The sequence below is a fragment of the Pholcus phalangioides genome, unplaced genomic scaffold (genome assembly GCF_987345545.1).
Source record: "Pholcus phalangioides strain wild (caught in Gottingen) unplaced genomic scaffold, Ppha-v1.0 ptg000041l_1, whole genome shotgun sequence".
Classification (NCBI taxonomy): Eukaryota; Metazoa; Arthropoda; class Arachnida; order Araneae; family Pholcidae; genus Pholcus; species Pholcus phalangioides.
In genome coordinates this window covers 6117443-6189531 of record NW_028301627.1, presented here as the reverse complement: position 1 = coordinate 6189531, position 72089 = coordinate 6117443, and the positions used below count along the sequence as shown (strand labels likewise).

The 72089-nt window shown below is 37.8% G+C and overlaps 2 protein-coding genes across 3 annotated transcripts; one reads left to right on the top strand and one right to left on the bottom strand.

The window, feature by feature from the left end:
* The first annotated feature begins 21659 nt into the window (after positions 1 to 21659).
* Positions 21660 to 47447, top strand: LOC149065173 (uncharacterized). 2 transcript variants are annotated; one of them, XM_089254349.1, is made up of 3 exons: positions 21660 to 21737; positions 22194 to 22356; positions 42755 to 47447. In XM_089254349.1, exon 3 carries the CDS (start codon positions 43324 to 43326, stop codon positions 46492 to 46494), a length of 3171 nt encoding a protein of 1056 aa, XP_089110475.1. In that variant the 5' UTR covers positions 21660 to 21737; positions 22194 to 22356; positions 42755 to 43323; the 3' UTR covers positions 46495 to 47447. The 2 variants fall into 2 exon arrangements, with proteins under 2 accessions (XP_089110475.1, XP_089110474.1); XM_089254348.1 differs by having other exon boundaries at positions 21683 to 21887.
* Positions 47448 to 68678: 21231 nt separating this feature from the next.
* On the bottom strand, positions 68679 to 69515 carry LOC149065172 (uncharacterized). The gene has a single exon (XM_089254310.1). It carries the CDS (start codon positions 69513 to 69515, stop codon positions 68679 to 68681), a length of 837 nt encoding a protein of 278 aa, XP_089110436.1.
* Between the last annotated feature and the right edge of the window lie 2574 nt (positions 69516 to 72089).

Genomic DNA, 72089 nt, shown 5'->3' with positions numbered 1-72089 from the left:
GTGTATTATTGCACAATAGAAGGAAGCTATTGAATCGCATGCGTCTGACCAAAAAAAAAGATAGCAGCTAAATCTCCTCCTATTCACATGTTTATTTGCTCTTATATTCACATGTTTATTTGCTCTTACATTCACATGTTTATTTGCTCTTACATTCACATGCTTATTTGCTCTTACATTCACATGTTTATTTGCTCTTACATTCACATGTTTATTTGCTCTTAACTACAATAAACTGTACCCAGACGGCCCCCCCCCCTGCTCACAAGTACAGTATGTACAATTGTTTGGAAGTGTATTATTGCACAATAGAAGGAAGCTATCGAATTGGGAGATAAGAGGATTCAAGTTCCAAAAAAATACCAACTGTTGAGCATCATTGATTATAGACAAATGTTTATTAAGACAAATTTTGGGTTGCCAAATTCAAATATGTTTGTAAAAAATCCCTATCACATTTGATTATTTTTGTCGCACATTTGTTGTCATTTTCTGCACACGAGGGCTAATTAGACCGGGACCTACAATTTATTGTCGATTCCGAATGGCCGGGATTGTTTTTATACTCATCACGTGAGCGGTTGGTGCACTAACCCCTCAATGGGGGAGCTCCCTGCGGTAGCAATTTTTTCTGCGGTCATGTCACCGTTTCTGTTGTACCCCTGTGTCAGGAAAGTTTTCTGACAAGGATCAACAGAGTATCGAATTCCTGACACCTCTAAATATCTTTTGGTACTTCAGGCAAGTATCTTGTCGAACTGGGCCACAGTGCCCCTCTAACACATACATTTTTTTCTGCATTAATGATTGCCATTTTTTTTAAATACAAATCTACTCTATAATATAAAATCACAAACTCGAAAAGGGTCTGTTTCTATTGTTGTGGTTAAAAATTGTTGAGTTGAGTACTATTTATGTTGACAGTACTCGAAGAAAGAAAACTTTTGGCCTGGTGATCATATTAGTGGGGTACCATTTTTGAGTTGTTACCGTGTCCGCAATAACCCTTTGTGTATCGGTGAGTAATTCTCCTGAATAAATATGTACTAGAGCATTTTAACCGAAACAATTAAGTCACAAAGAAAAAATAATATGTCAACACACAGAGGTCTAAATGCACATTAGGTTCTTTAATTCTTAATTCATATAACCAAAAACAAAATACCAAAAAGAAAAAACGATGCTGAAATACCTTACTTTACTTATCGAAAAATTAAAATTTAAATATCACTGCAGTTTGGTTTTTGCCCAACCACTCAACAAAATTTGTAAGAGAAAATTTACTCACTATCTCCCATATTAAGGTCACTTCATTCTTGACAACCGGATTTCGATGAACAGTTCCCTTTAACTTGAACACTCAGTACGGACAGTTCGTTTTCTCATAAGTCATCCTTTGACTGGCGAATCTGCTTGGCTACTTGAACGATTAATGTCATCTGTATCTGCTGAAGCGACGGTCCGTGCACATACTTTACGATGTCGGAGCATCAAAGTTCTCCATCTGTACTACCACTCGGGGTAGTGTGGACCTGGACGAAGTAGCATCCTTGGACTGGACTGCAAGAGACAGCTGCTGGGCTTCATCTTTCTGGCATGACAGTAAACCTTCCTTTCTGGATCAGTTTGGAGCAACTGATATGACGAGACGATGCTTCATACTGTTTTTCTTTTTATCTTACATCTTCAAGTAAAATATTACGACTTTTGGCAGTTCAGAACTAAATGGGGTTTGAGTGACTTGACTTGGGATTTGAGTTTCAGGGGCTCTTCAAGTTACGTGGGGGGGGGGGGGATTCTTCAACGGTGGGACCACACTTTCTCGTGCAACTGGTCCCGATGAACTGCACGCCTCCAAAGTTTTTCAGTGATAATATGTAAATTGAGTGATGGGCGGGGCTTGAGAAAGCGCACCCTCTAATTCGTCGCGCAAACTGCGTCTTCCAAAATTTTATCCAATTGTATCACGAGGCGCGAACACAAACATGAAACCAAAAGAAAAACATCTTCTCTCAATACGGGGTCGATTTAAGAAAATGAACGGCTTTCAGCAAAGTTTATAATGACAACAATAATTTTCAATATAAGATTTCCGGATTAAATGCACAAATATTCATCAAAATGAAAAAACATTAACATCATTGTGTGGGGAAAAAAATTAGCTTTCCAACGATATGCGACATCATATATAAATATTCTTGTTTCGCGACATGCCGAAAAATTTAAATCCAAACAAAGGAAATTCTTAAAAAAATTCAAATTCAACACTTTCTCGATAACAGAGAATAATTTCAAGCATATAACATTATTTCAAAAGTTTCTCTCCCTCAAAATATTTTACAACACAAGCCTTTTTTTTTGTTCCTTCAAAGCATTGGAAACAGTGGAGAGAAAAAGGGGAAAAAAATATAAATTTTTAAAATTGAAATACTCACACGGTCTCAAAATTATTTAACTCCCGGTTAACAAACACAAACATGAAACCAAAAGAAAAACATCTTCTCTCAATACGGGGTCGATTTAAGAAAATGAACGGCTTTCAGCAAAGTTTATAATGACAACAATAATTTTCAATATAAGATTTCCGGATTAAATGCACAAATATTCATCAAAATGAAAAAACATTAACATCATTGTGTGGGGAAAAAAATTAGCTTTCCAACGATATGCGACATCATATATAAATATTCTTGTTTCGCGACATGCCGAAAAATTTAAATCCAAACAAAGGAAATTCTTAAAAAAATTCAAATTCAACACTTTCTCGATAACAGAGAATAATTTCAAGCATATAACATTATTTCAAAAGTTTCTCTCCCTCAAAATATTTTACAACACAAGCCTTTTTTTTTGTTCCTTCAAAGCATTGGAAACAGTGGAGAGAAAAAGGGGAAAAAAATATAAATTTTTAAAATTGAAATACTCACACGGTCTCAAAATTATTTAACTCCCGGTTAACAAAAATGTTTGTTTCCCTTATTTAATAAAAAAAAAAAACCAGACTCAGAATATGCAAAAAGCGAAAAATCGGATTTTCACGTATAAAAAAAAATATACAACAGATTACGAACAGTGAGAGGGAACGAAAAAAAAAGAAAAGGAATCTTATCTTCCTTTTACACGTACCGAACGCGTTCATGTGGGAACAAGAAAACTGACTCATCAAGATGGCGATAATATCTTTGATTATCAGTGGATCATTAGGTGTGTCTCTCTCACAAAAGAAAGAATATATTATTCAAAAGAACACACATTTTCTCGTTCAATTTAACTCGGAATTTCTCAAAATTTCACAGGAAGAATCAGAAAAATTCAAGGAATTTGTTGTTGAGCTCAAATGATTGAGATGTCAAAGCAAAGCATTTAATATTTAGAATTTTCCGACAAACACATACAGTGTGATGCATAAAGAGTGTGTGTCCACTCTACACAAACGATCTGTGGTTCAGATCTCGGGCATTTTATGAATATCAGACGGAATGATAACACAAGGAAAAAAAAATAGACAACCACGAGATTCATCTCAGCCTTCCACAATAATATAAAGACAGAAGCTCAAATATTTTCCACGCGACAAACACAATTATATTTACATTTAGCAAATTTCACTTATTTGACATGAAAACTCTGGGTTAAAATTATGTCAGGCTTCTTTGTCAAAGGGGGGGAAAGTGTCCTCGTGACATCACCGACGGTTTCGGAAAAAAAATTTTACCGCAGGGAAAATTTTTAGAGAAAACACTGTACAAAAACAACAGATGTCAGGAATTTCTCAATGATATTGTTCAACATATGATGAAAAGAAAGAAAATGATTGAGTGATTTAGCTGCCTGGCTGTTCATAGTGTTTCAAAAGAAAGAACAATCGCAAACGTTACCATGACTCATTTGACATTTGGGGACAAGGAATGAAGACGATGTCTACACAGACGAACAAAATACAAAGTGTGTCACCTGAGTTATTCCAATGTGTTACCTCTATACTGCTTCTCATACCATCGAAATATGACTTCGATTCAACGAATTTGTCCATGCTTCGGACTCTACACATGCATCATGAAAAGGAAACCAACACACCATGAAAATGAAACTAACGTAAAAGAAAGGACAACATCAATGAAAACGAAACTACTACTTCTCAACGTACAAATACTGAAGTCATCAATACACAACAGTGATCTGGTGTTTCACAGATACAACAACAAAGATCTGGTGTTTCACAGATACAACTAACACGATCTGGTGTTTCACAGATACAACAAAAAAGATCTGGTGTTTCACAGATACAACAAAAGGGATCTGGTGTTTCACAGATACAACAAAAAGGATCTGGTGTTTCACAGATACAACAAATGAACAAACTTTAAATCTACAAACCAACTTCTTCTGAGATTCTTTTGATTGTCCTCAATCATACTCAGACATACTTGCTTATGTTTACGTGTCATCACAAAATTCTCTTTTTTGTTCCTGGAATACTCAAGCAACAACACATATGATTAATATTAGATTGCTGACATTATAAACAAATGATATTTGTTATACAAACAAAATAAACATGTTTTGCAATGTTACATTGTGACAAATTATACATTTGTGAGTCAATTTCCCCTTCGATTTTGTCTCAGTGGTCAGGCAAATGCAAATTGTTACATTGACAATTTTATGATATGATACACACAGAATGAAGAAAATTTTTTTTTTTCAATGTCAGTCTTTAGGGGATGCTGTGACTCGGTGAACTGGTTGGAATTGATTATGGTTACCATGGTCGCAGCATCAGCTTATGATACAACAGAGCAAATTAGAGTTGTGACAAACATTTCATTCTTATACAACACTTCAATGATTTGTATTCTCATTACGACATTTGTCATGTCTAGACATGCCGTTTCATGATATACAAACGATCAATGAATGTTCATGTTACATGAAAGTTTGTACTAGAGAGTGAGAGTTCAGATTGACCACATGTCCATTTGACAGAACAAGGGAAAAAAAATTTTACTTCGTCTATCCTTATGAAGGATTTGACTCGAATTTTTTTTTTTTTTCATTTTATACACAGACTTTATGGTCTTTTCCATTTTGAAAAGGTATAATCGGGCAACATTATCCTCCAAAGAGAGACAGCACTTACATTGCTTTTTGTGTACGAAAGAAAAAGAATACTGAGCGAATATTCATGAGATCAACCCTGAGCATACATTGGAAAATTCTGTTTTTCGATTATACACACACACAAAAGAGAAAAATTTGCATGGAATTCTTGCAATCACACATCATGCCTAGTGTGAACATGAAAACGACGGAGAACATAGAGGTGTTTACTCTTCTGGTAACAGATTTTTTTTTTTTTTTTTTTTTTGCGAAGCCACCTTCCCTGCACACTTCTGTAGTACAATGTTTTTTCTGTGGTGCATTCCACCCTGACAATTGCAGTTGCATTGACAATGCAACGAAATAACTCACGAGCTGAGGGTTCAGCTGTGCCTGAAAATATGGGCAAATTGTTATATGCACCCATTAAAATAGGCCACAGGGTTTGTGGATCCTGTGCTTGTGCCATAGTCACTGTGTGTGTACGTCTGTTTACCAAAGGAAAAATAACTAGCAGTAGAACCAAAACAATTATTTGTGCATCAAATGAGAGGTCACCCCTAAAGAATTCGATCAACATAACCTGTACATATGAATATATACATCACTATGTACTTAAATTGTATCCTCCTTATACCAACATGAAATTTCTCAATTATAGGCACACCAAATATTCACATATTTCATAGCTAACCTCCAAAATAAAATTTCTGTGTGTGTGACATTTAATTAGTATTTTACTTGACAAGAGAGCAGAATATTTTATATTTTCATGCAACACAAATGCATTTCTTAGAATAGCTTCAGGAGAAAATTACTCAGATTCGAGTTGCTCACGGCACCAATTATGTTGTGGTGCAAAATTGTTGAGTTGAGTACTATTTATGTTGACAGTACTCGAAGAAAGAAAACTTTTGGCCTGGTGATCATATTAGTGGGGTACCATTTTTGAGTTGTTACCGTGTCCGCAATAACCCTTTGTGTATCGGTGAGTAATTCTCCTGAATAAATATGTACTAGAGCATTTTAACCGAAACAATTAAGTCACAAAGAAAAAATAATATGTCAACACACAGAGGTCTAAATGCACATTAGGTTCTTTAATTCTTAATTCATATAACCAAAAACAAAATACCAAAAAGAAAAAACGATGCTGAAATACCTTACTTTACTTATCGAAAAATTAAAATTTAAATATCACTGCAGTTTGGTTTTTGCCCAACCACTCAACAAAATTTGTAAGAGAAAATTTACTCACTATCTCCCATATTAAGGTCACTTCATTCTTGACAACCGGATTTCGATGAACAGTTCCCTTTAACTTGAACACTCAGTACGGACAGTTCGTTTTCTCATAAGTCATCCTTTGACTGGCGAATCTGCTTGGCTACTTGAACGATTAATGTCATCTGTATCTGCTGAAGCGACGGTCCGTGCACATACTTTACGATGTCGGAGCATCAAAGTTCTCCATCTGTACTACCACTCGGGGTAGTGTGGACCTGGACGAAGTAGCATCCTTGGACTGGACTGCAAGAGACAGCTGCTGGGCTTCATCTTTCTGGCATGACAGTAAACCTTCCTTTCTGGATCAGTTTGGAGCAACTGATATGACGAGACGATGCTTCATACTGTTTTTCTTTTTATCTTACATCTTCAAGTAAAATATTACGACTTTTGGCAGTTCAGAACTAAATGGGGTTTGAGTGACTTGACTTGGGATTTGAGTTTCAGGGGCTCTTCAAGTTACGTGGGGGGGGGGGGGATTCTTCAACGGTGGGACCACACTTTCTCGTGCAACTGGTCCCGATGAACTGCACGCCTCCAAAGTTTTTCAGTGATAATATGTAAATTGAGTGATGGGCGGGGCTTGAGAAAGCGCACCCTCTAATTCGTCGCGCAAACTGCGTCTTCCAAAATTTTATCCAATTGTATCACGAGGCGCGAACACAAACATGAAACCAAAAGAAAAACATCTTCTCTCAATACGGGGTCGATTTAAGAAAATGAACGGCTTTCAGCAAAGTTTATAATGACAACAATAATTTTCAATATAAGATTTCCGGATTAAATGCACAAATATTCATCAAAATGAAAAAACATTAACATCATTGTGTGGGGAAAAAAATTAGCTTTCCAACGATATGCGACATCATATATAAATATTCTTGTTTCGCGACATGCCGAAAAATTTAAATCCAAACAAAGGAAATTCTTAAAAAAATTCAAATTCAACACTTTCTCGATAACAGAGAATAATTTCAAGCATATAACATTATTTCAAAAGTTTCTCTCCCTCAAAATATTTTACAACACAAGCCTTTTTTTTTGTTCCTTCAAAGCATTGGAAACAGTGGAGAGAAAAAGGGGAAAAAAATATAAATTTTTAAAATTGAAATACTCACACGGTCTCAAAATTATTTAACTCCCGGTTAACAAAAATGTTTGTTTCCCTTATTTAATAAAAAAAAAAAACCAGACTCAGAATATGCAAAAAGCGAAAAATCGGATTTTCACGTATAAAAAAAAATATACAACAGATTACGAACAGTGAGAGGGAACGAAAAAAAAAGAAAAGGAATCTTATCTTCCTTTTACACGTACCGAACGCGTTCATGTGGGAACAAGAAAACTGACTCATCAAGATGGCGATAATATCTTTGATTATCAGTGGATCATTAGGTGTGTCTCTCTCACAAAAGAAAGAATATATTATTCAAAAGAACACACATTTTCTCGTTCAATTTAACTCGGAATTTCTCAAAATTTCACAGGAAGAATCAGAAAAATTCAAGGAATTTGTTGTTGAGCTCAAATGATTGAGATGTCAAAGCAAAGCATTTAATATTTAGAATTTTCCGACAAACACATACAGTGTGATGCATAAAGAGTGTGTGTCCACTCTACACAAACGATCTGTGGTTCAGATCTCGGGCATTTTATGAATATCAGACGGAATGATAACACAAGGAAAAAAAAATAGACAACCACGAGATTCATCTCAGCCTTCCACAATAATATAAAGACAGAAGCTCAAATATTTTCCACGCGACAAACACAATTATATTTACATTTAGCAAATTTCACTTATTTGACATGAAAACTCTGGGTTAAAATTATGTCAGGCTTCTTTGTCAAAGGGGGGGAAAGTGTCCTCGTGACACTATGCAACCAAAATTAAGTGACGATTTTATGTAATGGAAGTGGGTGACGTTTTTTGAGTGATGGAAATCTGTTACGTTTTTGTGTTACAGAAGTCGGTTATGATTTTGGGTTGTTTTCATTTAACTCTAGCATATATCGGGACCCATTTGGCCCATCAGGACCAAGTTATGTGCATGTACCAAGAGGCTCCCACATCCTACAGCAGGGCCCTTCGGCTGGAAAAGATGGCGAGCCTCCAAACCAGCTTTTCAGGGGCCCCCTCTGTGGTTAATTTATAGTGTGAAAAATCGAAAAGTGATAAGAATCGTTTCGGCCCGTGTCAGCCCTGACTTTGTGGGGGGTCATGCCGAGAGGTATGTATATGTACAATATACATATGACACCAGTGCTCCCAACGCACAGTGTCGGAATAACCGGGAGGATTGCACGTATACTTTGATGGGGAAGTTAAAAGGTTTCATTTCCAGGGGACCTTGATGGATCACGTTGTTTTCTTGCTGCTTTAGCATTGAAAAATTTGCGATAGCGGAATCCCAAGATATATCTGGTCTGGGGAACGCCCATAAAATTGGCGAATTTGGTCACGGGTAATTGAGGGGGCCTGGATTTTATTTGTTGGTAAAATGAATATAAATGAACATTTGCCGTGGCACTCACAGGATGTCAGACAAGCTTCCGAATCAGGGGCCTGTTTCATTTTGGGGGCCCATGGATGAATCTCATTCTTTTCTGTTATTCAACAATGTAGGATTTGCAACAGCGAAAGCCAAAGATAAAACCATTCTGGGTCCCTGGATTTTATTCGTTGGTGAAATGAATACAAATGAAATTTTTTCATGGCACTCGCAGCGGGGGATGACAGTCAAGCTTCCAAGTCAGGGGCCCAATGTTTACAGGTTTCATTTCGGGGGCCCTGGATGAATCTAATTCTTTTATGTTGTATAACATTGTAGAATTTGCAACAGCGGAAGACCGAGATAAATCCAGTATGGGTCTCCCACTAAAGATCTATGTATTGGGTCCCCGCTACTGGATGTGGGCCCTGGATTTTATTTGTTGTAAAATTGATAAAAATTGAAAATGTTCGTGGCTCCTCACCGGAGGTACGTCCGAACAAGCCTCCAGGTCAGGGCCCCATGGAAATGTTGACAGGTTTCATTTCGGGTGTCCCTGGGTGAATCCCATTGATTTTTGTTATTTAACATTGTAAAATTTGCAACACATCGGTAGCCCGAGATAAATCCAGTCTGGGTCCCACTAAAATTCTGTGAATTGGAGTCTGGGGACCCCCTATGGGCAAGTTTTCTGGGGGTAGTTGATGAACCACATTTGTTTTTTGTTGTTTTATTATTATAAAATTCGTGTCTTTTTTCAGTAAGCTGGTGCTTTCACGTGTCCCTTTCCATAGCACGCGGATAAAGTGGGACAAAATTAACAAGATATGTTGTGAAGAGAAAAGGTAGTAGGCTACACAATAAAAAACTTGAATATTTAAAAAATTGAGATAAATGACAAATATACTATTAAAAAAATTATAAAACATTTATTACGACAGTTATTTTATCATATTCATACATCGTTGTACATGAAATAGCAATATAAGTATATAAGTCATTCCCCCCCCCCCCCAAAAAAAAAATTACCACATATGAAAAATTCAAAATTCAAAGTTTTGAAAATAAAAACGGATCTCAAATTATCACCAATGACTTGAAATTTGATATTTCATAAGCATTTTTCACTTTTATTTTGTAATATTTTATTTTTTTAGGTTTTATGACCGAAAGTCATGGATTTTGTCTACTCTGTTATGAAAACAAATATCGCTCAAAAAAATAAATAGTAATTTCTGCTGTTTTTATCTGTTAAAATAACGAAATCAGCTTACTTCTTACACATGCTAAAAAAAAAAACCTAGTTTAAAAAAAAAAATTGTTTGTTTTTCTGCCATTTCGATGTTTTTTTCGAAATAGCACATAAAAAGTTTATTTTTTACACATATTAAAATCACACGCAAATTACACGACTCAAAATGAAAACTTTATTTCTGACTGACAATGGGTTGGTAATTTATAATTTAACATCTTAGTTTGAAATGTTTTTAAATTTTTTTGCTTGTGAACTGCAAAAATGCTTCCCGTAACAGAGTGGACACCATTGTAAAAGAGTGCATAGAAATGCTTAAATGAGAGAAAGACATCTCATAAATACTCAAAATAGGCTATGCAAATACACTTTTATTTTCTCAAAATTGTATACAAAATGTGATAGGTGACCCACACACCCCTCTATAACATTTGAAAAACGTCCACACCATGAGAAAAATTCTAAAAGCTCATGCCCCCCCCCCCATAGTTTGAATTTTGGTCTGGTAAAAATGTTAAAATCTGGTCAAAATGGACACAGGGCTTGCTCAGCTGTATATTATATCATCAGGATGTGATAATAGGTGGCATTAGCTTCGCCAAACAGGATTTTTCTTTTGTTCACCACGTTTTTTCAAAAATTCCAAACGCCCGTTTTTCCATTTCGTGCGCGTCTCTTAGATTATTATTCCTTCTGTAGCTCGCGTCATTTGGATTATCATCTACTGGTCAGGTTGTATCATACTGTTTTATTATTTTGTTGTATTTATTACTTATTCATCCATTGTCATGCCTTCTGTCTTATCAGTTTATTATTTAAAATGAACCTAGAGAATTTTTCATGCCCGGAACTCCTTATGCCCCGATTCGTTTATTAAAAAAAGGGTCCGGGTTTTAGTTTTAATACACAGAATATTTATTTATTCAATATGCCCAGAATTCCTTATGCCCGACCTGTTTATTAAAAAAATGGTCCAGGTGTAATTTTTTTTAACTGATATTTTTCCTATTTTTATGCTTGGTGATTTCTATTATGTTTTGCCCTTTTTTTTTTTTCGGCGTCCGTAGTGTCTGATGGCCTTGGCGACTTTTCATCGGGCCATCAGATATGTTTGGCGCCAAGCATCGTCAAGTAGCAGACCACACAACAACTGTTCCTCAGTTGTTTTATTAAAAGTGTGGGCGTTAATGAGACAAGATCTCAATAATTATCAGCCCTATTGGTTAATCACCCGTCAAGGATCTTCGCTCTGTCCTAAACAAGGCAATGAGCATAAGCCATAAGTTGAGCACAATCATGTGATTTCGGCTCTGTCCTGATTTTGATCATTAGGAGGACAGAGTAAGTCTGTGACGAGAAGCTTATAGTTTAATTCCTATTCCTTTGCATCGAATATACCACTGTGTTGAGAAGTACATAGTAAAATTATTAGCAGTAATTTCAAGTACATAGCCACAGTGATGGTTGGCTGAAGTTGGTTTTCTGAGGTTCTCAACTTCATGGCACAAATGCGAGCAGATCTCTTCGTTAAAAAGTCTCGCCATAGAACACAACAGGCCAGTAATGGTATAATTATTCAATCATTACACTTCAATCATACTTAGAAAAATTGATGGTAGATGACAACACTATACATGACAAGAATTACACAGAAACAAACTTCGCCTTTGGTTTAGAACACATACTCACACTTTCCAGTACCAATTTGTTAGTAATTCCATAGAGGGATGTGTACTAGCTGCCTGTACTGTTTAGTAGTAGCTTAAATTGGCAATAGTCTAGATCAGTGTTTCCGAAAGTGGGCAATATCACCCCTTGGGGGGTGACAGAAGAGCCCAGGAGCAGTGGTAGGCTTAGGGTTTAGCATAGGATCCTATGGGTTGGCTCGAGTTGGAGTGGGTGATGAAAAGAAAAAAAATTGAAGGAAGGGCGGCATCAGAAAGAAAAGTTTGGGAAACTATGGTCTGGATTGTGTATGGTCAGAACCTTTTCCTTAAAAAGTTAAGGTTCAATGAGAAAAATAAATAATTATTTAAAAATAAATAGATATATTTTATATCTATTATATAGTAAATATTCTATGTATTAAAAACTAAAACCCAGATCTTTTTTTTAATACTAAACGGATCAGGGCATAAGGAATTCAGGGTATTAAATTCTATGTATAACTAACTAAAAACAATAAACCGATAAGAGAGAAGGCATGACAATGGATAAAATAAATACAGTCAAATCCCGTTATAACGAACGCCAAGAGACCGGAGGAATCCCTTCGTTATAAAGGAATTCGAAATTTCGTTATAAAGGAATTCCAGTTTACCAAGCATCAGGGGCGTAGCCAGAAATTTTGTTCGGGGGGGACCACTTTCATTTCGGGGGGGGGGACCAAAGTGACAGAACAATGGATTTGGCCATCTTTTTCCCTTTTTTCGGTCATTTTCTCACATTTCGGGGGGGGGGGGGGGGAACCAGACCCCCAAGTCCCCCTCCCTGGCTACGCCCTTGCCTAGCATTATTCCTATGTAAACTTAATTTGGGGGGATGGGAAAAGTGTTCATTAAAACGAGATTTTTGCTATAACAGTATTCGTTAAAACAGGATTCGACTGTATAACAAAACAATAAAACGGTATGATACAACCTGAGCAATAGATAATAATCCTAATGACGCGAGCTACAGAAGAGAGGAATAATAATCCAAGAGACGCGCTGAAAATGGAACAACAGCTGTTTTGATTTTTTTGAAAAAATGCGGTGAACAAAAGAAAAATCTTGTTTGGCGAAGCTAGCGCCACCTAGTATCACCCAGCGAAAACTGGAAAGATGTTAAAAAATACAGCAATCCAGAGCCCCATTATTACGGTCTTGGCGACTTCTTTCACATATTAGAGTAATTGAGGTTAAGAAAGAAAACTATTTTCCCATAATCATATCTTAATGGAGGCAAAATGTCTAGGACCGGCCCTGCCTCTCTCTCCCCTACAAAGTGATGCTTGAAATACATTGTGACTAGCCTATATTTCCTCTACTGACCTGTAATTCAATGTGAACTTGAACACGAATGATACTGTCCAAAAAGTCAGAGAATCCACACCAAGAAGGGATCCTAATTATATCGCTTGATGACCATTTAATGATACGTCAACAATCACAATCAGTGGGAGCACAACCGCAACAGTTCAATACACGTCGGGTATACATCAAAACTGTACAAAGATCGCGAGTCGCTTTGGTATACTTTTAATAAAGACTATAACCAAATCTTTATTAGACTGTAACCAAAACCAACTCAAAAGATGAGGTTCGTAGTTGTTGTTGTATTATGATTTTTCGGGATGATTTTTCTTTTGTTTTACATGACATCATCGTCTGCTTTTGAACACTTCTCGCCTTCAATTTTTTTTCATTTACATCCTCCATTAAACTGTTTTTTGAAATATTTTTATCAGAACAAATCGAATTTTTTCAAAAGTTTAATTTTTCCTTGATCTTCGGAGGTTTATTTATTCGAACATTCTTTTTATTCCCAGCACTAGCGTCATCTTTCGAGAAACTGGATCATCATCATTGGATTTCGTAGTGATGTTACGATAACTTTCTGACAACGTCAGGATGAAACTCGTTACAGAATTTCCTATTACGATTGAAAGTCATATGGCAGAGGACAATTAAGTTTCTCGGAAGACAGCGCTTATATATATTTAAATTTACAAAAAATAAAAAATAATAATAATACGCAGAAGAATGTTCTAAAAATCGCAAAATAAATTCAAAGTCGAAAAAGATAAATATTTCGGAAGGGAAGTTTATTTGTAATAAGAGAGGGGAGGGGAACCCCAACACCACTAAATATTCCTAATGTGGTGTTGGGGAACCCTACGTGGAGTCTAGGTCAATTTGTCGCAGCGTCAATTCGTCGTGCTACAAACTCGTCGCGGTAGAAATTTGTCGCAGGCTCGTTTCGTCACGGTAAAAATTTGTCGCAGGCTTTATTTCATCGCGGTACAAATTTTTTGCAGACTCATTTCGTCGCGACGAATTTGAATTGCTTTAAAATTCATATGTTTGTTGTGATCTTATAAATAGGGTAGTTGCTTTAAACGTAAAAAATGGAACTAATTTTTTTTCTCATTTATTGGAAATGTTCCCCCTTCCCATCTGTTTTAATTTTCAACAAATGAAGGAAAGTATTCATTGAAGGTCATCGAGGGACATTGGAACGTACACCAAGATAAATTGGGATCCAATAAATTTTGAAAATTTAGTTTCCATCGTATAAGCCGCTCTTCCCGCTTTCCACAGGAATTTCCATTTCTTGCAGCGAGGGGCGTTGGGGGCTGCACATCGAGATAATAAATTGTGATCAATGTGGACCCCCAGCACGATTTCCGTAATTCACTATTAAATGTATCCATGCAGAGAATATGACTTTAAGGATTTTTTTATGACAATATATCTAAGTTTTAAGTGTGACAGCTGCGAAAAGTATTATTTTCAAATTATTTTTTTGCAATGCAATGTACATTTCGAATCACTTTGTATTATCACATCGAAATATTATTCAAACACTCCGACCATACGCACCTGAAACTGGGGGCTGATGCCATTTGAGCCCCCCCCCCAACTCCAATAACTCATGAATGTACAATGCAATGCACCATTTCGCCTCCTGAGTACGGGTCTGAGTCCCGTATAAACGGATTGAATGGCGATTTTCAGCCCCGTCCCCCTCCTCAATGTTTCCTTCATGTCGGCACCTTTGACTGGCCAAGGATTCCAGAAGTTTTGGAACTTGTGAGTTCTTGTCTTGATCTTGGAGTAGGAAATTTTGATTTCTGAATCATTTCTTTGGGTGCTCATACCCATTCCATAAAATACCCTGAGCACCAACAGCATCTCTGTCTCTGACACCACTGCAAATTTCAATTGATTTTTTTCAACTTTAAAGTAACAACTCTCGAACTCTCGAGTAAAAAGAATGAAATCAGACTTTTAATTAGCCCATTGTATGTAACTTCATCTACATGACACTCATACGGCTCCCGTCTCAACGATTAGTATAAATTTCTTCTTACTATACAAGTGAATTAACATTAACAGACAATGTAAGATTATGTTCCGAGGTATATTTCCTAGGTGGGGAGGGGATATGCGGGCTTTATCCGAAGATGACAAGTTCAAGTGAAAGGGCGTAACCAAAATTAAGTAATTGGTGATCAAGAACATGAATTAGAAAGGAAGAAGGGAGGCAAGGTTTGAATAGCCCACAGGTGGGAAAACTATAAATCCGCCTGCATTTATTAAGGTAATTTTAATTTTAAAAACAATTCGTATCGTACATATAAACACTCCACAATATCTAAACCTTTATTTATTTTCAGTGCTTTCAGTATCATTTTATTTATAAACACTTATATAACGTGAATATCGCAGTAAAAACCCGATGATGATTTATAGAATAATAAGTGATGGTATTTTGAACTACCATAATTTTTTTTCTTTTTTTTTTAAAGATACGTAGGAGAAGATTTCAATTTATTGCAATTTAAATTGAATTCAAACAATTTAATTTAAAAAGTATTACATTATTTTTTGTCATCCGTATAATCTGTATCTCTACTTTAAGATACAAAAAAAAAACTTAAATAAAGAAAACTAATAATAGGTCAATTCATTTTCAATTGCATTAAAAGTTTTTCTAATTTCGGAACCCAACAAAACCGGGAAGTGCGGCTTATACGGTGAAAATTAAATATTAATTTAATTATTACTTAATTAAATATTTCAGGTTCTTGTGGAGATACTGTAATGGTAAATGTTGGTGACTCTCGAAGGGGGGACGGTGGGTAGAAACTACCGTTTGATATGAGGCAGATTGTGGTGTCCTTATAAGAAGTGACTAAAAGAACTAAACTGATAAGAACATACAACGCCACCTAGTGTTGTGTAAGGAGAACTAGTGAGTTCCACCTCGGACATCAAGTAGACAAGATGTCTAAATGTTCTGCTCTTTCCGCTTTATAAATTCTTCCTATCTATATGTATGTAATCTATCTAAGTCTAACGTAATAATAAATACTCAACAAAATAAATACCCATGTGTTATCCACTCGGCTAACAAAGTGTTAAAGAAAACACAACAAGTGGCGACGAGGCCCATCTTAAAAGTTGGATAGAGTATTTACTCGAAGACTGCAAAAGGTAGGAGAAAAAGTTTTTCATACATCTCTGACGATGGAAAATTTAGTTGAAGAGTTAATAAGACAGAATCAAGCTCTAATGGAAGCTCTCAAAGAGCAACGTCAACAAACCAAAAAGTGACGGTTTTGTTTGATAAATACGATGAAGCTTCAGAGACTTTCGATGCGTTTATAGAACGTTTCGAGGCGTTTTTAGACATTCAAAATGTCCCAGAAGAAAAACGTGCTAAAGTCTTAATTTCGAGCATTTCTGCAAAGCTCTACAACTTGTTAAAAAATTTACTGTCTCCGGACAATCCATCAGAGAAAGAATTCGTCATTTTAAAGAATGTTTTGAAGAACCATTTGAATCCTAAAGCATTGATTATACCGAGTAGGCACATGTTTATAAACAGAAAGCAGAACGAAGGCGAAACCATCAGTTCGTATATAGCCGAATTGCGACATCTCGCAATCGCGTGCGATTATAAACAAGAGATGTTGAACACCATGCTTCGGGATGTTTTCGTTAGTGGGCTCCGAGATAGAGCGATCCTCGATCGTTTATTTGAGGAAGACGACATCGAGCTAGACAAAACAATAAAGATCGCGCTGGCGATGGAGAAAGCTGTTCAGGGGGCGAATGAGATTATCGGGAAGCCGGCAGAACTGAAGGTAGTGAAAGCGGGGAAGAGGAAAACGAAACTGCCCACGCAAAACAGAAACTACACTGCCGCCGCTGTCAAATATCCGCCGTGTATACGATGCACAGGGACAAATCACGATAAAGACTCCTGCAGATTTATTGCTAGTAAATGTCGCTTCTGTAAAAAAATCGGGCATATAGAAAAAGCCTGCTACGCGGCAAAGAAGACTCAATCGACACCTAACAAACAGAAACAGATTTCAGTTGAGGAAAACGAAAATGACGTTTCCATGTTTGGGTTAGATAGGGTATTGAGTGAACAGCCGAAAAAGCCTCCGATGATGGTTACTGTCAACATAGACAATAAACCAGTGAGTATGGAAGTTGATACGGGTGGAACAGTATCAGTAATGAGCTTACAGAGATTCAGAAAAATCTCGAAGAAAAAAGTTCAACCTACGAATTTAGTATTCCGGACATACAATGGAGAAAAAATTGTCCCAGCGGGATATGTCACTGTGAAAGTGGAGTACGGAAAGCAAAAGTTGCACTTGAACTTATATTTGGTGAGGGAAAATTTAGACACGATTTTTGGCCGTGAATGGCTATACAAAATTAATCTAGACTGGAACTCTCTTAAGGCTGTGAGGACCGCTAATGACATGGATCTCAAAAAATTGTTGGATGATTATAAAGAAATTTTCGACAACAAATTGGGTGAGATAAATAACCATGAAGTGGAACTAAAGCTAAAACCAAATGTTACCCCAGAGTTTCGTAGAGCGAGAACTGTGCCCTTCGCATTAAAAGACCGGGTTGAAAAAGAAATAGACCGGCTTGAAAGAGAAGGCATTATCGAGCGAGTTGAAACTTCAGATTGGGCTACACCAGTTGTTCCCGTGGTGAAACCAGAGGATCCATAAGGTTATGTGCAGATTATTCTGTCACATTAAATCCTAAGCTAGAGGTGCCTCAGCATCCCTTACCAACGTTTGAAGAAATATTCTCATGTTTAAATGGGGGTAAACGATTTTCAAAATTGGATTTCAGTTTTGGGCACCCGGTTTAGGGACCGATGCAGGGCACCGGTGTGTAGGCGCCTATCTGTAGGACCGGTTGTTGAGCTCCATTATTAAATATAATAACAATCAGAAGGTTTTATATAATACATGTTTAATTTGGTACGGACACATAAAAATGAAAGACATCACATGACAATGGTTGCTTGCCGACTGCGAAGAAAAACATTCGATTTTTTATCGTAACTTGCGTTGCTAGGTAACAAAATATTCGCATCAGAAAATTGCGAAGTGCGACGTCATAATTTTTCCGCAGTCGGTGAAAGTTCTAGTAGAGGTCGCTACACAGTCATGCATATTTGCAAATGAAAGTGCACCCTGACAGTCAACGACTCCTAACCATAAACACTCATAAGGGGTTATACGCCTGTAAAAGATTGATGTACGGCCTAAATGCAGCTCCAGCAATATGGCAGAGGTACATTGATGGGTTATTCCAAGGAATAGATGGTGTAAAAGTTTTTATGGATGACGCCAGAGTGACCGGAACAAATGACGAGTCACATCTCAGGGCCTTGGAAAAATTTTTCAAAAAATATCAGGAGCATGGGCTGAAGTTAAATTTGAAAAAGATCACATTTTTTCAAAAAGAAATAAATTTCTTAGGTCACAAAATTGATGAAAATGGCCTAAGTGAAACAAATGAGAAAACTGAAGCAATTTTGAAAGTTCCCGCACCGAAAAACGTTCAGGAAATAAAAAGTTTTCTGGGCATGGTAAATTTCTACGGGAAATTTTGTCCTAATCTGGCAACCATTGCCTATCCTCTCAATGAGCTGACAAAAAAGGACGTTCCGTGGCGTTGGTCTAAAAAGTGTGAGACTGCATTCAAGAAGATCAAAAAGGAAATTTGCTCAAAGCGAATCTTGATGCACTATGATCCTACACTACCTCTTACTCTTGCTTCGGATGCTTCTCCAGTGGGAATAGGAACAGTTCTATCACATGTCTTACCAGATGGAACAGAAAGACCAATTGCCTTCGTTTCTCGTACGCTGACGAAAGCGGAACAGAGATACTCCCAGATTGACAAAGAAGCTTTGGCAATTATCTGGGCAGTAAAGAAATTTATGCTTTACTTGAAAGGCAGAAGATTTACACTCATAACAGATCACAAGCCTTTGGTAGCGATATTCAGCTCGAAGAAAGGTCTACCAGTGTTGACGGCTACTCGACTTCTGCATTATGCCTTGATCTTACAAGCATATCAATTCGATATCATTTATCGTAACACACAGAACCATGGTAATGCAGATTTTCTTTCCCGATTACCTTTAAGGTCGGAAGACTTAGTTGTCAAGGATGACTTAGAACTCTTCCAGTTGAATCAAATCGAAACACTACCAGTGAAAGCTCAACATTTAGCAAAAGAGACACAAAATGATGAAGAGTTGGGTCCATTGCTGAGGAAATTGAAATTCGGTGAACCTTTAGGAGGAAAGGAAGCCGAATATACCTTGCAGGACGGATGTATAATGCATGGCCAAAGAGTTTTTATTCCGAAGAAATTTAGAAATCAAATTCTTGATGAACTCCATCAAGGCCATCTGGGCATTGTTAAAATGAAAGCAATTGCTCGATCCTACGTCTACTAGAGGGACATTGATAGCGACATAGAAAAAGCTGCTAAAAACTGTCCAGATTGCTCCAGATTCAAGTCCGATCCGGTGAAAGCAAGGGTACACCATTGGGAATACCCGAGTGCTCCGTGGGAGAGAATTCACGTAGATTTCGCAGGTCCCATATTCGAGCATATGTTTTTGATCGTAGTCGATGCTCATTCTAAATGGATGAAAGTATACCCGATGAAATCAACAAACACGTTCAAGACAGTTGAATGCCTACGGGACTGTTTCTCTCGATTTGGACTGCCTTTAGTGTTAGTGAGTGACAAAGGTCCTCAGTTCACATCATACGAGTTTGAAATATTCATTAGGAATAATGGAATAAAGCACAAAACGTGTGCTCCCTTCAAACCATCAAGCAACGGGCAGGCAGAGCGATATGTTCACACCTTAAAACAATCCCTTCGAGCGATGCAAAGATTTCCCGGAAACATCTACCAAAAATTGAGCACGTTCCTGCTGAATTACAGAAAAGCGCCAAATGCGACTACCATGCAAAGCCCAGGAATGTTATTCCTAAAAAGAGAAATCCGAACTAGGATAGACCTAGTCTTGCCAAATATCAAGAACAGGGTTCAAGAAAGAATCAGAAATGAGGTCACAGACTTCTATGACCGAACTTTCGAGCCAGGAGATCGTGTGGCTGTGCGAGATTACAGATCCGCCAATAACAAGTGGAAGTTCGGAACTGTTCTCAACAAAGACGGAGTTCTACACTACACTGTAGATGTAAATGGAACTCTCTTCCGACGTCACATCGACCAGATGAGAGCAGCTGGCAATCAAGTTCAGCCAACCTTGGTGATATCCAGAGTTCCAGGCAAACTTTCATCAACTCCTGTCGCTGCTGACTCCGAAGTACAAATTGCTCCAGAAGAACAGACAACTCCGACAGAGATTAGTAGCGATCTACCAACACCAGCTAAGGCACCAGCGACGTCCAGCAAGCCACCAGCGATGTCCAGTACTCCCGTTCCTTTGCGACGTTCCCAACGAACCAGGAAAGCTCCTGTCCGGTTGGATCTTTAAATTAGCGGGGAGGAATGTGGTGTCCTTATAAGAAATGACTAAAAGAACTAAACTGATAAGAACATACAACGCCACCTAGTGTTGTGTAAGGGGAACTAGTGAGTTCCACCTCGGACATCAAGTAGACAAGATGTCTAAATGTTCTGCTCTTTCCGCTTTATAAATTCTTCCTATCTATATGTATGTAATCTATCTAAGTCTAACGTAATAATAAATACTCAACAAAATAAATACCCATGTGTTATCCACTCGGCTAACAAATTGTTAAAGAAAACACAACACAGATAAGTAGAAATTTACCGTTGAAAGGTTCACTGTAATTTGGGGAATATCATACAAACCGAAATTTCTCCTTATGATATTGAAATTTTATCACAGCAAAAATCAATTATTAAACATTTCAAATTTTTATAACTGAATTTTCAAATATAATTAAACTTTTATATGCAGTTACATTTTTGAATGTAATTGATATTGTAATTCTAATTTCGATGGCCTCTTTCTGCATTGACAAAAAATAATTATTTTCAGTTAACTGCGTGCATGTTTTTATTTCACGTGTAAGACAAAAACCTACATACAAGCTCGCGTGGAACATGTACAGTGAAGAATCGACATTTCGACGAATTGATTCTGCGCTGTAATATATAAATTGACGTCACGACGAAATGACACGATGGCAAACTTGTACAGCTACGAATTGGAGCTGCGACAAATTTGTACCGCGACGAATTGACACTGCGACAAATTTGTATTACGACGAATTGACACTGCGACAAATTTGTATCGCGACAAATTGACACTGCGACGAATTGGCTCTGCGACGAATTTGTACCGTGACAAATTGAGGCGCGACAAATTGACCGGCTATGCCCTACGTGAAATGGTCGAGAAAAAAAGTCAATGACGTCACAGGAATATAATTTAAACACAGGAAAAGACAACAACAACAACTAGGAACTCTGTTTATCTCCTCAGTTAAATGTATCTACAGTTCACGATATTTACCGTTATCTTGTAATTGCTTGGTGATTGGATTCATTCAGCAGGTATAGAGAACATAAATCAGTCGAGTCAAGTCAATTGGATTCATTTTGTTTTGTGAATTTGTATTTTGGTTCTAACAAGTATTAAGTTAAATAATATAGGTTGAAAGACAGGCCGGAACTGTGGATAATTTGATCAGATCATGTTTTGTAGTATGTAGTTATTGTCTTGCTACATTTGTTTTGTTTCATGAAAAGAAAATTCCTTGTGCTATATATACTGTGAATATGACATAATATTTGTACATTTTGTTGAAAGGCTTCGCACCTATGTGTGTTTAATATATGTAATACTATATGATTGTGAATATATATATGATAGTAAATATCTCGCACATAATTTTTCGTTATATCTTCTAATTGTATGGTGTTTTTTATATATTCTGATGCATCAAATTGTTTCTTACTGTACAAAACTAACACTAACTTTGTATGTTTCTTTGTTTTTGTGTCTTAAAGCCTTAGGTTGGTGCAAAAGGACATAAACAAATCGATGTAAATGCTCTCGTCGACGTTGATCACTAAATCATCAGCAAATGACAATCATCAAGAGATATAATAATTCCATCCTTCATAGAATTCACTGATTCCTCAGACGGATTCATTCTTCTTTTAAGTAGAGGTCAGTAAATGCACATGAGACCGCTTTATTACTCTCATTTTTTTGGCATCCACAGCATCAGTAGATGCCTTAGCAACTTTTCGTTGGGCTGTTAGACTTCTTTATTTTCCAGTGAGAAAAAGAGATGAGAAAACTTGCTAAGGTTGTCTTTTGATGCTGCAGACGCCAGAAAAAACAACGCCACATAATAATAACAATAAGTGAAACCAATAAGCATAATAATAATAAAAATTATCACTTTCTTTCATAAAAAATATAACGGTATAAACGTAAATAAGCTCTGGATAATAAATAATTCCCCAGGTAAAAATACTCTTATTTTTTGAGTTACAAAAAAAAAAAAAAAAAAAGCTTCCAGAAGCTTTCTTATTTCTGGGTTAAAAGTACATACTCTACGATTTCTGTGAAATAGAAGGCATGACAACAAATGATAACAAAAACAATAAGTATAACGAAACGGTACAACCTGACCTGACAGCAGCAGAAGAAGAATAACCCATGGTTACTGAAACTGGAAAAAGGACAATGAAATGCAACATCTGTTTCAAATTTCGGTGGAAATGAAGTTTAACAACCCTCGTGGGTGGCAAGCCCTCGGGTTGCAACCCTAGCTCAAACCAAGGCTCTTAATGTAGGGTAATTAAAAAAAACTTTTTTGTTTACTGCTCTCCTGTTATATTTTTTCCTTTCTCCATGACACTGTAATAATCGAATCCATTCAGCATACACTACACACATGTAATAATCCACTTATTAAAGTGAAATTCACATGTGTATTAATGAAATTGAACGGGCTGTACACTGGTACTAAATAATTTAAAAAAAATGCCAAATTAAAATTTACCAGAAAAATAAATTCAGTGGGGTTTGAAGTTGCTCTGCACATCGGCCAAACAGAAACAGTTAAACATTGCCAACAATAGTAAAAAAATTGGTGCTGAAATGCAACTGTGAGCAGAATATGCAGTAATGCATGATGAAAGTGAAAAGAGATAAAATTCGACAATGCAATAGTGCAGAAAACAATTTGTTCAATCGCTAATATACATGTGCGAATATGCAAAATAAGACAAGGGGGGAACGTAGTTGTAACATATCACCCGTATGGGCTCACATGTCCCACAAGCTGCTTCAAGCAGGACAGATACTATTCTAACTTTGGCCCAGCTTGCCCCAGGATAATATGAAAAATCCAGTGTGAGAAACTTCTCTGGGAAAAGAAAACTGTAACATCCCTATTGAAAATACATGCAGTCATCCCTTGGTTTACGAACTGTCTCAGGTTGCATACAATTTTGTTTACGAACAACATAAGATGATTTGATTTACAAACTTGTCTTGGTTTACAAACATGCAAGCCAAAAAAAAAAAAACCGGACTAAATACAAAAGAACAGTAAAGGTCTATGGACACACAATGTTTTTTTTTTTCTTTTAAAGTTGTTTTCTTTAAGTATGACTCCTCTTACCCAGCTCATGGATCAGTGTGTCATTTCAAACTTTAAGAAGGTTAACATCTAGAGGTGCTGACATGAAAAAAATATTAGGAGGGCTGAAAAGTACTTGAGTCTTGTATATATACGGGTGTGTGATATACCCTAGTAACTTCAACCACTTCAGAGGTTAATAATTCTGGTGATTTTAATTTCGTATTGTCGTGATGTATTTTTAAAATTTGGTAGTATGAGTTTACCGCCCGTTCAATTCTGTTGGATTATTTCGATTTATTACACGCATTTTGGATTATTTACGTGTTTGTGTCCTAAGGATAATTTCACGTGCATGTGCCCCAACGATTATTTCTGTTTCTAATGGATTATTGCTTTGCCGTTCAGGATGGGGGGAAAAAATGGGTGAGCGGTAAAAAAACCCTTTTTTTATTTCCCTTTCTCAGGGTTATATTAGACTCGGCACTGTTTGGCGCCAAAGCAGTGCCAAGAAGCCGGCAGTAGCCGCTGTGGTGGTCGGGTGGTTATAGTGACGGACTCGTGATGCGAGGATCCGGGTTCGAACCCCACAGTGGTGGTCGGCTGAAGTTGGTTTTTTGTGGTTCCCAACTTCAAGGCGCAAATGCGAGCCGATCTCCCCGTTAAAAAGTCTCGCCACAGAGAGCAACAGTCCTACAACGATAAATCATTCAATCATAACACTTCACTAATCAGAAAAACTGGTGGCAGATGGCAGCACTACGCATAACAAACATTACACAGAAACAAACTTTACGTCAGGTTGCACTACACGTACACGCACATTCCCGCATGTACTGATTCGTTGGGGGGTTCCGCGGGGGGGGGGGGTGCATTTGTGGTGTAGCAGTAGTAGGTAGGGCCTCCAAAAATGGCTCGGGGATCCATGATGTTCTTAGGTCAGTCACCTCGTTGGGCAATTTGCCTGTTGTGGCGTTGTATTTGTATTTGTAAGAAGGGTGCTTATACTGCTTTTTCACCAAATACTGGAGCTCACCTAGGTCATGCATTTTGAAGGATTTCATAAGTTCAGTTTTTCAAATTGTTGGACCTTATTCGTGGCTATAGTGAGATCATCCACATATATTGCAACAATAGTTTTCTTTCCCCCTTTCAATGAAGAATATAGACATGGATATGGATCAACATTCAGTGATTGAAACCCAAGTACCTTGAGCTTTTTGTCAAGTTCTGTGAACCATTGATGACTTGCTTGTTTCTTCAGTCCATATAACTTATTCTTTTTTTTCAAATGACAGACTTTGTGCATTTCATTAATTCTCAGATCAGAAAGTATCTTTTTGGCTTTCATGAAGACTGTTTGATCAGTGTCTGAGCTGTGTTCTAGTTTTATCTCATAGACAAGTTTTTCAAGCATCTCTGGTTTTTCCATGAAAATGTCCTCACCAATTTCTCCATTTATGAATGCTGTAGTCTTAACATCTAGTTGATGCAGATCCAAATCTTCAAGAGCTAATGCCAGTAATAGCCTAATTGAACTTAACTTTGCTACAGGAGCATGTTTCATTGTAATCAAGTTCTGGGCATTGATCATAGCCTTTTGCAACTCTCTCGAGATCTCCATTAGACTTGTACTTGTTCTTCAGAACCATCTTACATCGAATAATGTTAATTGCATTTTCCTTTTGAACAATTTCAAAAGTACCATTTTTTTAAATGTGAAATAATTTTTTTTTCCCATAGCATCAATGCATGACTGAGCATCAGGACTTTTGAGTGCTGCTTTTAATTCACAATAAGCTGACATTTCATAGTCCTTGAACCAAATCTGTGGTGGTCTTGTTCTTTGGAGTCTAGTTTCATCCTTATTTTCAATTTCATCAGGTTGATCTTTATCATCTCTGTATGTTGACTTCCATCAGATTATAAGGATTCATCTTGATCAGAGTTTTCCATAACATCAAGAATTTCACCTATATTTTCATTTGGAATAGGAACTTGAAATTCTGTTTTGTTGGGCACTCTTTTTTCTTTTTCTAGGTCATTAACATTGTTTGAATTCTTGTCATTGTGGAAAAGTGTTCAGTACTTTCACATCTCTGGCTGATTCCATCTGCTTTTTGTTATTCATCCATATTCTATAAGCTTTTGAATATTCCGCATAACTAACAAACAAGCCAACATTACCTCTTGGATCAAACTTCCCCTTCCTTTTCTTGTCTAGGACATAAGGCTTTGATCTAAAAATTTCAAGATGCTTTACAGATGGAATTCTTCCAGTCCATCTCTGAAATGGTGTTTTATGTTTAATCACTCTTGAAGGCATTCTGTTACATAAATAATTTGCAGTATTGATGGCTTCAACTTAGAGTGAAGGTGAAGCTTTAGATTCAATTAGCATGCATCTTGCTTTATCTAGAAGAGTTCTGTTTTTCCTGTCAGCTAGACCATTTTGTCCCGGTTTATATGGCTCAGATAATCTTCTCTTGATCCCACATGCTTTCAGGAAATCGCTCAATTCAGTACTACAGTATTCTCCCACTGCATTGTCACTCTGCAAATGTTTGATCTTTTTGCCAGTGTGATTTTCAACTTAATTTGTATATTCTTTGAAGAATTTCAGTACTTTATTTTTGAGTTTCAGGAAGTACACTCTGCAATATCTGGAACTTTCATCAATGAAAGTTACGAAATACTTTGGTCCGCCAGGAGATGTTACTTCTATCGGCCCATATAACCATCTGAATGCACTATCTTCAACAAGTCTAGTTCTTTTGGATATTTTCTAATCTCAAATGGGACTTTTGTCATCTCTCCTTGAATGCACACTTCACAGTCATCCAGTTTCTCATTTGAATTAAAGTACATTCCTAGGACCGCATTGTTTCTTCGAGCAGACTTCAGATCGACTTCATTGATATGACCTAATTTCTTGTGCCAGGTCATAATCTTGGATTCTGTTGTATATCTTGAATTTTCTGGTCAACTACTATCTTCATATGTGTACAGACCATTTTTTTCAAATGATTTTGGAAGACCATATAACATCATTATACACAGCAGGTCATCCTGGATTGTAACATTCATACCTATCAATTTGTCTACAGTGTTCATAAATATATTGAGATGCTCTCTTGTGTGCACCAGCTTTCTCTTGCATCTTGAATATTATCAATCTCTTTAACAAAATTGCTTTTCTTGCAAGACCAGAACTTTGATAGAGAGATACCTTCTAGCCCCAAAGCAGAATGTTTATTACTGTTCTGTGACTAGCCCTTGGCTGACTGGAAATGTTCTGCGGTAAAAATCCCCATATATGTAATAGTGTTTTTTGTACTTTTTATTAAAATTCTTCTGAATTGTTCTGCAGTAGCGCTAATTGTTCTGCGACGTACGTCACAGATTTTGGCACATTCTACTTTGGGGCCTTCTAGTGTATCCCATATATCTTTGGATGTAGCACAATTTTTCATTTGTTTCAGTTCTGTAGGGCTAATGTATTTTATTCTAAGCAACAAATCAGATCTTGCCTCCATATCTTTGTCAAGCCATTTTTGTCTCTCTTCCTCATCTTCAGTTGGTTCTTTGATTTCCCCATTCACATAATCCCACAGCTTACTTTTAATTACTAAAGCTTGAGCCTGAACTTTCAAGGTATAATTTTCTTTAGATAGTGGCTGTATATGATAACTTGAAACTCTGGTGTTTTCTATTTTTCTAATATATTCAGGCAGACTCACTAACTTGAGCACAGGGCATCATAACCTGAATGAATTTCAAACATTTTATTAAGACATTTAAAGGCAAAGAGAATACAAAAATAGTAAACAAAAAAGACATTGCTACACACATGTAACATAATTCATACTCTGAGGGGGTTGCACAAGATTAAATGAAATACTATTGGGGGACTAACTAGATTAACAACAACATCATGTAAGACTAGCAAAAGTATCAGTCTATAAATGCATTCAAAGCAAAGTACAATAATCACATCAGGCACATGTGAGAAGAATAAGGGGCAAGTGATTTTCAAATATTTCCCATATATAAAAGCGAAGTCCCGTTTATACAACATTCAAGAGGCCAGGTCAAAACATCCTATAAGTGCATACCATCCTATTGGGACTTTCAAAATGAGCCTCTCCTTAATGTATAAGATGTATAAAATTCGATGGTTTTTTGTTTTTTTTGCATCTCCAATTCTGTACAAAAAAAAAAAAACAACCATGGAGTGGGGGGGGGGGGGGGGGGGAAATGCAACCACAAATTATAAAATCGCATTTCAAACCGATGAAAGTATTAAAATTGCCAGAACAATTACCCTTGCTTAAGAAAATTTTCCATCTTTATCTTTTGCAGTCTTATTTTTTTGGCAGTAGATGATTTGCAACCAGCAGCTCGGTCTTTGATTTCATTTCTCTGTTTTATAATCGTTTTCAAAGTACATACGTGATATTCAACTGTTTTGCAAGATCAACTTTCATCATTAATTTAAAATTATTTTTGAATCCTTTCAAAATTTTCAAAACCATACATATCTCTTATAGGCAGACTAGTTCTCTCTCCAAATACTTATAGTGAACATTGGAAGAAAAAATTTCAAACAATTAATTACAATCTCTTGGTAATGAATACTTATTTATATTTCACAATATAAACAAAATTAGTAAAAAAAAATTTAATTATTTAAAAGAAATATGAATATTCTCGATTATTCTTCAATTTTTACATCCAGGATAATATTCTCATTCTCCGAGAATATTCTCATCTCGCATCTCTAGATCCAAGTAGTAAAAATCAAAAATAGTGCTTTTGAAAATGTCACCACTTTCCTTTTTGCATAAAATTTTTTGACTATAATTTTCCTTTAAAAGTGCATTTTTATTCGAATGTTCTGTAGAAATATGTTAGGAAAAAATCCACAGAATTACCCCCTCCCACATACACCTCAAAGCAATATTGTTAGTACCTGTCTATATTTCCAAAACCTGGCTTTTGAATAAGTATTTGTATCTATTTTCCAGTTAAAACATGGAAAACCCAATTTGTCAACACAGTATTTTGTAATTTCTAATGAACCCAAAGTTGTTTATCATAACACATTGCAAGTCTATTTTGAAAATGCACCTTCTGTACCAATCACTGACAAATGTAGATTAATTTTGAGAATTATATTATGAAGCAACGTGTGATTTATGTTCAAGAAGGGCAAAACATGAACCTCACGGAATTAATAGGCGGGACAAAATTCTTATGTAGGGAAAAACACCTTTTTAATACAGCCAGCTTTTCTGATACACTGGTGTAAGAAATTAAGAGAATTTGCAGACTTGGTCGATTATCTCTAGAACTACTGTACCGATTTTAATGAAATTTGATACGTACATACACTGATAAAATACAAAACAAATAACCATTCAATAATTGTAATACACACGCATGATCGTGCTTAACACTCGTTGGAGTCGGAAGGTATGAAACAGCGGTTGCAGAATAAAAAAGCTTTGTTAATAGATGGGTTAATAGGGGGTATGGTCCCCTCTTACAGATATACAGGTCTCGCAGCGTGATTTCGTACTTGAAATAAGGCAGTTTATCATTTCCTGTGGCAATTGGTCCCACTCGTTCAGCAACGCTGTTTTCATTCCCTGAATGGTTCCCGGAGGGGGGGGGGGGGTTGCGAGTTGCAATTGCCCTCCCCAGAGCGTCCCAGACATGCTCTATAGGGTTAAGGTCTGGAGATCTGGCTGGCCAATCCATCCGGCGAATATCCTCACTCTCTAGAAAATCGTCGAGCAGAAGAGCTCTATGTGGACTCGCGTTATCGTCCATTAATATGAACTCAGGGCCAACTGCACCCCTGAAAAGGCGAAAATAGGGCTCCAAGACCTCATCCCTATACCTCACACTAGTCGCCGTGCCTCTTTCAAAGACTTGGAGAGGTGTGCGCCATCCAACATGATGCCTGCCCAGACCTACCATGGACATCGGAGGGTAGGTAGCGGGTCCCTGGTTCTCTCCATATGAACGTACGGCGAGAATCGGTGCTTAGGCTGAACCAGGACTCATCAGTGAAGAGAACGGTCGCCCATTGATCCATACTCCAATTTCTATGCTCTCTGCATCATGATAAATGGACTCTCCTGTCCGTAGAAGTGAGCGGGGCGCAAAGAACCCTCTCTCATGAAGTCTTTTGGAAACAGTCACCCTTGATACATGGGTTCCTGTGGCTGCATACAAGTCACGAGAGAGCTGAGAAGCTGTAGCACTCCTGTTACGCCTCGCTATAATCAACAAATGGCGATATTCTCTGGCCGTCGTGGCTCTTGGACGACCTTGCCCATGCTTTCTCTCGATGGATCCGGTATCCTGGAACTGTTTCCATAAGTTACACATGACGCTGGGCGTTAAATTGAACTCTCTTCAAATCTGGACTTGAGATTGGCCTGCTTCTAGCCTCCCCACAATTCGCCACCTCATTCCATCATCTAAACGTTGGTGGTTACTCATTTTTACTGTTACAATTTGAAATTAACCGATTGCTGCGAAATAACACCAAGAAATTCACAGAGGTGTGCTAGCGAACGAAATGCGTCTTAACTTACGTGTGCTTATAAAGCCTGTTTCTCTACTGGGTCCACCTACACACACGTGTATGCTTACGTATTTGACGTACAAGATTTGAATTTTTGTCTAGAAGCAGTGGTTTTACATTCAGTTCAGTTATTTTCATGAAATTTGATAAAATATGCAAATTCTCTTAATTTATTTCACCAGTGTATTTTTAATCAGATCCACTACAAGGGAAAAAGTGGTCTGGCCCTGTATGTTGAAGAGTGAGGTTGGAACATGGAAATTTATATGGGGACCAATAGACAAACCCACTATTTGGAACAGCTTTGGTATAAGGAACAGGTTGGTGAATTTTGGCGACTTTTTTTTCCGACACCAAATATGTCTGACGGTCCGAGAAAAAGCTGCCAGACACTATGTGCGCCAGAAAAAAAAATCGCCAGCATAGAAAACAGTAAAAAACAATAAAAACAAATGGTATAAACAAAAATACGCTCTGGATTGTTTAAAAAATAAAACCGTGGATAAAAATAAATCAATCCAGGTTTAAATAAAACCCCAACCGTTGTAAATAACAAATCAATTAGGGTTTAAATAAAACCCGGGCATTGTTTAAATGAAGCCGTACCGTTGTTTAAATAATAAATCGATCAGGGTTTAAATAAATCCTGGGCATTGTTTAAATGAAGCTCAGGCCGTTGTTTAAATAATAAATCGATCTGCGTTTAAATAAAGCCCGGACCATTGTTTAAATAAAAAAGCGATCAGGGTATAAATAGCATACGGGCACTGTTTAAATAAAGGGAAAAAAAAAGGGAACAATACAACCTGACCAGCGACGCAAATGTAATCCAAACACTCGAAGCAAGCACAAACTACAAAATGGCTGTACGGGTGTTTGAAAAGACGCGCTACAACAACTAACGCCGCATGGCAGAATTTTTCAGAACAGCGACAACCCAGCAGAACAACACTGAACCAGAGTGCGCCAACGATAGCAACTTATCGCTGGAAAAAAGTCGCCAATTTGGCGTGTCCCTTATTCCAAAGCTGTTCCCACTATTTTGTTGTTAATGCTATTAATTATCAGTTGTGATGGCTACAGCAATAAAGCCAATAACATCCAAACATGGATCAATTTTGAGAATTACATTATAAAGCATATAAAGCAACATGCCATATATGGTAAAGACAGGTAAAATATGTATTTAATGAAATTTATAGACATGGGGGAAAAATTCTATTTACTACTCTATGATTATACACTATTCCCACATTGGTATCAACAATATAATAACCAATTAAATATTTTAAGTTGTGTTATGTGTTGAGAAATTTGTTAATTTGTATGGAAAAATAAATGGACATTTTTTTTAACCTAATAAAGTCTAGCCCAGTTATAATGCCACCACACGTCCCAAAGAATTTTGGTGTTATATCGGGTAATGATTGGAATAGTGTTTCAGAGAGACTTCATTACATAAATTCACACGTTTATAATGAAACACTATCTTTGTCTTATTAGTTATTCTATAAATATTTCAACACATTCAATTTTAAGAGAAAATTCATGAAATTTCAAATACTGTACAATGTTACTTGAATATTTCTTGATATAAAACTTAACACATATTTTACACTTACCTTTGAAATTATTTTAGGTCTACATTACATTATAAAATCCCTACGTTTTTTACATTATAATCCCAATAGAAGATGTGTTCACTGAAAATTTCTGGCGGCAATCAGGGTTGGCACTACAACAGGGGGTGCTATAACAGGGTTCAACTGTACTTTCAAAATATGCAGGAACATTATCACTCACATTTACTGTGAATAAATGTCCCACAACACACACTGTCTACGTTCGTCCCCACCAAACATCTCGACTCGGTTGGTCGCAATATGGCATGAGGCAAGTCCCATGGATGACATATCATTCAAGGTTGCTTGGGATAGATTATTTGTTTTGTCATTGGTTGGTAGTTACAATCAATGCAAGCTGCAGTCCTCACTCTTCTTGGTCATTCAGCAAATTCACATGGATACTGTCAAAGTCATACACGCCTATTGACATGAAATAAAAGCATCATTAGACGTTTGAATTTTTTCAAAATTTGTGAATGTATTTAGTTGAAATTATAACATTAAAAAAAATTTAGAATTTTCATTACTTATACCCTAGCAAGTCTTACCAAGATCTCCACAGATCTTACCAAGGAACCCAGTTTCAGGAGGAGGGAGCATGAAATAAAATATTTCCTTTCACGTAATTACTTGAAGTTCCATCAAAGGCTCCAATGAGAAATATTAGAGTGGGATCAGGGTTAAAGCTACGGTCACATTTTTTGCAAAATGCGAAAGAAAATCATAGAATGCGAAAAAAGTAGTGGCCACTTTTGCAAAAATGCGTACAGGAGGTACGAAACGAATAGACATCCAACCATCAACCATTACATTAGCATTTTGCTAAAGCCTTTTCCCCATTTTCGCTTTTTTGTGAAAGGAATTTTTTTATCCAGCTTAAACCCTGAGTGGGATCCAGTAAAAATTTTATCATAGAAGCCCGGCTCCCCTGGATCTGAGGGGGGGGGGGGTCATGAAATATATTTTCTGTAATTATTCTAAATTCCCTCCAACTGTTTATTCCTTAAAAACTTATGTTGAAGGATAACATTAAAAAATGATTCAAATAGCACAGTGCTAGTATTATTTATCAATTAACTTATTAAAGCCCTATCCCTATGTATAGCACTAAGTTTATGAAAATTGGGATTATGAGATTAACGATTGTTTGCAATAATAATATTACAGAATATTTATCAATGCATTTCATGTAATATTAAAAAATGAACTAACCTGTATGATTTTATGTGCAGCTGTACAGATAGGTCTATACTTAATTCCCCCGAAGCTCGCTGGTGGCCGGATTAGCTGTTGTTTTCTTCAACTATTCTTTTTAAAGGACTTGTGCAACAATATTGTTTATTGCCTTGCCAAGAAATGAATAAAATAAATGTTTAAAATAGAAATTTATCATTAAAAAACTGCACGCACGTGCATGCTAACAGCTGTCAATATGGCGATCAGGGACAAAAAGTTACTGATGGGGAAGAAACAAGCCGGATTGAGATGACGTCACAGCATCGAAAAATCGCGGGCGAAGTCTTCTTGCTCTAGAAGGTGTAGGTAGAGAACCTTTAACCTTCATGTGTTGAAGAATGATTTGAATTCAATTATCTCTGTGTGAGATTTCCAAGGAAACTGGTTTGTGTGCAAGATCATATACACAATTTGATTTTGTAAGGGGTGGGTGGTGCAGGGGTGCAAGAGCTGCGCCAAACTGCGCCGAAATGGTTCTCTTGCTACATGGTGCGCCAAGACGCCAAATCCCTGCGCATTTGCGCCAATTCTTGTTTCTGGTTCGCGTAGGTACCGCTAATGCACTGTAGTGCGTCAAATACCGGGAATTTAGGAAAAAGAAGCATGAAAATTTTGTCCACGGGACGCGTTCTTTCCGAGACACGGAAAAAAAATACGGAGGGAGAAACTTTAATTTTTTTTTCACTTCCCACCATCTACCACAATCGCGTTATGTCGTGACCTTGGAAAGTAGTTCTACTACCTTGAAGTATAAAGTCCTATACTGTTATTGGTTAACCGGCGGGCTATCAAAGTCCCTGAATGAATATGCCGAATTTTCCGATTTCGAAGACCGTTTTTTCTCCTGCAGGTTATATACTGAAAATTACGGTAATTTCGCGGCTGCCAACATGCGTTCTAAGACCGCATACATCGAAAAAAGGATTAGTTTACTCGTTAATTTACCGACATTTTTCAAAGATCATTGGAAAAAAATGGGATCTGTTAAAACTCCAGCTAAAATATTCATAGTTTTGTCATCTAGTCACTATGCGGTCGTGTGATTATCGTCGGCAGTTGCCGATCGTGGCAATTTCACATTGCGAAAATCCGGATTTGGTGAACACAGGGGCAGCTCGAGGAAAACAATTTCTACCCATGTGGAATCTGTTTTTGGCGCTACTGAAGGCGTTTTTTTTTTGGTAAACAAAGCTTTTTTCACCCTTTCAATTCCATTCAGCACCCCTCCTAGAGCGGCGCCCAATATGGCCGCACGGTCCGCCACTGCATTGGTGGGGGAGGGGCATGCTCTTAACAATAGTCAAAGGAAGGAATTTGTACTAGGAGCATGTGCTCATTTTACATAACTTCTGTGAGATACCTTTTTTATATTAATGTCCTACCTTTCCCAAACATGTTGTTGGAGAGAATGAAACGTTTGCACTCCCTCTCGTGCATTGCTGGGATGGTACATTACTCCCTCACGTATTGCTGGGATGTTGCTCAACATTGTATCACCAACAGAACTATTAATTATGTGTGATGAATGGGTTGCACTACAATGCAAATAATTACAAGAAGTGAAATCAGTTCAGAGAATAGATAGATATTGGGCAGACATATTCAAACTTTATAACCTTGAAAGCAGCCCAAAGTTCAAAATTTTGCCAGTTTTGGTGAAGGCTTTTTTATCTTCAGCATACGATAATGCAGACAGTGAAAGAGAGTTCATTGTTAACAAATAAATGAAAGTCTGTTTGAACATTGAAAAATCTGTCCATCCAATGCTTTAATGGAATAAGACATATAAAATCTTATGTTCAAGTGCATGAAAAATTTGAAAAAAATTGTCATTGAGATGCTGAACTTCTGAAAGCGACTCGTGATTCGTAATCTATTAACATGCTATTTTAGGTTGAGAAATTGTTTAAGTAAATAAGGTATTTATATTTTTCTCGTTTTTTGCATTTTGCTTTTAAATTTAATAATTTCTTTAAATTTTGTGAGAAGCTAATTTTTTTTTCACGAAAACCCTTATTATATTTTGCACGCACTTTTTTTGCTATATCAGGATGAATAAGATTTTGGTGTTCAAGCAGCAGAAATTCTTGTTGCCTAGGTTTTTAGTATGCATGTTGCTTAATTTGAAAAGAGTCTCATAATTTTTATTCCTCATTTCAGTAATGCATGTTTTAGTAATGACAGATAAGATAATTCAGAAAAAATTTAAATGGGTTTTAATTTGTGAAGGAAATTTATTTAGAATTATTTGTTTCAACCATTTTTGGCAAAACTTTTTAGGCATTTCACAGAAAAATTACTCCTTATATTGCAGATATAGTTTGTTTTTAGTTCTGCTCCATTTTCAAAATTTCTGCTCCAAAAATGAAATTTGCTGCTCCGAAATAGATGAGGGGCACTTGCACCCCTGGTGGTGGTAAAATATTAATGTTCTGCCTGTAATATGCTTTTCAATGGTTTAATAAACCATTGAAAAGCAGTAATAAATTACAAAAAATTTTCAGTAATAAATTATTACTACAAAATGATATACAGTCACCCCCTCCTCATATTTGCGGTTTTTTTTTCCTTCATCAGATTTTTTTTCAGCAATCATCATTCACGTGGTTTGTTTACAAAATTTGAGTTGTGCATGTTCAGGATGGCTCATTTGTCTAGAGCTACTTATAATGCTCTGAAAAGACAAAAAAAAAGTAAAAACTTTACAAGAAAAATTGGCTATGCTTGGCAAAAGTAAATCAATTGCTGCGGTGGCTCACCATTATTAAATCAACGAATATGGTGAGATATATCAAGAAAAATGAATCTGAAATTCCATCAGCCATGACTGTAGCTGCACCTGTGGCAGTGAAAACTTTGCATCGCTTATGGAATCCATGTGTTTCTCATATCAAAAATGCAGGGTTTTTTTTGTAGGTACAAGAATGCTACAAAGAAGGTAGTCCAATTGATTTTAATATTGTAATGGGAAAAAGCAAAAAGATTAATTTACTCTTCTACAAAAGGAAGGGCTAGTAAAACGTCTATTACATCGGAATTTTATGCAAAAGTTGATTTCATAGGTTTAAGAAACGGTTTGGATTACGCACTGGCTAGAAAATTTCCAAAGACTTTGCATAAAATTATTGAAGAGAAGGGATATTCACCTCAGCAGGTGTTTAACTCTGATGAAACCGCTATTTTGGAAGAAAATGATGCAGAGAACATTTATCACCCAAGAAGAAAAGCGGGCCCCTGGTTTTAAGGCAAGTTAAGGTTAATTTACTATGTTGTTTGTGCAAATCCGTATGGGTACATGGTAAAGCCCACCGTCATTTTCAAATCTTGGAATCCATGAGCATTGAAGGGAAAGGATAAGTCAAAGCTCCCACACAGTATTTTGGATGAACAATAGAAAAGCTTGGACTATGAAAACACTTTTCCTGGATTGGTTTAAATGATGTTTCGTTCTAAAAGTAAGGAAGTACCTTGAGAGTGAAGACATGCCATTCAAAATTCTTTTGATACTGAATAAAACTCTTGGACACCCAGTTGTCAAGGAGTTCAAAGCTGATGGTGTAGGGGTCTGTTATGTCTCCAAATACAACATCTATCATTCAGCCCCTCTTGATCAGGGGTAATGCGAGCATTCAAGGCTCACTATACATGTCACTCAATGAAGATGATTGTGCATGCAATAGAAGAAGATGCAAATGCAGAAAATGTCTTGAAGGTATGGAAGAATTACACTATCGCCTAATGCCATTACTGTCATCACTAGAACCATGGCAGCTCTTAAGAGAGAAATAGTCAACTCGGGTTGGCCACAATATGTGCTTCAGGACACAACCATTTTTACAGAGCCAACTGAAGAGATAATAAAAGACATTGTCACATTAGCGAAATAGGTGGGTGGAGATGGGTTCAATGATATGGATATAGAAGAGAAGTCGAACAGCTAATTAATAGCAATTCAGAGGCATTGACCGAGGAGGAATTAATGCAGTTGATTGCTCATGAAACAAGCGGTACCAGATGAAGGAGATCAAAATAAAGAAGAAGAAGAAGACAAGTTCACCTTGAGTAACATAGCAGAAGAGCTTCACAAGTTCAAATCAGCAATAGATTATTTTCATGATATAGCTCCCTCTATGGTACATTCTTCACGCATAGAAAAATTGGTAGAGGAAGTCTTGTCACCATACTTCAGCATACATGATGATATGAAGAAGAAACGGCAAACAGAAATCACAATGTTATTTCAGAAAACATCAAAAATCAATCGCTGCACCCTTTTTTACATTCCCATATATTTTTGCGTCACCCTGCTCTTCTCATGATGTTCAATAAACGAAATAAACAAAAAAACTATGGTTTCAGTTATTCTCATATTTCTTGTATTTTCCCCACCTCAGAACATAACCCCCACGAATACGGGGGTGGGGGGAACGCTAATTTAGAGTGATATTGGATGGTTTAGAATTATGTATGCGTGTGACAGTGTACACGCTTTTGGTCAGGGAAATTATCAAGCAGATTTTGCTGGGAATCCTGCAGTCTATCATTCAAGTCGGGTCCTATTTGGTACATATAAAATGCAAAATTTTACACACGTATTTTACACATATGCAAAATTTGACGACGATAGATCTGAAATTGTAGATTTGTATAGAGAATACTCAGGCACACAGATAGAAAATGAATTATATATATAGGGTTTTCTTCAGTGAGGCTTTTTTTTCGAATAGACGTCAATCATCATCAGCATCACTCTGAGGGACAAACACTATAGATCATAGTTTCCCAACCTTTTTTGTCCCATCGGCCCACTTCTTCAGAAATTTTTTTTCCCAGAGCCTCCAACGCAATCTAATCCATAGAATCCTATGCTATACCCCTAGCTTCTACCGCCCCCCGGAACATTCCATCACCCCCCCCCCCCCCCCAGGGGACATTAACGCCCATGTTGGGAATCACTGCACTAGATGATCCCCATAGAGATCAATGTTAAAATTGCCGATTTTAGCGTAGAAATGCGGAAATTTAGTGGGGTTTTCCGCCTCATCAATAATTTTAAAAATTGAATTTTTTGATTTTCAAAATATCGAGTTCGCTCAGAGATACGAATGCCAGAAAATTAAATATAAAATAATGACCCAGACCCACTTTTGAGGTGGATGTCCATGCAATAACATTGATTTCAACTTTTTATTTATATCTTCTCAAGCACGGAAATGGGAGTTATTGTCTCCGTATTATTTTATAATATCCAATTATATCAATCCATATAGTTTAGGATGTTTTGAAATTAATTATGGGCCCATACAAATTACATTTAAGAAATTCCGCAGCATTAATCAATCATTTTTTGGAGCAAAAACAGGCAGATCGATAACTTGAACTTAAAAAAAATTTGAAATATCTAGCTCCCATTAAAAAGAAAAAAAAAAAGATTCATTTCTATTTTTCTTTAATTCAGATTTCTTTCTTTCATGAGTTGCATAGGAAGTCACCATATTGGTTACCTTGTATGTCACTCAAGAAAGAGGGAAATATCACATTATCCAAAAAGCCTCATTACTGATAGGAATGAAAAAGTGACAAGCCATTATAAAGGCATTAATTATTATATATATGCTGGGACCATTAAAGAAGTGACAAACCATTGTAAAGTCATACGCATATCTGAAACACATTGCTAGGGAACCATGGTAACCAAAGTAAACATTCCAAAAGTGATTCTTGAGGCTCAGAAGCCATTGTTGCCCGGCAATTTTTTGCCCATTTGGGGCCTGCTCTGACAAAATTTTAAAGTAGCCTATCATTCAAGTCGTATGTATGTAAAATTTAATGACGATCGATCGAAAATTGTAGATCTGTATAGAGATCATAGACACAATAAATTTTATATATGAATCGTTTATTTCAGAAAGGGCAGAAGCCAAAAATTTTTTCGAAATTCATTTTTGATGGGAATGGACTCTGGGGGTAGGTACAAACAGTTTTATCTGTCTGGTTTAAATTTTAAAAAATGTGACGTGTCCTTTCTGAAACAAACGATCAGACATAGATGAAGGACAGTTCAAAACATTTTTTTTTTAATTACTTCGAAGACTTCAAGTTAATATAAATTTTTGGTGGAATTTTGAGATTTGACATTTTTGGTGGAATTTTGAGATTTGACATTTTTGGTGGAATTTTGAGATTTGACATTTTTAGGGAATTTTTTTGCATTTCTATTAAAATTTGCCAAAATTTCAATTTGAAATTAAAATCATTTTTTTTTTTTTTGTCTTTGCCATTGAATACATCAATCGAAGTAAATCAATTAGTTTCTTTTGAATGCATATTCCATTAATGGAACAAGGGAGTAGGATTCGCATCCAAAATATATATATAATGTGTGTTGGGCTGCTTCTGTATTCTCGTTTGAACTACTGTTTATTCATTGTGCAGAGGGGCAAATTCTTGGTAAGATGAGATTCAAACCCAGAGAATGGGCTGTTTGGGTTGGATTGTTTATATTGGGTGCTGTCCTCCCCTTCCATTCTCGAATGTCATACTAGTTATTCAAACTGAGATATATGTGAAGTATCTGCTGGAGAACTTGAAAACATAGGGAACTATTTTTTTTTTTTTCAAAAGTGGTTTAGAGACAACAGTTTCGGCTGATATATGCAAAATACTGGGTATATTTAGTGATGAAAGATAGAGAGATATGAGAATAAAGTGTTAAAACCTCCAGAATCTTGTTCTTCATGATGATCCAAAGGAGATTACCATTCTTGTGATTCAATTACAATTTTCTGGGCTGTGGTAGCTGTTGTGTTGCATCAAACTATTACACTCAAGGAACCATTGACCTGCGTAAAAAGATAATAATACGCTAACAAAAGCAAAATCGATGTACCGCAGCCTCAAATCTTGAAAAAATATAATGAAGGGATGTGTGGTGATAATGTAAAGGACAAACATCTCGGAAGTTACAGATGCAACCAAAAATTAATAAATGGTGGTAGAAGTTGCTCAGCAATGCTATCTATGTCCTGTTGGATTTTAATTTTATTTCAAAACAAAAAATAACTGCTTGTTAACTTAAAATTGATAGTTCTGTGTTTAAATGCTTAAATGAATCCTTACTTTGCAAACTTTTGATTGAAATTTTTGGTCAAATTATAATCAATTTTAATCATATTGATCAGATCTGTAAACTCGTCTAAAATTTTTACCATGATCAACATTTCATTCAATATTCGATTCAGGGCCGCGTAAATAGGATTTTTATATAATAGCCATATAGGCCTCTAATTCCAAACCTAAGTCAGACCAGCCCTTTGGAAAACATTACACTTTTTTTTAGGGAAAAGGCTCTCGGATATACTTTCTAGCTTGATATGGGAGAAATTTATAAACTACAAATATATAATCTATTCTTAATTTTTCTTAACTTTGGATTTCTCGTATTTTATGGTATTTTTTATAATGGTATTTCTTTTTTTACATGTGTTTTATTTATATATTTTTTCTCATCTTTTTTTAATTTTTTAACTTTTTCTCTAATTTTTTTTCACTCACCTTGCTGGGCATTTTACCCTTTTTCTTACTTCAGATTTTATATTTGATATTAGAATCATTGTTGAGAGCATAATTTCAATACCATGCTCAGAAACTGATTTACTCAGATTGACTTATAGAAGATATAATGATAACTAGAGCCCGGATTATATGCACTAAAAAAGTGGCAAAATATGCTCTAAAAATATGCAAATATGCACTTAAAATTGAAAAAATATGCACTTATAAATGCAAAAATAAGCACTTAAAATACAAAATGTGCACTGAAAATTCCAAAATATGCATTAAACACCCCAGAATATGCATTAGAAATCTTGAAAAAGTCAAAAATTCCGAAATATGTATAAGAAAAGAGAAAATATGCATTAAAAAATACACCAAAAAATACGCAAAAATACGCAAAAAAAAGCGAATGTGTTTTTAAAATACATTTTTTCTATTAGTGCATATGTATTTCATTTTTACCAAAAAATATCCCCTCCTATATATGTATACAGCATAGCTGCCAAGTCTCCCGAATTTTTCGGGAATCTCCCGAATTTTAACTTCATCGCTCGACCTCCCGAAAAGTTCTTAAATCTTCCGAATTTTTACGAAAATCCCAAAAATCCCTAATTGTCCGTAAACATTCCCTACTTCATTAAAAAAAATCCCCGCTTATGAAAACAATCCCTAAGAAATTTCTTGTGGGGCATCAAGCCTCTTTTTTTTCCCCTTTCAAAATGGCGTCATACGTCGTAAATGGGGAAATTCCCTTTTTAAGGAAGTTTTACAAACCCTCTGATGGTAACAAGGAAGTTGCTTGTCTTATCCTGCAGGGAAATGGCTTAGCAACCAATAGTCCTGGATAATAATTGAAGATTATAGTGACGCGTATATGGTCAAAATTTCTTTTGTTGAAGTTACGTACGTGCGATATAACAAAGCATGAATACTGATAAGCAAAAACATATTTAATCAATTTTAAAGATACTTATTCCGATGAATTTCCTTTCATCAAACGTTCCAGAAGAGGGGCCGACTTTTCCTTTTTTGTACAAGTTGTGTTACGGACATAAACATCGGTCATGGAAAGAATGCCATCATCAGTTGTGAAGTGAAAAAAAAAAACATCAAGTCACAAAAAGTCAGTGTTCTTCAAAAATTGACGGTGTTTTCCCTTCATCTTCCGATGATTTTGGGGTCATTCGCGCAGAATGTTTGTTCACAGCGTTTCTGATTGAACACAATATTTATTTTTACATCATTGAAGTTTTGGCCTCCAATTTCACTACTTTTTTACGTAGGAATTTTATTCCCAAGGGTTTAACTTCTCTGTGTGTAAAATCTCTATTTTAATTTGACTTCAGTTTTTGAGTAGGGATTTTATTCCCTACGCTTTAACTTTTATGTTTGGAAAATCCCTATTTTATTTGGAAAAATCCCTATTGTATTTATTAGGGAGTGGTTTTAGCATAAAATACGGGTGTGCGCGAAAATCTCCCGAATTTTCATTTTCAAAAGTTGGCAGCTATGGTATACAGCATATGCAAATAACTTCTACATATTTTTTATTCAGTCATTTTTTTAGTTTTCAGTTTGTTGTAGCTGCTCAATAACGAAAATAGCAGTAATAAAAGAATTTCGACACTATTTCTAAAAACAAAATTAACATTTTGACACAGCTCTAGAAATAGCCCTACAATAAAACAGTAAGTCATAAAATACTTTATAAATATGTATTAATTCACTAAATTTCACATACGGGGAAAAAAATTGATGTTATGAAAATATTATGAACAATATTTATTTGGAAAATTATAAAAAAAAAATTGAGTGAGCTTAAGTAAACCTTCAAAAATATGCACTTATACTGGAAATTCTTTGATTTTATGCATTTATATGCATTAATGCTAAAAAAGACCAAAATATGCAAATGCATATAATCCGGGCTCTAATGATAACTCTATCTTTTTCCAGGTAATTTAAAATCCTCATCAGAATCTGGAGGAAAAGCTATTTCTGTACAAGTCAACAAACAACGACAGTATTTAAAGCAATATTGAACCAGACGGGAAACTTGGTGAATTGCAAAGGATCTACTCACCTGTTTAAATATATCTCCAATATTCTTCTCTTTTGAAATGGATGAATAAACTTTCATGAAATAATATAATGAAAATGATGCGGATAAAGAGAATTCTAGTTCACTCTGATCCCAGCTACATCGAGTGAAAAGCATTCCGAACCCATTTCTCATGATCACTTTGATATTGAAGATTCTCTGCATAAATGTGGGTACTACAGGAAATCATTTTCGAAGCGATCTGAATTTAAGGTTCACAAAAGATTTCACACTAGAGAGAAGCCAGATGATTGCGACATTTGTGATTAAACATTTTTGCAAAACGGTGGTTTAAATACACGCATAGGAGAAAAGCGGCATGACTGCGGTTATTGTGGTGAAAAGTTTTCTCAAATAGACACTGAAAAAACACAAAAGAGTTCGCACTGCAGAGAAGCCACATGAGTGCGATGTTTGTGGCAAAATGTTTCCTCGAACCAGTAATTTAAGCAGACATAAAAGAGTTCACACTGGTGAGAAGCCATATGAGTGCGATGTCTGTAATAAATTATTTTCTCGGATCAGTAACTTAAATGAACATAAAAGAGTTCACACTGGTGAGAAGCCGTATGAGTGCGTTGTCTGTAATAAACTATTTTCTCGAATCAGTCATTTAAACGTACATAAAAGAGTTCACACTGGTGAGAAGCCATATGAGTGTGATTATTGTGGTAAAACGTTTTCTGAAACTGGCACTCTGAAGCAACACAAAAGAGTTCACACTGGAGAGAAGCCACATAAGTGCAATGTTTGTGGTAAAATGTTTTCTGAAACTGGCACTCTGAACAAACACAAAAGAGTTCACACCGGAGAGAAGCCACATGAGTGCGATGTTTGTGGTAAAACGTTTTCTCATACTGGTAATCTAAACAAACACAAAAGGGTTCACACCAGAGAGAAGCCACATGAGTGCGATGTTTGTGGTAAAACGTTTTTTCAAACCAGTAATTTAAGCAGACATAAAAAAGTTCATACTGGTGAGAAACTATATAAGTGTGATGTCTGTAATAAATTGTTTTCCCGAATCAGTTATATAAACATACATAAAAGAGTTCACACTGGTGAGAAGCCATATGAGTGTGATGTCTGTAATAAATTGTTTTCTCGAATCAATAATTTAAATGTACATAAAAGAGTTCACACTGGTGAGAAGCCATATGAGTGCGATTATTGTGGTAAAATGTTTTCTGAAACTGGCACTCTGAACAGACACAAAAGAGTTCACACCGGAGAGAAGCCACATAAGTGCGATGTTTGTGGTAAAAAGTTTTCTGAAACTGGCACTCTGAACAAACACAAAAGAGTTCACACCGGAGAGAAGCCACATGAGTGCAATGTTTGTGGTAAAACGTTTTCTCATACTGGTAATCTAAACGAACACAAAAGAGTTCACACCAGAGAGAAGCCACATGAGTGCGATGTTTGTGGTAAAACGTTTTCTCGAACTAATAATTTAAGCATACATAAAAGAGTTCACACTGGTGAGAAGCCGTATGAGTGTGATTATTGTGGTAAAACGTTTTCTGAAACTAGCACTCTGAACCAACATAAAAGAGTTCACACCGGAGAGAAGCCACATAAATGCGATGTTTGGGGTAAAACGTTTTCTGAAACTGGCACTCTGAAGCAACACAAAAGAGTTCACACCAGAGAGAAGCCACATGAGTGCGATGTTTGTGGTAAAATGTTTTCTCGAACCAGTAATTTAAGCAGACATAAAAGAGTTCACAGTGGTGAGAAACCGTATGAGTGCGTTGTCTGTAATAAACTATTTTCTCGAATCAGTCATTTAAACGTACATAAAAGAGTTCACACTGGTGAGAAGCCATATGAGTGTGATTATTGTGGTAAAACGTTTTCTGAAACTGGCACTCTGAAGCAACACAAAAGAGTTCACACTGGAGAGAAGCCACATAAGTGCAATGTTTGTGGTAAAATGTTTTCTGAAACTGGCACTCTGAACAAACACAAAAGAGTTCACACCGGAGAGAAGCCACATGAGTGCGATGTTTGTGGTAAAACGTTTTCTCATACTGGTAATCTAAACAAACACAAAAGGGTTCACACCAGAGAGAAGCCACATGAGTGCGATGTTTGTGGTAAAACGTTTTTTCAAACCAGTAATTTAAGCAGACATAAAAAAGTTCATACTGGTGAGAAACTATATAAGTGTGATGTCTGTAATAAATTGTTTTCCCGAATCAGTTATATAAACATACATAAAAGAGTTCACACTGGTGAGAAGCCATATGAGTGTGATGTCTGTAATAAATTGTTTTCTCGAATCAATAATTTAAATGTACATAAAAGAGTTCACACTGGTGAGAAGCCATATGAGTGCGATTATTGTGGTAAAATGTTTTCTGAAACTGGCACTCTGAACAGACACAAAAGAGTTCACACCGGAGAGAAGCCACATAAGTGCGATGTTTGTGGTAAAAAGTTTTCTGAAACTGGCACTCTGAACAAACACAAAAGAGTTCACACCGGAGAGAAGCCACATGAGTGCAATGTTTGTGGTAAAACGTTTTCTCATACTGGTAATCTAAACGAACACAAAAGAGTTCACACCAGAGAGAAGCCACATGAGTGCGATGTTTGTGGTAAAACGTTTTCTCGAACTAATAATTTAAGCATACATAAAAGAGTTCACACTGGTGAGAAGCCGTATGAGTGTGATTATTGTGGTAAAACGTTTTCTGAAACTAGCACTCTGAACCAACATAAAAGAGTTCACACCGGAGAGAAGCCACATAAATGCGATGTTTGGGGTAAAACGTTTTCTGAAACTGGCACTCTGAAGCAACACAAAAGAGTTCACACCAGAGAGAAGCCACATGAGTGCGATGTTTGTGGTAAAATGTTTTCTCGAACCAGTAATTTAAGCAGACATAAAAGAGTTCACAGTGGTGAGAAACCGTATGAGTGCGATGTCTGTCATAAATTATTTTTTCGAATCAGTCATTTAAACGTACATAAAAGAGTTCACACTGGTGAGAAGCCATATGAGTGCAATGTCTGTAATAAATTATTTTCTCGAATCAGTCATTTAAACGTACATAAAAGAGTTCACACTGGTGAGAAGCCGTATGAGTGCGATTTTTGTGGTAAAACGTTTTCTGAAACTGGCACTCTGAACAGACACAAAAGAGTTCACACCGGAGAGAAGCCACATGAGTGTGACGTTTGTGGTAAAAAGTTTTCTGACACTGGCACTCTGAACAAACACAAAAGAGTTCACATCGTAGAGAAGCCACATGAGTGCGATGTTTGTGGTAAAACATTTTCTCATACTGGTAATCTAAATGAACACAAAAGAGTTCACACCAGAGAGAAGCCACATGAATGCGATGTTTGTGGTAAAACGTTTTCTCGAACCAATAATTTAAGCATACATAAAAGAGTTCACACTGGTGAGAAGCCGTATGAGTGTGATTATTGTGGTAAAACGTTTTCTGAAACTAGCACTCTGAACCAACATAAAAGAGTTCACACTGGAGAGAAGCCATACGAGTGCGATGTTTGTGGTAAAATGTTTTCTCGAAATGGTGATTTAAATAGACACAAAAGAATTCACACCAGAGAAGCCACATGAGTGCGATGTTTGTGGTAAAATGGTTTCTCGAATCAGTCATTTAGGTGTACATAAAAGAGTACACACTGGAGAGAAGCCACATTCAAACTAATCCCACGTTGCTCACCAAAATAGATGCTGAGAGAAACGTCCTGGCAGTTATATAAGTGCATTTATTACAATTTTCCTCTCTCTATTTCAATCCTACATGTATTTCATGTCCACAGCACACGTGCGTACTCACGATTCTCACCGAATGAGGTGCTAAGCGAGATGGCCCGGATGTGGTCCCTAATTCTGTATATTACCACACATGACATTTTTATTTTGTATATTTTTATCAGATCCAGGAGAGAGCGTGAACTCAGCCCAGTAAAACTGATGCTGGCTTCTAGCCCACAAGTTTACAAGGCCAATTGAATCCCTTTGCTCACCAACAAAGTGTTAAGTGAGATGATTCACTGCGATGGATATTTTATATTATAAAATAAGATTTTCGTTTTGTTTGTTTCTTGTATCCTATGTATATGATATGACAATTGTAAGATAACAGATGCATGCCCCCCCCCCCCTTTAATTGCTTTTATATAAAATATACCTGATGAAACCCCAGAACTTTCTCCAACCCCATTTTGTCTGTTATCACCACAAAATCTGTTAATTGCAACAATACCCAAATGTCTGGGGAAAATATATTGTAAACATTTTGTATGTGAATTTTTTTTTTATCGACTTAAAATAAAGTGTTCCGGACTCTGTGATGAAGCTGGGCTGGAAGGAATCTCGGGAACGGGATATGTCCAGTGGCAAAGTCCTGCCGTTCATTCATTCAGATCCATGGCCCCCAGGCCGAAAAATTTTGCGCATCTCCCCGAGATGAGATAATGGGGTTTTTTTTTTGCAGTAAAAAAAAAAACGAAACCTCTTTCGGGAAGGAAAAAAATTCTGAGTGAATGGTTTCCCCCATGGGCAGAGATACGCCCCGCCCCCCCCCCCCCCCAGCGTCAAAGGTGGAGTTGACTGATCTAATTTATACATGTATATATAAAATGACATCATCATGCTCCCCAGACTTACAAGTCTCTCCGCCTACGCTCCCCAACGAGAAAATCCTACGTACGCTAAGGAGTTTGCATATACAGTAAAACATCGCTACAACGACACTCGATGATAAATGCCTTTACAATGATAATTTTTAAATCTTGTTTGGAATTGCCTAGTATAATGTTCAACTATCGATACAGCGATATATCTTTCACTACAATAAATCCCCTCAATAACGATATTGTTTTATAGAATTTGAAACCAGTATACAAAGATATTTTTTTATATTTCGCTTGAAATTAACCTGCTGTATATTTTTAAATTCTTCAAAAGTTTTTGTTCTTTCGATCGTGTTTGATAAACATTGGTATTTTGTGCTGTCTACCTTTCAAAAGTGTTTATTAAGTTACAGTGAAGCTACTTTCTGTGTAGTACACAAAAGGGCTGTGCAGTAAATCATTTTCTGGTATGGAAGTTTTTGGTGGTCCATGGTCACAGGGCCATAAGTGGGGTGAGGAGAACTAGTAGGTCTCTTGCCCGGGCCAGAAGGGGGTGCACCATCACCTTTTAACGTCTCATTGAACATTAAATGGGGGTGATAAAATATGTGCTTACCTCAGCTGGTCAAGCATCTAATTTCGGTCCTGGTGGTCAGTATTCAATGTCAAAGTCTTTCAATTTAACGATAACAGTTCTACTATGATATTTTTCTTCGTCCACAGAGTATCGTTATATCGAAATTTCACTTAGTTTTATTATCAATATACACAGCGTCAGGGGCGTAGCCAGAAATTTCGTTCGGGGGGGGACCAAAGTGACAGAAAAATGGATTTGGCCATCTTTTTCCCTTTTTTCGGTCATTTTCTCACATTTCGGGGGGGGGGGGGGGACCAGACCCCCAAGTCCCCTCCCCTGGCTACGCCCTTGCACAGCGTCAAATTTACCCTTAGTTTCTCTCAGATAAGATATCCACCGCATCTTGTCAGTTTCTTCGCTCATCAAGCAAGTATACTCATACTATTCTGCAACACTGTTGGACATAATGTAATTTAAAAAAAATTATTCAGAAAATTTTTTTTTTGCCCTTTCGGAGTAATTTCAATATTTATAGAACAACCCTTCAAACAATTTGAGCTAGGTCAGTGATCTCTCACTTATACGTTTCTCTCGGTCAAAGATATGCTATTCCATTATACGCTTCTCTCACTTATGCATCTTTTTTTTCCTGTTCCCTTCCGCCGACGAAGTGAGAGATTACTGCATATTTTATGTTTAAAAAAAACATTATTGACTTGGTTTTGAAACAGAGATTTACCGTTGCAAAAAGGTTTCACGTCCAGAACTTGCGGTGGCCCACTAGTTAATGAATGAATTCAAATGAATGAAAAATAAAGACCTAACTCAAGTTACTTATTTATTCCATATTCTTACATATTCGTCATATTAATGGAAATTTTTTCAACATTTCAAAATGTCTGTTCTCGTCAATGCCGCAAAAAGGGTTAAATATACTGTACACTGGTATGCAAGAGAGCCTAGGTATGAGTCCCGGTGGAGACAAGATGACTTCTTTTCGAGTTCACCTCAGCATAATTTTCAGAAAATATGTTTTCTTGATATCTTGGGCTGAGAAAAGCTGTCTATCTGTTTCTACCGTCCCACCTGAGGGAGGAGGGGCATTTCTTGAAGATAAGAGAGGCTGCTAATGCCACAGTACGTGAAATAAGGAAGACGGTCGTGTCTTCAGTGGGGTAGCTTTACCGGTATGTAAGAGGGGGCCTGGGTTCGCGTCCTGGTGGAGACCAGATGAATTTTCTTTCGAGTTCATCTCATAATTTCCAGAAAATGTTTCCCTGACACTGTACAATTTAATAATTCATCCAATAAGATCAATTTTATTCAAAATTTAATGATTGCAGCTTCTAAAATGCATGCTTCTGGTGATAAAAATTAGATAGGTTTGTCTAGTTCAGTATAAAAATGTAATCTAGTTCAACCTTATTCTTTTTCAGGGATCCGAGAAATGAGTTCAGATTCCCGGAAATTTTCCGGTTGCATTTTATTTGCGGAATAACGGGAGAGTAAAAACCCTCTAATACATGTATGAAACTGTAGAGTCTCTATATAACGAACCACTTTGAACCGTCTTTTACACAAAACAAAATTTCTATTGAAACTTTCAATTTTCCTTTAATTTGGAAAAAAAAATAATCAAAGATTATTCCTCTTAAGTGAATTTTCTATACAATGCTTTTTTGGATAAAACCAAGCGATTCCGTTATGCCAGACGATTCTCTATAAGCGTCCCAAAAAAAATAAAATGAATTCATTGAATTTTTTAGAGAGTAAATGGCAGGGCCGTAAATAGGCTGGTGCAACCGGGGCACTGCCTCTAGACCTGAACGAGGGCCCCACAAATGTTTACATTTGTTTAGCAGGATAATAAGAACCCCCAAGAATTCTGCTCCGTGGGCCGGGAAAGCACACTACGGCCCTGGTAAACGGAAATAATACTGAATAACTATTTTCATTGGCCTACAAAATGGAACTGAAATAAATCAAATATTTCTGTTAACTCTACCTATTCAGTTAAGCACTAGCTTCTTGACACTTCTGTTAATTTGTAGATATGGCCTATTAAAAATAAACGTTTTACACTTTATGAAACACAGCGCCGCAACTAAATGCTTGGTCAGCGGGGACAAGAACACATTTTGGTGCTCCCTTAAAACGTCGAAGGAGACATAAGTGTCAAACTTGTGCCTCCTTTGGTCCGGCAGCGTAATTCCATACCGTACATAGGATTTTTAACATGGGATGCGCCTCATTGGCTAAGATCACTAAAACGTCACACCCGATCGTGACTTCGGAACTCTATGTAATGCGCATGCGCGACATATTTATTGGCGCCAATATACTTCCTGGCAACGTTTAATAACACATATAGCTAATTTTAGCTGCAATCGACGTGTGCCAGTCGGTTTAATGGTTAGTGTATCGAAGGTTGTGGGTACGAATTACAACGTAAACCCACTCGAATTCTTTTTTTTTTTAATAGTGTTACCCGTGGTCTGTTTTTAGAATATCTTGTTTCAACTTACAAGTTTTGCCATATTTCCGGTTGTGGTGACAACATAATTGATAGTTTCAGTCCGGGGGGCCCCCTGTAACGGCCGGAGGAGCGAAGCCGTTTGCGGGCCCGCGCACCATTTATTAATAAAGTAGTCGGGAGCATGCTTTTTTGAGTTGCGATATTATATTGTATATCATTATTATGATAATCATATTATGTTGCTATAAAATTTTATATCTTTGTAATATTTCGTGGTCTTTAATGAATCCTGGTGTTTGGCGATAAGTTGCCAAACGTAACAGCCATAGCTCCGAATCGGTAATGTTCGGCTAGTACGTCACGAGAAAGTTTCGGAGTTAGAATTTCCCTCGATCTTAAATGACGTCATTGTGATCTTCGCCAATGAGCGTATCCCAGGTTAAAACCTGTGTACATAATGGAATTGTGCGGTCCGGCACCAGAACCCAACTGCTCATATCCCCCCCCCCCCCGCAGTTGTGGACCTGGAAACATAATTGAACTTTTCAGCCGTAGATTTAATGCAGTTAACTAGAGATGCTCAAAATAAAATTTATCAAAAATGTATATTATTTTCAGCGTTGCTTACCGTTTCTTTGGGTTAGAAGAAACCGTGTTAAAAATTCATTTAAGGGGAAAAAAATTTAATCCTTTACGTACGCACTCCACGTACAACTAATTTACTAAAATATTTCGAACAATCCAATAACTATTTTGTCAGATGTGAAAGATAAATATTTTTCGTTCTCAAGACTATGTTCTCAAAATAGTACAGAGCCTTAAAAAAAAGACTGATGAGGAATGTAGCTTCTTTTTTCAGAAGCAAGGAAAAGAAACCCCTTGCTTTTTTCGGACTGGGGGAGGGGTAGTGTTATGCAAAAGCTTGCAGCAAAACTGTCGCTTTATCATGGTCTACCTACGAGGGTGGGGTTGAAGGGACTGGACCATTAGAATCATTTTTGTTTTACCACACTATGAATTTACTATAGGGCAAGGGGGACCAGGATGGGGGGTTGTCATGTGCTTTATCGGCACCAATAGGCATTTCACTGTGGACATCTGTGTTCATGGAAATTTTCATTTCATTCAGACATTATGGCCTTCTCTTCTACGCATTGAAACAGCAGGGGTCACATTATAGCCCTCAGGTCACACACCATCCAATGTTGGTGGCCTTGCTGGTGTAGGGAAAATACTGTGGTTGTCAGTTGCCTTCGTTTAACGATAATCACAGTGTCCTTCCTTCCTCGGAGAAGGACTCTGAGAGCGGTGCCTTGTAAATTGATCTTTTCTTCCTTCGTTTTTTTTTTTTTTTGGTTACTTATACATGTGTATTGTTAAAAAATTGCAATAAAAAGAATAGAAATACTTAGTTCAAGATATCCACTGACACGCATACAAACTAATACCACTGATGTTAAAATTCCCGGCCCCAGGTCTGCGGCCCTGTCAGCCCTCCCCCCATGTGGGGACCATGTTCAAATCTGATCATTACTGACAAGGAAAGGGTCCAAAGGCGTCATCCTCAAAAAGTTTCGAGAAAATTACCCCATTAATATTACTCATTAAAATATAAAAATGTCCGGTGGAATTGTTATGGGTCACTCTAAAAAAATTGCAAATATTAATATTTTGAACGTCAATTAGAGGCAAAGAATGACAAAAAATACCACAACCCTAGAGTTCTCGTGACGTCATTCAAACAACACATGGTCAGGTAGAGCCATAGTTATAATATAACCAATATTGTATATCTTGTGTTAAGCTTATGTCTATGTCAGGTACAGGCAGCCTCGGCCGGGGAGAATGTCGAAACATGATGACGTCACGGCATCGGAAATATTGCGAGCGAAGGTTTTCTGCTTTAGCTGATGCTGATAATGCTGTCCCAAATAACCGTTGGAAGATCACGTGACGTGTTTACTTTCTCTCAGCGCAATCGCCATTTTCTTATGACATCCACTCCTATAGGAGTTGGAAAGAAAATGTAGGAAGGGACTTTATTTTTTTTTTCTAAGATTTACAATTATTCCAGAGAGCTAAATCCAGAATTGATGAATGATTATTTCTGAACTAATAAAAAAGATAATTCTAGCATTCGAGGAACCTATCCACACGAAGGTTTTTAACAGCTGGCTGATGCGAAGATATACAGTAAAACCTCGATAAGTCTTTATCGAAAAATTATGACGACTTACGTGGAGTGCCGTCAGTTTCAATGTGATTGCACATTAATTTTACATATTCATCAAATTTAATATTTTAGTGTTTTAATTCTTCATCAGTAGTTCATGCTGCAACTACAAAGTAATCTCGAACACTTTTGACTTTGTGGAGGGGGCCCTGGGCAGGGAAAAGTAAACAGAAGACCTCAAATTGGGAAAGAATGTCTAATTTTTTTTGAACAAAGATATTTTGTTTAAATTTCAAGCCCTAAATTAGTAGATTCCATGCTTTCTATGATTATTTATTATCCGCACCCGTTGCACTTTGACTTGATTAATTTTATTTACATAATTTTTGATTTCCTTGCACTATGCGTGATCTTTGACGTATCAATAAATTTTGGTTTTGCCGGAGATGCGCTGGGGGGCCAAAGTGCTTACGTTGCTTCTTGCGAGCGACAGAGCCTGGGTGTCTCGCGGTTTGTCCAGTTTCTCCAATGGAGCCCATGCAGAAATGAGATTTAGCTTGAACAGTCCCCAACGTTCCAAAAACCTTAGTCGGCAAATAAACCTCCCCAGCATAACTTTCGTTACTTAAACTGTTCCGTTTGGGTATATAGAATTTTATGGTGACTTTTAAGCATATGGCAATGCTGTTAACAAGATCTTTTTTTAATGGGAGCTATAGAAATAGTCTGTTCCACTTTCTCAAAGTTTTTCATAGTGACGAGTTAACCGAAATTAGCGACGAGTAAATGAGGGTTTAATAACATTGTTGCCTACGAGAGGTGGAAAGGCTCTGTAATAGATTTATCATTAGGGAGAATGTTAGTTCAGGTGCCCACAAACTAGCGAACGATTTTTCTCGTATTTGGCGCACCGAGTAAGATGCCATCAAGAATATTTCATATTTTCATAAAGGGGGGTTGATGATGTAAGCATCATCCAAACCCCCACCTCTCTCCTTGTCATCAAAAGTCAGCAAATCGGACCCCCCCCCCCATCGATGCTGACATAATACTTGAATGGCCCCAATGTAAAAGCCGGGGTTTCCCAGGAGTAGAACTTTTGCGCCGTGTGCAGCGTGAAAATGCTGATTGGTTAAACCAATGTTTTTTCACCAATCAGCGTTTTCACTCTACACACGTTGTAGAAACCTGCTCCTAGGAGAACCTGGCTTTACTGTGTTATTTTTCTTCGGCAAGAAAGACGTCCGAAAGCATGACACCATTTCAGTCTTGGTGACTTCTCGTTATGCTTTCAGGCGCTTTTCTCATCAAAGAAATAAATTGCCCACACATCTCCAAAAGGAATTATACTATAGGGGTCATTCAAGTATACGTCATCATCGATGGGGTAAGTGGGGGGGGGGGGTTTCCGATTTGCTGACGTTTGATGACAGGCGGGGGGGTTTGGATAATGTTTACGTCATCGACCACCCTTTATGAAAATAGTTATGAGTTAGGGTTCAGAGGGGCAGAGCTGATGACGAAATTTTGCTGACAAGGGGGAAGGGGGTCAAAAATGGCTAAAAATTTGCTTACGTAATACTTGAACGGCCCCATAGCTCTTCCAAATGCCTTATTTAAATTTCTTGTTTTCGTTTTCATTAAAAACTCATTTTGATTGTGGCCTCCATAAATGAGAAATTGAAAAATTATTTTTTTTTTCAACATTTCGCCACGTAGGAATGGCAATTATTTCAATTTGTTTTGTATTCTCTCCAGACACCCACTCCAACCCTAAAATCAACATTATCCTTCTTCAAGGGATTTACAACTTATTAGAAGTTATAGAGAAGGAAAAACTCTTTCACATAATAGTATGTCAAGAGCTCCAAAATTTACTGAATCCACGAATTGAAGGGATGCTAATTACATCCCTGGATGACCATTTAACGATAAACAAAAGAGTCATTCATTCCTTCATGCCTAGGCTGACCATATTTCCTCGAGAGAAATACGGGACATCGGGATTCCAAATACGGGACATCGCCAATTATCGCCAAAAACGATGCCAAAACCAAACAAAGTTGCCAAATATTGCTGAAATTACGGGAAAATCACAATGGCGGGAAATGATGCATTACTGCAAATTGCAGTGGATTAAAATGTATTCCACGAAAAAAAAAAACGTTTATCCAGGCAAATGTGGGAGATTAATATCCCATATATAGTCGTAACTATCATAAAATAATTTATGAGTTGAAAAATAATTTCAATCTTCGACTTCAATAAAGAATAAAAATTGAAGTAGGCGTCGTGTGAAATACGGGAAAAACCGGGACACTTTTGCCAAAAAGTCGGGGCGGCCAAAAAAAGAGAAAATACCGGGACTGTCCCGGGAAATACGGGACGTATGGTCACCCTATTCATGCCTGTCATCATAGGCGTACGCAGAATTTTCTCGGAGGGGTTCGATTTTTTTTCTTCTCGGGGGGGGGGGGGTGGGTGGGTTACGTTTTTTCCTGCAAAATAATCTCGGCTTGGGGGTTAGAACCCCCCTTCGCGTACGCCAATGCCTGTCATTCTTTTAATCGCGTAAATATCGTCGACGATAACCAAACGACTATAGACACGACCACCTAGATAACCTAGAACAGCTAGTTATATAGGAGGTCGTGCTATAGACCACTGCGGACATAAACAAAAAAATGATACAATACAATAATAATTATACAGGGCTTTTGGAAAAAAAAATGAAGTACGCAGTGGTCATGGCAGTAACTAGGGTAGAGCAGTCAAGTCTCGTGCCCCGGGCGCTGGACCAGAGGGGGCACAAATTTTATTCTCAAACCTCTCCTTCAACATTACAAGAGGACGCCAAAATGAGCACTTGCCCCGGGTGACCAAGCATCTAGTTGCGGCTTTGCTAGTGGTGGTTGTTACTCAACTTTTATAATTGATGTGAGGTTATTGTTCTTCGGTTGTTTATGATCTTGTCAAATCTATCGTTTCAATCTCTATCAAATGGTCATTAAAATTGTTCTTGTCAGAATAAATCTAGTTTAATTTAATTAAAAGTTTTAACTTTTTCTCCGTTGATCTTCAGAGCTTTTTTTATACCACCACTTTTCTTTTATTCCCTTTCTCTCTTCTTTTTTTCCAAACTCAACTGCAATAGCACTATCTTCCGGAAGACCAATGATTAGGGTGACCATACGTCCCGTATTTCCCGGGACAGTCCCGGTATTTTCTTTTTTTTTGGCCGTCCCGACTTTTTGGCAAAAGTGTCCCGGTTTTTCCCGTATTTCACACGAAGCCTACTTGAATTTTTATTCTTTATTAAAGTCGAAGATTGAAATTATTTTTCAACTCAAATTATTTTATGATAGTTACAACTATATATGGGATATTAATCTCCCACATTTGCCTTGGTAACCGGTTTTTTTTCGTGGAATACATTTTAATCCACTGCAATTTGCAGTAATGCATCATTTCCCGCCATTGTGATTTATCCGTAATTTCAACAATATTTGGCAACTTTGTTTGGTTTTGGCGTCGTTTTTGGCGATAATTGGCGAAGTCCCGTATTTTCCCGTATTTGGAATCCCGATGTCCCGTATTTCTTTTGAGGAAATATGGTCAGCCTACCAATGATCTATAGAGAAACTTTCCTTATAGCTAGGCTGACCATATTTTCTCAAGAGAAATACGGGAAACTGGAATTTCAAATACGGGTCATCGCCAAAAAGTGAACAAAGTAGCCGAATATGGCTGAAATTACGGATAAACCGCAACGGCGGGAAATGAAGCATTATAGTAAATTGCAGTGGATTAAAATAAATTTCACAAAATAAAATATGTGGGACCACCAAGACAAAAAAATGTAGGAGATTCTTATTTATAGTTCTAATTATCATAATATAATTTAAAATATAGTTTAAAAATAGTTTCAATCTTTGACTTCAATAAAGAACAAAAATCTAAGTAGTTGTCATGTAGAAAACGATAAAAACCGGGACACTTTTGCCAAAAAGTCAGGACGACCAAATGAGGAAAATAAACCGGGACTGTCCGGAGCAATACCGGACGTATGGTCACTTTACTTATAGCTGTGTACAGTTGGCAACACTGCTCATCTCCCCTCATGACTACTTTGTTTGTAAACAACGCAGTAGATGCGTGACCGTGGATGGATAAAACACGGTCAAGTCAACGCAATAAATGCAATACCGCGTGTCAATTGGAATTGAGACACCTTAAAACAGTGTTCATAAAGCTCTGTACACCTTAGTAGTCGAACTATTCATGATTGATATTGATCATACTACATACATCAAGATTCCGGATTAGATCATGACGACGGCAATCGAAGATTTGGCTCCAGAGTTGCTGGTGAAGATTTTCTCGCATTACATCGAGTCCGAGGGACACGAGAAATTCTCGAGGAATGTCGTACCAGTGTGCAAAAGCTGGTGGAAGCTTTCGTCGACGCCCTCGCTCTGGAAAAGCATACATGTACGGTATTGGAACTACTTACTGTCTCTCTCCAAAAGAAGATTACTCTACAAAACCCACAGCCTCAAGTTACCAGATCGTTGTAGCAGCGACCCTTATTATGTGAACCGGGTTCCACTCGACCCCGACCGTCTATTGGCCGTGTTTTCGAACATCCGCGACCTCAAATCTCTCGAAATTTCAAACAACACCATCGACGCAGATACGATGAGGATCGTGGCCAAACACTGCCCGAATCTGGAACATTTGCGCATGCACACTGTGGACTGCGGTGAAGATGTACCAATCAGGATCGAAGAACTGGACCCGGTTCTCACCACGTGTGGGCCGAAATTGAAGCAGCTACACTTGACCTGTTGCGAACCAGAGGACAGCGAACAGCTGATTACAGAAATCGCTGCTAAATGCACGTCACTGGAAGTGTTTGAATGGCGCTATGCACATTCCAAGTTTCCGATTTATAAGATTTTCAGCGGATGCACCCGTTTACGTAAACTAGAATTAGGTGGATGCGAGCTTGATTCCACAGGTGGAAATAATTGCTGTGGGTTCAAAGATTTGACAGTGTTCAAGGCCTACAGATGTGATTTCCGTGGATTGGACGTGTGCAGTTTACTGAAGAACTCTAGTAATTTGGAGTATTTAGAATTAGATGGGAATGATGATTTGATTTTCAGAGATGTCTCGCAGATCCCATCCAATAAAGTCAAATTTCTTAACGTACAGCCCATGCACATGAATATCAGTTTGGTGGCTCTTCAACAAGCGGTGGACAAATGGAAGCACACCTTGTTGCATCTGAAAATCTGGGGATGGCGATGCGACATCACTGACGTATTAAACGTATTATTAGATAGCAATCCGTGTCCTAAACTAGAAGTTTTGCAGATCGGCCAAGGATATGTGAATCAGGGTTTCCTCAAGATATTCATACATAGGTGCCAAAATCTGAAAAAACTAACAATTCAGATGAGACAAAAGTTAACAGAAATCAAGCATTATAGCAATCGTGAAGAAGTAATGAGGTTTTGGAATTCCTTATGAAGAGATGTAGCCTACCTTAAAGCAGGGTGTGACACATCCCAGGTCATTGTGATGACTGAAAAAAATTGGCATTTGATGCCAAAAAAACAAAACATTCATTGTTAAATTAGGCCTACAGTTTGAGACGACAGACAGACATGATTACCCACAAAGACCATCTTGCATTGAGCTTTTTTTTCTCATTAAAAAAAATATTGGCTCATAATTCTTTTTTTTATTGTCAAGTCCTGTCTCGTGTACTGCCAGAAGTTGGTGATGAAGAAAATCGGTACCAGGGGCTGAAATTTGATACTAGGTTGGTTATGAGATGACCATTAGCACAATTTAATATATATATATATATAAATATATATTTTTTTTTCATGGTAGCCCTGCATTCCCATTTGTACTTTTGATCTAAGCTTCGATTTTTTTAACGGTCAAAACAATCCCACATAGGGCCTGGATAGTTTTTCATTGGTAATTGGCGGTTCTTGTTATAACTGCCCCATACTAAAATTTTCTATGTTATATTTCTAAAGAAAATACAAAACTTTTCCTGTTTGTTCATAAATGAGGGTTGGCAAATCCCAAGTTGCCATGGAGACTTAAAAAATTATAATTGGCAACTAAAATTTGTTATATGAGGTTACGAGGAAGGACAACACAAAATTTTAGGAATTCAAGCAACAAGAAAGCAGCTTGCTATCTATGTCCCGGAAAAGTTTGAGGAACATTATTTTTCTATCTGTTTTTCTTGAGAAAAGGTGCTCGGCCTCCTCAAAAAATTTTCTGTCACTTGTTGAGCCCTGTCCATCAACATGGAGAGGGTTGACCAAGTCCTCAAAAAAAAAAATATATTTTGGATAATTTTTCATTAAAAATGGTTTGATTGTATCCTAAATTTATTATGGAGCACTGACATAATGCATTGCACTTGGAATCTCATCTGAACGAAATCAGATATTTTTGAACAATTACATTTGATTATCTTTGTCGCACCATGGTCATTTTCTGCACCTGAAGGCTAATTAGACCGGGACCTACAATTTATTGCAGATTCCAAACGGCAGGCTTGTTTTTTATACTCATCGAGAGGTTGGTGCGCTAACCTGTTTATGGCGGACTACCTGCAGTAGCAGTTTTTTCTGTGGCCATTTCGCCATTTCTGTTGTACCCCTGTGTCAGGAAAGTTTTCTGACAAGGACGAACCGGGTATCGAACTCGTGACACCTCTAAACATCCTTTGGTACTTTAGGCAAGTATCTTATTCACCTGGGCTAATGCGCCCAATTACATCTGAACCAGCGCTTGACAATCTAAAAGAAAATTAGGCACCAGCCAAAATACTTTTTTTTTCAAACTTTTCTGGTTACTAGGCTTACTGATGTTATATTAAAAATGAAACATTACTGTTGGATTTCAATTTAATAACATTGCTTACAATGTCTAAGGATCAAATTCTAATTTTCTATTAGTTGACTTACTACTACTAAACCACACATATATATCCTCTGCAGAACTTGTAACCATACATGCATCTCGTCCTTCTAGTCCCAAACAATATACTATTCCTGTTGCGCTGCAACAAATTTCTTTCACTTTCACACTTAGCTATTGAGTTGATCTATACAGGCCAAATATGACCGCCTGGCAGTCGAGTGGTTAGGGAACTAGCTTCTCACTGTGCAGGTCTGGGTTCGAATCCCGATTCGGGCATGGATGTTTACTAACACTAACAAATTCCTTGGATGGATCATGCTGATCCCTTGGGAATATGTGTGGATCACGTTATTTAAAAAATAAAAAAAATTATATTCTGAATGTACAGAGAATACTGTTTTCATAAATACCCAAATTTGCTATATTACATCAATAAAGCAATAAAAAAAACTTTTTTTTGTTTATTCAATGGTTCGACAAAATTTAGATTCATGTAGCTGCACAAACACTGGACGCAGGTTGCTGAACGTTTTCATACCTTGATACAGAGTTCAGGTTTTGGACAGGACACGCGGGATAAACTGTCCAAAACCCTCAAGTTTCAAAATGTGTGGAAACTTAGTTTTTTGTTTTCATGATAGTAACATATTAAAAAAAAAAAATTACAAGCAGAATATATAACTCTAACTAAATCAAAAATCTTTCAAAAGGTGTCATTTGATTTTTTTAAAGTTAATTGTTTTTCATCAAAAATTGATGGTTTTAAGCTGGAATTCTGTTGGTAAATTAATATCGCTCATGTAACTGTTTAAATAAACATTGTTTTCAACTTTCTATTATATCATATGTTATTTAATTACCTAAACGTTATCTGTACTTCACATCTTATTTTTCATGTATAATTATGAAGCCGGTACTGTGTTTAGGACGGCACTTGTCCAAATCCCTGCCGTATATCTGTGCAAACACTTTTCTTTAGAAAATACATTATATTGAAGGTACCAAATACATGTATAGTCACAGTTACAATCAATGCAATATTGTGGAACTCAACATAAATATTTTTCATTCGATAACATTATAATGATATAAATAAATATTAATGGTGTAATGTTTATTTAATTTGAATTGTTCTATTTTGACTTTTCAAACTTTTTTAAATTTTAACGTGAACTTTCTAATTTACATTCTCAATTTTGAATTTGAAAAATTAATTTTAAATAAAGGAAAATATCTGAACAAATGAGGCCACTATGTAGCACCTACACATGACTAACAGAACACAATTTCACAAACACTGATTATGCCTATATGATGATAAAAGACTTCAAGACCCAAAATTTTTGTTACATTTCAATTGGTGCTCTTATGAGGCTAGAAGCTAACATTTCACTGAATACTAATGCAAGCTATATATACAATCCTATCACATGGTGGATAGCAGTCAGAAAAATGCTGGAAGAAGAATTCTTATCAAAAGACTGTCTTCCACATATTGTATTTTTATTTTCATGTCCCGCAAATTATGCATCAATTAAAAGAATGTTTTCAACTCAGAAATAATCTTGGCACAGATAGGGCAGCTAAATTAGTTATGTGTTATCAAATGTTAAGAGGTGCAGCTGATCTTGATTATTAGTGGTTAATTATTACGTAAGTTTAATTTCGTTCTGTAGTCATATCTATTGCATTTTTCTAATTTTCATGTGACAAACTTTTATTCTATTCTTGTATCTTTCATGTTTTAATAAATCTAATATTTAACTTGAAGACAGTACAGTTTTCAAGTGCAATCCTATAGCTTGGTAACCTGATATCAGTGATACAACTCTTTACATATACTGTTTTGAATTTCAAAATTTTATTATATTTAATGTAACTAATAATATAATTTAAATACAAGTACAAACACAAAGACCAGAACAGACAAATTGCCCAACAAGGTGGCTGAAAAAGTTATGCACATAAAAAATATGGATGTCAAATATAACCAAAATACAGCAATCCAATATAAAAGCATATAGTACCGAAAAAAACAACAATACACTGCCTATAAAAAAGATTATGGTTGTCTTATCTGAGTAAGCATAGCTTCTCGATTTATCCCACTGTGTCTATTATACTTCGTTTTGGACATATCAATAGTGTTAAAATTCCCAAACCCTGGAGGTAAACTATTCTATTTATTAACAACCCTATTACAGAAATTACCTTTTTAAAATTACCTGTGTGTGCAACCACGACCTCGAATTGTCTCTTACTAAACGATACTGGTGTCTTTTTGTCAAACCAGTATACACTTAATTATTTGAGTATAGAAGTTACTTCATCAAATAGTAAGTTTTTTTACTTATAGTTATAAATAGGAGGTTTTGGACAGTTAGGATGGTAAAAACCATGGTATTTATTGTACTAGCCAAACTTTGTTAACCCTGCTTTTCACCCTATGCAAGGACTTTTCATGAACCATTCTAAATATGGGAATGTGATACCAATGAGTCAGACAATGAAAAGCTTAAAAAAGACTTAGTAGTAAAAGCCCAGAGACAAAGTTCGTAGACCTATTGTTGTTTGGACAACTGCCAATGAAAAAAAAACCAGCCAAGGCTAGGGTGAAAGTACTTTAAGCATTTAAAAAAACGTGCTGCTTATACCATTAGCCCGAATAGGAATGCCAAGCTACCATCAAAATCTCTCTAAATCCCGCCAATTTGAAAAAAAGTGCATATGTCTGCCCAGATAATTTAAGTGTACTGTCAATACCTCCTGGATGCTATGCATAAGCTATTTAGGAAGTGTTGATATATATACTGTTTGTATAAAGCAGTTGAAAGATGTTTTATCCCTATATGTGTAAATTTCGAAAAAGGCGACACATAATAACATAAAAATGCTTGAATATAATTTCCAGAATCAATCAATCGCAAGCTTATATGCAAAACAAAATTTATCCACATCTAATATTTGAACACAATTATCAACTAAACAAACAACGAACAAAACACTCTCTTACATAGGCAGAGATAGACTTGAAAGTCTGAGGACGGGGAGCATGATGATGTTACTCCAAATATACCGGGCTAACGAGCAAAAGAGGGCTACAGCACTCGAAAGTCACGTGACCAACTGGGAATATACACCAACTGGGTCCTATGTATTATTGTTGTCTATGAAAGCTGTGGACAGGCCTGAAAAAAAACGACGACATAAGCGGAGTGACGACTTGACGAGGTTTTACTGTAGTTGAGTTTGTTGATAACAGTGTTGGTTAAATGCCTTTCCAAATTTTGACCAGTGAGGATGGACGATGGTTGACAAAATTGCCAAATTGAGATTCATACTACCATTTGACGAGTGTTCAGCATGTTCTTACTATTGCTACGATTCATAGACGATATATGGCGCGATTCGTTCGATGGCTCTCAAAAATTTCGAAATCTGTTGATACCGGTTTAGGTTTAGCGCAAAGTCATGCGATTGGCGGAGAACTAGTGGAGGGTTGGGCCCCTCCAGGACAGTAGGGCCACAAACCTGGTACTATGAAATAGAAATTCGTGGAATATTCTTTTTCTCGAAGTTTCGACCGTAGCTATAAATAGTGAGGCGATCACAAGAAGAGATAAAAGATTAGATAGACTCCATGGAAAAAGTCAGTTATGATTGAACTTTGCGAGAAAGTTGTTAGTTCTCTGATTAGGTTGTAAATACGTGTAAATTGCTGATCTGTAAATAAATCTGTGTTTGTCCGTCGAACCTCTTCCTATTTTGCAATCTCGAAGTCTTGTGGAAAATTATCCGGAACAATTTGGCGTCAGAAGTGGGATTATTCAGTTGGGCATCGTGGAAGAGAGGAATAAATCTGCCGCCACTGTAAAACGTCCATCGCTGCCGTCAGAGAAGATGTCACCGCCGTAAACACTTCCATCGCCGATGTGAAGGACGACGTCGCCACTGCCATAGCTGGGGTGAAGGAGGACATAAACACTGCCGTCACAGAGGTGAAAGAACACATCGCCACTGCCATCGCTGGAGTGAAGGGAGATATCGCCGCCGTTGAAAGTGGAGTGGACGGAATGGTCGACGCCGTGAAGAATGAACTTTCCCCACAAGATGAATGCAGTTGACGAGAAGCTCTCGAAAAGAAAACTGGAGCTGGAAAAGAAATTTCGAGAACCTACACTTTTCATGGACGCTCACCGGGTCCTGCCGGCCATAGTTGACGTCATGCGGCCGAACATCAAGCCCCCGACATACGACGGGAAGACATCGTGGTCGATCTTCAGGACCCAGTTCGAGATGATTGCCTCGGCGAATGGATAAGACTGCATACTCAAGGCCTCCCACCTAGCCGCCACACTCCGAGGTGAAACTGCCGAGGTTCTACAGACGCTCGCAGCCGAGGACCGATCTAGCTATGTAGCCCTGACGAATGCGCTCGAGCTGAGGTTCGGCGAAAATTACCTCAAGGACTTCCACCGACTTCAGCTCAAGACCAGACAACAGAAGGCCGGCGAAACATTGCAAGAATTGGCCATGGACATCAAAAGGTTCTTACAGTTGGCTTACCCCGATTACCCGCCGGACATCAGAGATGGATTGATCTTGCAAACTTCATCGATTCCGTCAAGGATCCGGACATCCAGCAAGCGTTGCGTCTGGGAGAACACAAGGACGTGAAAAGTGCCCTCGTCTACGCCATGAAATACGAAGCAGCCCACCAAGCTTCCAGACGCGAGCTACGAGTGGTCCGCGGTGCTGTTGCGAGGGACGCTACTGCGGACATCATCAGGGAATTGAAAGAATTCCTGAAAAGTGCCAGGGATGACCGTGAAAATCGGAAAGACAAGCCTTTGGTGTGCTGGAGGTGCAACGAGACTGACCACCTGCGGAGATCCTGCCCTTTGACAGTTCCTAGGAGAGGGAACACCTCCCGAAGCTCCGAGCCGTTAAACTGAAAAGCAGCATCTCGCGTGGCGGAGGTCGCTGCAAGGAGGAGATGCCCCACCAAGTATCTCCCATATCTCACAGCTGCGAGGAGGAGACCACGGAATGTACGTCGAAGGTGAAAGTGACGGATTTCCTCTCCGGATGGCCATCGATATCGGAGCCAACGTGAGCATCATCTGGACCGATTTGGCTCAAAAATTCCGGCAACGGCTTCTGTACGTGGCATCTTCACTAACGCTACAGACTGTTACCGGAGACAAGATGGCCGTGCACGGGAAGATGTAAGCCTCGGCGAAATTCGCTGCGGTCCCCTATCGTCACACCGTCTTCGTGGCTGACATTCAAAACCCATGCATTATCGGATTGAACTTTCTCAGAAAATATGGGATCTCACCCTTAACTTGAAGAATAACCAGCTGCAGACGCCAAAAGAGCATTTCGCCCGCTTCGGGTATGACAGCGAAGAGATCCGTCCCCGGAAAATATCGGCTGTTCGGGACTTCACGATTCCACTAAGAATGGAAAGCATCATCCACGGCACAGCCGGGATGGCCAGGGACTATTAGCTCGAACTGGTGGACTTTCCTAGCGAAAGTATAGCTATGCGAGCTGGTTTCGAGACATAACTATATTATTCGAAGCAGTAGATTAAACAATAAAACAATTATTTATTTACAAATATAAACGAAGGTAAAATAATACGCGATTCGGACGAGAGCAGGGACATGTACAAAGATGCGACCAGTGAATATAAACAACAAAAGCTCTCTGGCCAGACGGCCTTGACATTGGATTTTTGTGGTGTTGCCACAAAGAGGAAAATAATTTTTTTAAGTGCTGGGAAGACACTACATTACTCCCCCTCTAGTGAACAGGAGAGAACGATTTGTAACGAGAAGGTGGTTTGATGAGTCTTCCAGAACGAGTCTGTCGTTGCGGTTCTGATTTATCAGTCTCACTCGAAGTCTTCACTGTCGTGTTGAAATGAACCTTTTTCTTCGTATGAAGAGGTTGTGAAGTCTTCGGATGAGGTGCTTGACTTTCGTTAGGTTTTCCATTGACTTGAGATGAGTCGAAGTTCTCGGTGAAGCAGGGTTTCAACCGGTTTGCGGAAATGTTTTTTTCTTTGCCGTTTACTAAGATAGTATAATATTGCTCAGTCCTTGTGATGACTTTGTATGGACCTTCGTACGGAGCTTGAAAGGGTTTTCTCATAGCGTCCGTCCGAATGAATACACTAGGACAGGTGTTTAACGCTGAAGAGACAAAAACATGCGGTGTTGAATGCCTTGACGGCGGAGTTGGTCTAAGGTTGTTGAAATGGTCACGAAGATGTTGAATGAAATCGGAAGAAGATGGTGATGAGGCAGATGCATCGAGAAAGTCCCCTGGCAGTCGGATGTTCGTGCCGTAAACCATTTCAGCTGAGGTTGAGTTGAACTCTTCCCGGAATGTGGACCTTAATCCCAGGAGGACTGTAGGCAACACTCGAGTCCACTGCTTGTTGCTGTGACATCTGATTGCAGCTTTCAGAATTCGATGCCATCTCTCGATGAAGCCGTTGCATTTTGGATTGTAAGCGGTGGTGCGCCGTCTTTGGAATCCGATTATGTGTGACAGTTCTGTAAAGAGGTGGGACTCAAATTGGGAACCTTGGTCGGTAATAATGACACTAGGAACACCAAAACGAGCGATCCATCCGTAGTATATTGCTGCCGCCACTGTGTCGGCTCGGATATCTGGAACTGGTATTGCTTCAGGCCATCTCGTGAACCTGTCAATCAAGGTTACGCAATACTGATGTCCTTCTGAAGAGGGTAAGGGACCGATGATATCCAAATGTATTTCGTCGAAGCGCTTGGAAACTGGTAGATAATGTCCCACAGGTGCTCTGGTATGCTTGTGTATCTTGGACTTCTGACATGTCAGACAGGATTTTGCCCATGTTTTTGCAATTTTTTTTGATTGAAGGCCAAACAAATTTTTTGGCAATAGTTGTGGCAGTAGCTTGGATGCCAGGATGTGAAAGTCCATGAACAGAGTTGAAAACAGTTTTTCGGAAGGACTCTGGAACATACGGTCTGCTTTGTCCAGTGGAAACATCACAGTAGATTTGTAAGTTGGAACCAAAAACTGGAAATTTTTGAAGTTTGAGACTTGTGTTTGAAGAAAGTATTTTGATCAGTTCATCGTCATGTTCCTGTGCTTTAGCCATTTTAGTGTAGTCAACAGTTTGAGGCATATGAATTTCGTCGAGTCTGGACAAGGTATCAGCTACCACATTGTCTTTACCCGAGATATGTTGTATGTCTGTTGTGAACTGAAATATGAAATCCAGATGGCGTATTTGACGAGGAGAAGCCTTTTCTGCTTTTTGCTGAGTAGCGAAAATGAGAGGACGATGATCAGTGTGAAGTGTGAATTTTCTGCCTTCAAGGAAGTAACGGAAATGCTTTATTGTTGAATACGCAGCGAGAAGTTCTCGGTCGTACGTGCTGTAACGAGTCTGAGTTGGAGTCAATCGTTGAGAGAAGAAGCTTAGCGGTTGCCAATCATTCTTGACTTTTTGTTGAACAACTCCTCCAACAGCCATATCGGATGCGTCGACCATTACAGCAAGTTCCGCATCAGGGGACGGATGAGCGAGAATGGTGACATCAATGAGCTGTTGCTTGGTTGACTCAAATGCTGCAATAGCTTCTTTAGACCACTCGATGAGAGATTTGTCGTTTTTCTTGCTGCCCTTGAGGTAGTCGTTAAGAATAGCTTGAGTTTTCGCAGCACTAGGAATAAATCGCCGGTAAAAATTGATTATTCCGAGATATTTTCGTAGATCTTTTACAGTCTTTGGTCTCTTGTAGTCTTGGATGACATTGATTCGTTCGGATGTTGGACGGATACCTTCAGCAGTGATGTGATGACCAAGATAGGTGATTTCAGGTTGAGCGAACGAGCATTTTTCGAGATTGATTACAAGACCAGCATCTTTGAGTCTCTCGAAAACTTGCCGTAAATGGATGTGATGCTCGTCTACATTTTTTGAAGCAATCAAGTGGTCATTAATGTATACGAAACAGAAGTCTAAGCCTCTGAGCACACAATGGAGAAAACGTTGGAAGGTCTGGGCCGCATTTCGTAGGCCGAATGTCATTCTGGTGAATTCGAATAAGCCGAATGGTGTTGTGATGGCAGTTTTTTCAATGTCCTCTGGTGCAACTGGTATGTGATGATATGCCACGAACCAAGTCGATAGCGGAGAAGATCGTGCAACCGTGCAAGTTTGATGAAAAGTCTTGCAGATTTGGAATCGGGTATCGATCCGGTTGAGTGATGGCGTTGAGACCTCTGTAATCACCACATGGTCTCCAACCATTTGTCTTCTTTGGCACCAGGTGTAAAGGACTGGCCCATGAGCTCTGGGAGGGTCTGCATATGCCTTGTTGCAGCATATAGTCGAATTCCTTTTTGGCAATTTGCAACTTGTCTGGAGCCAAGCGACGTGTTTTGGCAACAACGGGCGGGCCTTTTGTAACAATGTGATGCTCGACACGATGAGGTACAGTTCTCATAACGGGTGATTCATGAGTCAAACAGGAAAATTCAGCCAGTAGAATTCTGATGCGGTCGTCCCTGATGTCATGAGAAATAGTCGTCAATGCACAAGAAGGACCAGCAACAACCCTGCCGGATGAGCTAAGTGAAGTGACAGGATCGACGAGGCGTCGGCGTTTGATGTCTACGAGTAAGCCGAATTCCTTGAGGAAGTCCGCGCCGAGTATTGGCTTGGACACGTCTGCCAGAGAAACCTTCGTCTTAAACCAAGATCGAGGTATAGACGTTCGGTGCCGAAAGTGAGAACTTTGGTAGAGTTTGCAGCATACAAGGAAAAATTTTTGTCTGGAAAGGGTCGCCGATTTGCATTTACCGGTATCACGGAAACGTCCGCTCCTGTGTCGACCAAGAAATGTCTATTACAAGAGCGATCAAATAGAAAAAGACGACTGGAGACTTGGCTGGCATCACACGTCGTCATCAATGATGCCCCGGGTCGTTTCCCTGATTAGATGAGCTGACATATGCACAGGGCTTTGTACATCTCCGGGCGTCATCTCCGTAGCGCCTATGGTACCAGCAAATGTCCTTTCCGCAATGGGTCACATCTCTGCTACTGCTCCGTTGAAATCGCGATCGACTGGTCGAGCGTTGTCGACTTTTAGCTCGTTTTAGTTCTTGCACCTCATTAGTTAATTTTGCGATCTGAGATGAAAGAGAGGTGAGGCATATTTCATGCGATGACTGGGACGCGTCATTTTCTGGTTTCGCGATAGCCATAATATTCGGATTCGCGTAATCACAAGTTTCGAAAATTTTATCGGCCATGTCGGCTAATTTTGACAACGATTCCGAGCTCACCGACAAGATTGCTTGCGCATGCTGTGGCAAGAGCTTCAGCCATAAGGATTTGAGAATGTCGTCGCTTACCTTGTTTGCCGCGAGGTTTCTCATCTCCCTGAGCAACTGTGATGGTCGACGATCGCCCAAATCTAAACCGGAGAGTAATTTTTTGATTTGGGTGCTCTTTGATTCGGACATTCTTGATGTGAGAGCCTCTTTCAGTGCAGCATATGGACGATCATTAGGCGGAGACATGACGATGTCACTGACCACGTTGAGTAGTCGTTGGTCCATGGCGCCGACCACGATGTTGTACTTAGTTTCTTCACTGGTCACTCTTGCCGTTTTGAACTGAGCTTCCAAGTGCACGAACCACAACGCTGGCGTCTCACACCAGAAAGGGGGTGGCTTGATTGCCACGCTGTCTGTTTGCAAGCCTTGCGTGGTGGATCCATCAGTAGAATCGGTTGCCATATCGGGCGGGTTCGAGTAAACAAGGGTCACCAAGAATGGACTGCTGATTGCTGTCGCTCTGGTAAATTCATCAAAGATGTCGTCCCTATCCGATTAGTCAATATCAGTGATAAGCCGAGGGAGGTTCGGAAGGGCGAAGAGATCGCTACGTGTGTCCCCGTCACGTGTGTGGTTCGTGACTCGGCCGGAAGCCAACCAGAAGATAAATAAACAAATACAGACACAGAAACATGTAAAAAAAAAAAAAAAAAATTAAAAACCATCGTAGTAAAATGAGATGCTGTATATTGAGATTCAAAGAGGAAGGAGATATGGTTCGACGTTTGTTTTCTCATTTTTCACTTCTGGCAGTGTGAGGGAGATTTTGGGAAGAAAAAAATACATAACTGACTTCAAATATATATATAAAGAAAAGATACACAACGTTTTAATTATCACCTTGAAGTTATCGTTGAAAACACTAGGAAACCTCTACGATACTACTTCCAGAACGCATGTGAATAATAATTTCAGCATTCTATATTTACAGAAAACAAATCTCAACGATGATTCTTGTGCATAAAAGAAAAGATGATTGCATGGACCATGAAAATTGAGACAAAAATGCATCTCGTTTCTGGACATACACAAATTATACATCATGTTGTACAATGGAAAAATGAAGGAAATTTTTAAGTGTGACTAAAAAAAGTATTTTAAATCACTATTTATTTTAATTTGCGGTTTTTTTTTCATTACTTTTCAGCACACTCAACGGTAAAAGACACCATCCCCCCCTTACGAAGAACCTATGAATTCATGTTTGAGAAGTTTGCACACTTTTCCCAAAACGTCTGGCACTTGCTCATTATACCCTAGGGTTGACAAAACAGAATTTTTGCTTAAAAAAGGACACCATTAACCACATTGTCATTTTCTTTCCACCATTTCTTGTATTCATCCCCCTACTCGTGTGATTTTTGTTGTGTTGTTCAAAATCAAGGCTGGCACCAATTCACGCGAGAACCATGGGGAAATGAGAATTGCAAACGGATATTAGCTTCTTTTTTTTCCTTGGAACCAAATATTTCTATAAGGAGAGGAAAAAATCGTTTTGCAGACCCATTCAACACATGCGTTCAATTAACAATATTGAAGCTGTCGGTCTTTTTTACTCAGCATAAAGAGAGCCGCTGATAGCATGCAATTAGTGTGTGGCTGAAATTCCCTGGCTGTTTTCTTGAATAGATATACAGTATCAGGGGCGTAGCCAGAAATTTTGTTCGGGGGGGGGGGGACCAAAGTGACAGAACAATGGATTTGGCCATCTTTTTCCCTTTTTTCGGTCATTTTCTCATATTTCGAGGGGGGGACCAGACCCCCAAGTCCCCCCCCCGCTACGCCCTTGTACAGTATACCTACCACACATGAGGGGAAAAAAAACGTTTCTGCTGGACTTCCTGTGGTGTGTAATTTTTTCCCCGCTCGGATGACCAGCAACAACATGTAGAGAATCGAACCATTCGTTGCCGTTCGTGTAAGATTGAACTATTTATGTCAAATAGTAGTAATCACAAATCTGTTCTATTGGTATAATGAAACACTCCTATGTGAGCAAAAAAAAAAAGCTTAAGATTTGTTTTTTTTCAAAGTTCAAAGAATTTCATAGTGACATATTGTTGAACTAGATTCTACCCCACGTAAGTCTGCTTTTATCTAAATGACATTTTTTTTTTTGCTTTCTTTTGTGTAATTAACTGTAGAAAAACAATCCGCTGTCGTTTAAACTGAGAATGTTACCAATAGCTTTCAAGTTCAGCTCTTAAATTCGGTAAAATTGTTGTGCAGATGTCGACGCCCGATTTCCGTATGGCCAAGTTCGATATTTCAATCCCACAAGGGTAGGGATGACATGGGAACAGGCTTGGGGCAGTTACCATAATTTCTTTGGGTTTTTAAAGCTGTAAATTCACTACAGAAGGGCCCGTGGAAAGTTTTGCTTGGGGGGCAGATGCGAATTAAAGTCAGTTGAAGCCTCGGACGCAAAAGTAAATACTGGGCCCCTTAAATTAGAAAAAAAAGTGCAACGTTTGGGTTTTACGTGGCCCAGGGTGTGTGCCTGATGCGCTCGCCCTTAAATCCGCTTCTGCTTGAGCCCGCCAAAAATCGTAGCCTACGGGATATGAGGGCATAGCCCAGCCAACAAACTTTAAACAACGGATATTCACTGACTAATCAAGCATCTTTTTACCTTAGTCTCGCCCTCCCCGTTCCCAAATTCTTGCTTTGCCCTAAGTGGAAAAAACAGTTGAGGCTGTCAAAGAGAAATGAGAAAGAGAGATTTCTGCTGTGAAAGTAAGAGCCGCTCTTATAAGTGTGCGACAGCAGCGGTCGCACTGGGCACCGTACTTTGTGAGCCCCGCACTCACGGTAAACTATTGGAGGCTTTCATGAATTCTGAAATTACTTGCATTAATTCTGAAGTTTCATCAGTTCTGGAATTATTTCTTTCAACAATTCTGAAAAAATTTCCCCCCGCAAATTCTGAATTGGTGCAGGAATTATTTCTTTGAATTATTTTTGATTCATCAAATC

Bases quoted from the DNA above. Each gene is read 5' to 3' on its own strand.
- LOC149065173 (XM_089254349.1), top strand. From the start codon at position 43,324: ATGTTTCCTCGAACCAGTAATTTAAGCAGACATAAAAGAGTTCACACT.
- LOC149065172 (XM_089254310.1), bottom strand. From the start codon at position 69,515: ATGGCAACCGATTCTACTGATGGATCCACCACGCAAGGCTTGCAAACA.